At 43.0% G+C, this 71839-nt stretch overlaps 2 protein-coding genes across 4 annotated transcripts; one reads left to right on the forward strand and one right to left on the reverse strand.

Moving 5' to 3' along the window:
- The first annotated feature begins 480 nt into the window (after positions 1 to 480).
- CEP68 (centrosomal protein 68) lies at positions 481 to 27045 on the forward strand. 3 transcript variants are annotated; one of them, XM_052649015.1, is made up of 8 exons: positions 481 to 603; positions 7740 to 7824; positions 11484 to 11879; positions 13478 to 14980; positions 16356 to 16478; positions 19145 to 19241; positions 22885 to 23057; positions 23965 to 27045. In XM_052649015.1, the coding sequence occupies exons 3-8, from the start codon at positions 11526 to 11528 to the stop codon at positions 23986 to 23988; spliced, it is 2274 nt and encodes a 757-aa protein (XP_052504975.1). In that variant the 5' UTR covers positions 481 to 603; positions 7740 to 7824; positions 11484 to 11525; the 3' UTR covers positions 23989 to 27045. The 3 variants fall into 3 exon arrangements, with proteins under 3 accessions (XP_052504975.1, XP_052504977.1, XP_052504976.1); XM_052649017.1 differs by lacking the exon at positions 11484 to 11879; XM_052649016.1 differs by lacking the exons at positions 22885 to 23057; positions 23965 to 27045 and adding an exon at positions 21700 to 21833.
- Positions 27046 to 27138: 93 nt separating this feature from the next.
- RAB1A (RAB1A, member RAS oncogene family) lies at positions 27139 to 57040 on the reverse strand. Its single transcript, XM_052647886.1, has 6 exons — positions 56834 to 57040; positions 41362 to 41434; positions 35349 to 35444; positions 30644 to 30739; positions 29216 to 29347; positions 27139 to 28873 (listed from the first exon to the last, which is right to left on the reverse strand). The coding sequence occupies exons 1-6, from the start codon at positions 56854 to 56856 to the stop codon at positions 28676 to 28678; spliced, it is 618 nt and encodes a 205-aa protein (XP_052503846.1). The 5' UTR covers positions 56857 to 57040; the 3' UTR covers positions 27139 to 28675.
- Between the last annotated feature and the right edge of the window lie 14799 nt (positions 57041 to 71839).

Below are 71839 nucleotides of genomic sequence, written 5' to 3' on the forward strand. Positions count from 1 at the left end.
GTGGCACCTGTTCAGGCCTCGGTCACACGCCTGATTGTTAAGATGCGAATGTAAACAGACGCACGAAGACTGGGTCCGCCTCTCTGGCAGCAGCGCGCCAGGAACACTGCCAGGCGCTTTGCCCAAAATGAATGGAAATGAACGGGTGCATGACTTGGGCTGCGGCCGACTACCTAAAACAGAGAGCCCGATGGCACCCACCGTTCCTCGCGGCCGGGGACTACGCGCCCTCTCACTACCCTTTTCATCCAGGACACTAGAACGTGAGCCGCCAGCGCGGAAGGCAAGGACGGCCGACCGAAGAAGCGCCGGCTTCCCATAGGCCAAGGTGGTACCAGGGGTGGGCTGTTCTTGCAGGAGCGGGTCGTGCATTGGTCGACCCTCCGGCCTGAGGGCTGGGATTGGTCGCGCCTCTCCGAAGGCGCCCTGGCGCGGAGGCGGGGCAGCGGAGGGCGTGACCGGCGCTCGGTCCCGCCCCAAGCGTTCAGGACGCCGGCGGGAGGGCCTCGGTGACCGACCACCTGGGACTCCGTCTTCGGAGCTGCCGCATGCGACTGTTGACGCCGCCGGCTCGTTCCGGGAGTCCGAAGGCTTCCGGACGCGGTAGGTAGCGACCGGCTGGTGCACAGGCGCGGAGTTCGGGGGGCTGCGGCCCGGCCCTCGCCCTGCGGGGGCGGGCCGCGGGGCCTTACGTCCCCTTCCTCTAAGGGCGCCGAGGCTTTAAGGGGCAGGGGGCGCCTCGTGCCTGAGCCTCCATTTTGCAGGCGGAACGGCGGATGAGGGTAGCGGCCGGGAGTCGGGGCGCGGAGGCGGGAGGCCGTCGTTGGAAAAGCCTGAGCGCGGCGAAATCTGGCCGCGGGAGCGAGCGTGTCCGGGCATCCTGTCCAAGCAGCTGCGCCGCGTTGCTGCCCGGGTTTCAGAGAACTCTCTCCTTTGCGGCCTCGCCTCGGGCGTGTCTTGTTTATTACCCTGCGCGCTCGCCCTGCCCAGGTGCTCCGGGAGTTAGGGGCTCGAGCTGCTCCTGGATCCGGGCTGCCTTAGAGACCCTCTCTCACCCGCTCAGGGTCATTCCGGCTATTAAGATGGAGACGAACGATGCCTTCTGGTCGCTTCGAATGCGGCGGCCCTCGCTGCCGAGGAGAAAATGCAATTCGTCTCACATGTTTTGCCTGGAAAGGCCACCCTTTCCAACTGTCATCACTAGAATGGTTCTCAGCCCAGGGGCACAAGTCCAAAACCTGTTTCAGGCCCTTTATAATTATTGGGTTGGGTTCGGTGTATTGTTTGTAATGAAAATGAGCGGAAACCAGCCAGTGCCACAGCAGATTTGGACCTCACTGGGAGTTTACTGGAGGGGGGTGGGGAGGGCGCACCCGAAGATAGTTGACATTCATAAAAACCCTTACGTTCCTAGACCTAGGATGTGAAGGTTGTTGTTAAAATGCATGACATAGTGTTTTGGGTCAAGAAATCAACGGTACAAGGCTTGATTAAAAGAGGTTGAGGTAACAAAATTCTGTAAAGCAATTATCCTTCAATAAAAGGGAAAAAAAAAAAAAGGTAGAGGTCATCCCTTCTCATTGTTGTTCCTTCCACCACCTGGGTCAGTCAGTTCTGGGTCTCCTGCTACAGAAAAGAGCAAATAACTCAGGTTTCACCTCTTCTGGAAAGCTTTTTAAAGGTCTTTCCCTACCCCTCAACTGATAATCACTCCTTACTCTGGTCTGCCTTTTGTAGCCTCTGTCTTTATACATCACGCTTTATTGTGGTTTCCCCAGCCCCTAGGACAGCGCTTGGAGCACAGAAGACACTCAGTGGTTGAAGGAAGCCAAAAGAAAGCAAAAAATCAGTGTAGCCAGAAGTCGACAAAACACTTTAATTCCATTAAGATGCTGGGCCAGTTATTCGTACAGGTGAGGAAAGCAATTGAGCTGTGGCTCTCAAGTCAAATTCCTTAGCTCAACCTTGTTACTAACTTTGGATAAGTTAAGGTAACTTCTTCATGCCTCAGTTTCCTCAGTAAAATGGGAGTGACAGTAGTACCTACTTCATGATTTCTGAGGATTAAATAAAATATTGACGTAAAGTGCTTGGCATAGTTCCCTGGCACAGGGAAAATGTTCCTTAGCTGTTAACGCTTGTTAGGATAAAAATAAACATATTTGAGCAGATTCACTAATACTAAACATCTGTATAGTATTTAACCCTCAGGTTCTGCCTGCCTTTTGGTCCTTACCTGTTCCTTGATTTTAAAAACATTCCTTAAGCCATTCCAGATTATTCCTCCCACTGTAAACGTATTTCCGTGGAAGATTACCTGTTTATGCATTTAAAGTACCGTCACCCACTGGAGATTGATGGAGTGCCAGATAACAGTTTGGCCAAGCATTGCAGCACTGTTTGATGCACCCTTCATGTGGTCTGTTACTGAAAATGGTCATGTAAAAGCAGAGGAGAGGGAAGCTGATGTGGCGGACCGAAGAGTTGGTTCAGACGGAAGTGGACTTGAGATGTTGTCTCTCCTTTTAACTTAAATCTGTTTTCGTGAAAAAACTGCCTCCTGTCTTTAAAGTTCACAAACATTGTGAACACTGGAAGAAGTCTTCTAGTAGCTCTGAATCTATTTGCTAGACCTTGAGGTGGCAGATGCACCCCCTAGGGGGAGGTTGCCTCACTTCCAGGTTTTCCTGTACCACTTTCTGGTCACAGGAAACAGGTTCAGTAGTCTGTTTCCTGCCAGCTGTAGGTCCCCTTGGCATGTCAGTTTTTCTTAAATTACTCGGAATCTCCAAATCAAAGACCCTGTCTCCTCTCACTTGTAACTATCACAGGAGAATTCTGGTCTCTGCTTTTAGTGTAGCTGTAGGAATCTGGAATCCTTTTAAGGAAACACTGTTCTTTCTGAAGATGCCCTCCAGTTGTGACATCCTGGCATTAACCATTAAGAAACCTGCCACAAGGTGTGAGCTTTTCCTAGTGTCCTGTTGGAAGGACCTTAAGGACTGCTGCTGCTGCTGCTGCTGCTGCTAAGTCACTTCGGTCGTGTCTGACTCTATGCGACCCCATGGACCACCAAGGCTCCCCCGTCCCTGGGATTCTCCAGGCAAGAACAGGAGTGGGTTGCCATTTCCTTCTCCAATACATGAAAGTGAAAAGTGAAAGTGAAGTCCCTCAGTTGTGTCCGACTCTTAGTGACCCCATGGACTGCAGCCTACCAGGCTTCTCTGTCCATGGGATTTTCCAGGCAAGAGTACTGGAGTGGGGTGCCATTGCCTTCTCCAGACCTTAAGGACAAGGACCATAAATTTCCTACTTTTGTCTGCCTTGCGTAAGGTGGGTACTTGATGAATGGTTGGAAAGCCGTTGTATTTCCCTTTCAGGATGCTGAAACAGGCTTACTAACTTGGTGGTTCTGAAACATTACTGTGCCTACCAACCACCTGGAGAGCTTGCTAAGATGCAAATTGTGATCCCAGAGCTCTGTGCTGGTGCCTGAGAATCTGCATTCCCAGCAACCCTGAGGTGATGCAGGTACTGCTTTTCTGTGGACAACACTTGGAGTAGAAAGATACTAACATAAGGATCTTCATTTGATTTTTAGACGTACTGGTAAACAGGCTTTGTTTTTTTCTGGCATTTGATGAAATATTGGATTTAGAGCTTTTTTTATAAAAAAATTCTGTTTTTAACACTTCCTCTATTCCAAAAATTGTTTGAGTAACCTTTCCAAAATCATTTCAGTGTAACAAGATTTTTAATAAAAGTGATTGAGACAGATCAGGTGAAAAATACCAAAGGTGAATGCCTCTCTGGCCTCTGCATTTTACTTGCGTGAGACTACTGATTTGGTTCTGAGCTTCCAAGCAGCAAGAGCAAAGAGGAGAATTTTTTAAAAATCAGTTTTGCCAGTACCTGTATAAAGTAAAGAGTAAACTGGCTACTCAGTGAAATCGCAGTGTCTGTTACAGAGACCTGAGAATTCTTCTCCAAAGAGAAATGTTCTTAATGGCACCTCCCGAATATCAGCAAGTTTCTTATCAGTCTTCACATCATGTGGCCTGATGGACTTACAGAAAACTGTCAGTACAGTAAAAGCAGTGGCCTGTGGAGCTGCAGCGATGTGGTCCAGGGCCAGCTTCTTTAGACAGTAGGAATGATTTGTGTTATGGGGCAGATGTTTTTTTGACCTTGCTCTTTGGTGGGAACAGAGTAGTGTTAGTTACTCATTGATGTCCAACTCTTTGCAAACCCCATGAACTATATCCACCAGGCTCCTCTGTCCATGGGATTCTCCTGGTAAGAATACTCTAGTGGGTTACCATTCCCTTCTCCAGAGGATCTTCCTGACCCAGGGAACGAACCCAGGTCTCTGGCGTTGCAGGCAGATTCTTTACCGTTTGAGCTACAGGGAAGACCTAGGTGGGAACAGAGGGTCCAGTTAACGGACATGTTCAGTCCCTATCATCCTCATACTCTGAGCTTCGTTGGTTGGCAATAATCTACTGCCAAGGAGGCCAGAGAGCTTGGGGTGGGGGCAGGGGTGGCTGGAAGCTCAGTTACGATCCTTGTAGATGTGGCAGTGCATCTCCTTAAAGGCCATCTGAAGACCTCTCGTGACAAGTTAAAAGATTGGCCTTGCTGTGAGGTTCTCTGTGGCCCCAGTCACAGAGAACACAGTTTTGGTTGATTTTTTTTTTAACTTCTTTATTAAGCTGGTTGCATAAAAGACATTATATATTCTCATGTTACCAGTTCTTGTCATGAACAAAAGCAACAAAAATAGTGCAGTAGTAAGATGTGCTTCACGTACAATCACACAGTAATAGGAGCTCAGGCCCCGAAGGGGCTGCAGGGCTTGCGCAGCCAGGGAAGGAGCAGGTGGAAGGGGGTGGCTTTGAGCCATGGGCCTCCCAGTCTCAAACCTCCCGCACAGCGTTCCTGGCAGCCACCCCACTCTGAGGCCGGCCTGGGCCTCTTGTGACTGCCACTCTTGTTGGCCTCCCCACATACGTCGTCACCTGCTTTCATACTGCCTCCCATGCCTGGACTGGCTTCTGCCTTTGAGCCCCTTTCTGCCATCCATCTAGTTCCCCCAGAAGCCTTCCAGCAAAACTGACAGTGCTGGGTCCACCCCACCGCCCCCTCTTTCTTCCTTGTGTGAAGATTCATGTTGCTAGAGAAAGGGCAGCACGGAGAGCCTCTTTGTCTGCCTCTCCGGCCTGATTCTGCCACTGTGTGTGCATGGCATTCATTGACCGCTTACACCTATGGCCTCCTACGGAAACAGCTCGGAGCTTGAGGGCTTCAGCCCCTGAACTGGTAGGGCTGGCTCAGGCAGCACCTGGCCTCCATGGCTGGCACAGGTGCCCTCTGCGCACCCAGGTACAGAGATGGGTCCCACGGAGAACCTGGCTTGCTGGGCAGAGTTGCTGTAAAATCAGATGGTTTGTGAGCTTGTGATTTAGAAATTCCTGATCAGAGGAGGATTGCCCCTTAAGTTGAGCATTTGTACATTTGAATGGTTTAGTTAAGAACAGAGCCAGCCCCCTTCAACCTCCCCCCCTTTCCACCCACATACGGACTTCCAAGTTCTCTGTTCTCCATCCTGGACAGGAGTGAGTGGGAGGAAGTCCTAGCAATTGTGACAGGCCTGCACAAGGAGTGTGCGGCCAGTACCAGGAAGGGTCAGATGTCCAGACTTAACCAGTTAGTGTGACCCCATACATGATATATGAGCATATCTTCACTGTAGAGCAAGAGTAAGCCAAGCCTCCATCATTCGTAATTTCTTCTGGTAGGTTGTACAGTCTCTGCGGGTCCTGGAAACTGACAGAATTCTAATACCAAACTCCAAGTGGTCCCTCTCCTGGAGTTTGCCCAAACTCATGTCCTAACTCAAAAGTTAGTTGATGCTATCTAACTATCTCATCCTCTGCCACCTGCTTCTCCTTTTGCCTTCAGTCTTTCCCAGCATCAGAGTCTTTTTCCAAAGAGTCAGCTCCTCGCATCAGGTGGCCAAAGTATTGGAGCTTCAGCATCAGTCCTTCCAATGAATATTGAGGGTTGATTTCCTTTAGGATGACTGATTTGATCTCCCTGCAGTCCACAGGACTCTCAAGAGCCTTCTTCAACACCACAGTTGGAAAGCATCAATTCTTCGGTGCTCAGCCTTCTTTATGGTCTATCACATCCATACATGACTCCTGGAAACCATTAGCTTTGCTTATATAGAGCTTTGCTGGCAGAGTGATGTCTCTGATGTTTAATATGCTGTCTAGGTTTGTCTTAGCTTTCCTTCCAGGGAGCAAGCATCTTTTAATTTAATGAACGCAGTCACTGTCCACAGTGACTTTGGAGCCCAAGGAAATATAGTCTGTCACTGCTTCTACTTTTTCCCTTTCTATTTGCCATGAAGTGATGGGACTGGATGCCATGATCTTAGTTTTTTGAATGTTGAGTTTTAAACCAGCTTTTTCACTGTCTTCTTTGACTTTCATCAAGAGGCTCTTTATTCCCATTCACTTTCTGCCATTATAGTGGTATCGTCTGCATATCTGAAGTTATTGATATTTCTCCCGGCAGTCTTGATTCCAGTCTGTGATTTATCCAGCCTGGCATTTCACATGATGTACTCTGCATATAAGTTAAATAAACAGGGTGACAATCTACAGCCTTGTCATACTCCTTTCCCAGTTTTGAACTGGTCTGTTGTTCCGTGTCTGATTGTAACTGCTGTTTCTTGACCTGCATACAGGTATCTCAGGCGGCAGGTAAGTGGTCTAGTATTCCCATCTCTTAAAGAATTTTCCACAGTTCGTTGTGATCCACACAGTCAAAGGCTTTTTTGTAGTCAGTGAAGTGGAAGTAGATGTTTTTCTGGAATTCCTTTGCTCTCTCCATGATCGACTGAATGTTAGCGATTTGCTCTCTCATCCTGCAGCTCAAGTGGCTTGTCTCTTGACTTGGCCAAGCACAGGGCTGAACTGGTGTGTGCAGATCTTTCTCAGAGGGGAGGCTTGAATTCATTGTTTCGTTGTCTGTGCTCAGAGCCCTCCAGTCACTCAGTCCAATTTCTTGTCACTTTCTTGTTAGAAAGGCGGCTGACTGGGGCCTCTGCCCACCTAGGAGCTGCTGACCTCCAAAAGCACTGTAAATACAGTGTGTGATCAGAGAGCAGGGACGACCCACAAAGAGTAGCGGATTGTTCAACGCTACTGACAGCATTGCACATTTTCATCTGAGCAGTCCATTTGGTGTTCTGGAAAGGAGGAAGCTTGTCTCACTGGAAGGATTCAAGCAGAATCCCCTTCTCCACCCTCACCCTCAGAGGGGTGAGAAGAAACGGGGATGTGTAAAATCCAGAATCTGTGTGGAAATGAAAGCTGGACTGTCATGCAGTGTTAAGATGCCCACCTGGCACTTTCCCACAGAGTTGAGCCCTTTATCCATTTGCTTGGCTGATGATTGATGTTTTCAGCAGTCATTCCTTCAAGGAGTGTTCCCCATCCCAGTTGATTTCTCCCTTTTTTGTTTTCTGTAATACTTAATGTACAATTTGGATTGAACACTCATGGTAGACTTTTTTCGTTTCACATAAATCTGTTTTAATTCTCATTTTAAAAAGCTTGTGTGGCACAGGGAAAATACACCTTGATTTGTTAGGCAGATTAATAAGTGAGATTATGAACAGACTATGTATCCAGACTGAGAAAATAACCACCTATAATCTGTCTTTTCAGAAGTACCATTTCCATGAAAATCACTGAATTTCAGACCTCTCCTGGCTGCTGAAGGACTTCTGGCGACACTGTTCACTTAGTTCAGGTTTGTATCTATGCTTGAAAGTTACCTAGCAATATCTCTAGAGGGGCTTTTAATTCTAGCCCACCACTCATCCCCAGGATGAAGAGATACCTTCTTTTTGAATAGTGAAATCCAGACAAAACAGATCAAGAACACATTGTTAAAAAAAGACAGAGATCATTTCTTTGTACCCCTTTATTGCCCCAGCATCATCTTATTCCAGTCCCCTATCATTAAGACCACATGCTTTAGTGAAGGGGGACCAGGAGAGTAAATATGGATTAGCCACCCATCATGGCCTGACTCTGGCCATTGAGAGAATGTCTAGAAACGGAGCAAGAAACTGGGGCCTCTGATTAGGTTCAGCCTTCACCCTAATTTTTCCAGCTGGTGGGCTCAGCTTGTTCCTATAATTGTGAAAACAGTTTGCTGGTCGTTGTCTTCATGTGCCGTTTCTTAAGTAGCCACTAGGTGAGGACGTGGCTCCAAGAAGGTCTTTCCCTGTGGGACTTGGTCCCTTACTAGTCTCTCTAACCCTCTTCTGCTTTGTGTGTCTGTTTTGTACCTTGTTCCCCAGTTGGTTCATAAAGAGCTTGGGTTCTGGAGTCACTCAGGCCTGGATTTGACTCTGAAAGGTTTCCCCGCTCTGTGAAATTAGGATAAGAAGACCCACCTCCTGTGGGAAACTAGCATGCTCTCAGGCCACAGGTGGGAGTGTACCAGATGCCCAAAGTACCCGTGAGTCCCCTTCACCTCAGCAGTTTCCTCTGACTCTTGATACTGTGGGTGTGCTAGTACGTGTGCAGTGGTGTGTGTGTGCGTGCTTGTTCATCTCAGCATTAGTAGCAAAAGGTTGGAAATCACAGAAATATCCACCAGTAGGTGGAATAAGCTAGCGTGCATCCTTACAGTGGAGTACAGTGCTGGGTGGGGGCAGAAAACAGGAGGCGCTGGCCGTGCACTGCTAAGGAAAGACCTCCCAGGTATTTCATTTAAAAAAAGACGCTGGATTCCGAACAGCGCGTCCTGTATGGTTAACTACTTCCGTGTTAAAGGGGGCAGTGGGGGAAGATGAAATAAATTTTTGTGTTTGTCTGCATATACATCAAGAGATGAGAAACGCACACAGCATTAATTAGACCTACCTGTTTTTTTGTGGGACTATCTGGTGGCAAATATTTTTGCTTGATTTATATGAAAAATTGGTGGCTTCGTCTTCCTCTGTTGGACTCCTTTGTTCCTTGTAAGGTGCCTTGCTTCACTAGTTCTGTCTCCTCGCGGCGCCCCCGCCCCACCCCACCCCTGTGCGCAGGCGCTGTGCACATGCCCTGTGTCCTCTAGGGGGAGGGGAGGGAGACTTGCATGAGCAGCGTATTCTGTATCTGAACCACATGTAGCCGGATCAAGGCAGCCGTTCTTCTGATGAGTCCCTGTGTACGCGATGGCCATGAGAAGGTGGTAAGCGTGCACATGACCTGTGTTCTGCTCTTGGCTTGCTGCTGACTGGAGCCTCGCCAGTCCGCCAGGCCGGGCAGGACACTTGTTTTCCAGGCGCGCTGTCCCCACCAGTGGTGTTTCCGGTGTGAGGGCCCAGCAGGATGAGCCCCCTCTGTGGCCGCCTCCACCTGCTCAGGCTTCCCTGCTGCCCCAGCACCTCCTGTTGCCATCAGTGCCTTCTTGTCTCTGAGGAAACGAGGCTGTTTCTGGCCAGGTTTTAGCTTTGAGGTTGGCAGTGCATTCCAGGCAGCTGCCCAGATCCTGGGCGCTTGCGCTCCCTTGCCTCCCTAGTCCTCCTGGAGGTCTCCTGCCCGCCTTATCCCAGCCTCCTCCGGCCCTGGCTCCCAGCAGAGCCCTCGCCTGCGCACTCAGGCTCAGGGTTCCCCTCTGTGGTCCCTGAAGCTCCTGTTGCAGTGGCTCTGTTCTCAGATCCAGCTCCCAGGTCGTTCCTTCCCTCGCCCCGAGGGCTCACCCTGGTTCTCCCCTCGCTGCTGCCTGTGTACTTCTCTGTTGTTGTCACATGCGTGTATGCCCTGTGACCACTGCCATTGTCATCCACCCGGACTTCCACGGCTTCCCTCAGTTACCCGTTAATTGCAACCCAGGTCAGCAGGAGGACCGTTGGTGCTGTAGACCTGGCCATCCTTGGAATGAGAAGTGCCCACCTGCTCTACAGCCCAGGGTGTGGCTTCCCGACTGCCTCTCCTTTGTCGGCAGAGCAGGCACTGTGGGAGCCCTGCGCTCAGCCACAGCCTCAAGTAGAACAGTCAGAGCCAGGCTGGAGCCTCTTGCCTGCTGCTGGGGTGTGGTGACGGCAGCTGCTGCAGCGCTGGCGCAGGGAGGGCCCCAGCCAGGCCCCTGGTCCCGTGCGGCTGGGCCAAAGGGACAGGTGCCTGTGTGTTCAGTCACCCAGTCATGTCCGACTCTTTGCAACCCCAAGGACTGCAGCACACCAGGCCTCCCTGCTCCTCCCCATCTCTTGGAGTTGGCCCAAGTTTATATCCATTGAATCAGTGAAGCCATCCAGCCATCTCATCCTCTGTCACCCTGTTCTTCGGCCTTCAGTCTTTCCCAGCATCATGGTGTTCTCCAGTGAGTCAGCTGTTCGCATCAGCTGGCCAAAGTATTGGAGCTTCAGCATCAGCCCTTCCAATGAATATTCAGGGTTGATTTCCTTTAGGATTAACTAGTTTGATCTCCTTGCTCTCCAAGGGACTCTCAAGAGTCTTCTCCAACACCATAGTTCAGAAGCATCAATTCCTCAGTGCTCTGCCCTCTTTATGGTCCAGCTCTCACATTCCATACATGACTGCTGGAAAGACTGTAGCCTTGACTATGTGGACCTTCGTCAGCAAAGTGATGTCTTTGCCTTTTTACACACCATCTAGGTTTGTCATAGCTTTCCTGCCAAAAAGCAGTTGTCTTCTAGTTTCATGGCTACAGTCACCATCTGCACTGATTTTAGAGCCCAAGAAGAGAAAATCTGTCCCTGCTTCCACATTTTCCCCTTCTGTTTGCCATGAAGTGATGGGACTGGATGCCATGCTCTTAGGTTTTTTTAATATTATGGCTCAGACAGCAAGGGTGACTTTAGGCAGGACCAAACCTTGACTCAGGCTTCCCAGTGCTAGTGGTAACGAACCCACCTGCCAGTGCAGGTAGACACAATAGACGTGGGTTCGATTCCTGGGTGGGGAAGATCCCCCGGAGGAGGGGATGGAAACCCACCTCAGTATTCTTGCGTGGAGAACCCCATGGACTAGAGGAGCCTGGTGGACTATGGTGTAGGGGGTTGAAAAGAGTCAGACACAACTGAAGCGACTTAGCACACAGCACAAAGCTTGACTCTGGTTTGGACTTGGGTTGACCCTCCTGGGCATCTGTTGGGTCTCAGGGTGCATCTCGGGGTGCAGGTGTTTACAGTTGGCCTTGCCCTTGCTGGGGGCAGGTATGATAGGATGGGTTCTGGCTGCATAACAGCAGAGAACAGGAAAACAGCTCCTGCATCCCCTTTGGAAGGGTCTGGAGCTGAGGAAAAGCCAGACCTCTGTTTTTCTTCGAAGAAGTAGCCATCATTTGTTCTTTTGGCCAAAAAAAATTTGTCTTAACCATTAAGAAATAAAAGGTTTCCTGGTCATGGAAGCAGGAAATTTATCTTTCTCTCTCCCTTTCCCATCTTGTAGGGAGCTGAGGCTTCAGCAGAACCCTCACCCAGGGACATCTCAATGGCCCTGGGAGCAGAAAAGGCAGAGGGGGAGGCATCCTCAGACACGAAGGCCCCTTCCTGTGGGAGCTGGAGCCGCGGGGAGCAAGAGCTGAGCCCCGCAGGGCCTGTGCTCGGGGAGCAGCCGCCACGCCTGGAAGCTGAGGGAGGACCCGCCTCTCCTGTTGGGGGCACCGAGGGGCTCCCTGGCCCTGCCTGCTATGGTGGGGTTGGCCCTGGCCCCTCCAGAGCCTGCCAGCCACCAGCGAGCGGGGCCAGCAGGGAGCCAGCAGCTGGTGGGTCTAAGCCCACTTTCAGTTGCGTGCCTTCTCCTGCTGGCCTGGAGACTGGTGATCTGCCCTCTGCGGGAAACCAGGTAGGCACCAGGGTAGTGGAGCTGTCCTTTGAGAGTTCACTCCAGCACTGTCTCACCATCTTACAGCTTCCCCAGCGCCCATGTGAGGCGGGGAGGTAGGAGAGCTCAGGTAGCTTGGATGTGCTGATTTCTGTTCTGCAGGTTCACAGACAGGTGGGCTCAGCAGATAGCTCTGTCCACAGCATCTCCTCTTCCTCAGGAGTGTGACTGGTGACCTTTTGAGGATTAGGGATGCTGTGACCAAGACATCCTGCCCAGAGGGCAGGCAGGGGAGCTGCGGTGGGGGAGCCATGTCCTGTGTTCGACTTGGTGAGGTGGAGGCTTTCTGGGGCCCTTGGGGAGATGGGAAGAAGGGTCCAGGGACATGGGCTCCTGGGGGCTGTACCCCACTAGGCCCTTGGGGGCCTGGCAGCACTGTCTCTGGGCAAAGAGGATTTCAGGGGCCTCCTGAATACAGGCAGCCTCGCTTAGAGGGTGTCATGTGGAGCAGGAGTCCTGCCTGTCTCTGACCTCGGGCGAACCACTGGATCTTGCAGGCCCTCAGGACAGTTGGGGAGGTTGCCTGATCGACCTGTCCCCCCCAGCTCCGACAGCCTGTGGTGGTCTGCCTGCCAAGACCTTTCACGGTGGCGGCTCTGATCTGTGCCGTGTCATCGTGGCACTGGCTGCCACGTGCTGCTGCCCGGAGCCCTGTGACATGAGGAGGTTCTAAGCATGACTGCCTGGGAGAAGACAGAGGCTAGGCCCACCTGCTGGGGGCCGGGGCACTGTGAGGCTCAGGGCACCTGAGGCAAACTCGGTGAGGTGGGCGGCAAGGGAGCGAACAGAGATGGGCTGTTTGTGAGCGTCAGTCTGCTGCTTGCGGCGGCGATGCTGTTTGTTGGGCTCTCATTGTTCACCCTGGAGCTCATTTAATCCGCATAGCCTGAGGAGGCGGCCACCAAGCCCGCTTTGCAGGTGAGGGAAGTGAGGCTCAGAAGTGAGAGAAGTGAGTCTGGGAGCTGGCAGCTAGGGGGTGGCCTCAGGGCTGTCTGGTTCCAAAGCCCACACCCTAACCTCTAGTGCCATCCTGCCTCCCTGAGGGTGGTCTCTTCACGGAGCTGATTAAAAGTCTGAGTGAGGAGGCTGGGGTGAATGACTCATTTTGCCACTGTTGAGTCACCGCTGGGTGTGAGTCGAGCCGGGTGGGGCCTGGTGGGCCGCCTGACTCCCAGGTTCGGATGTGTGTCCTGTCAGCAGCAGAATTACTGAGGTCCTGCTTGCCCAGGGCGCGCTTCTCAGAGGTTAGGCAGTGTGTTCCAGCTTCAGCACGACAGAGCTATTTGAGTTCTGCTCGCTCCCGAAGGAGGCATCTGTGCAGGAAGAACTGGGGAAGAACGGCGGTGGGGGTTGGGGGGATCAGCTCCGGAAGGACTGTCTGCTTCCCTCGTCTCCATCTCCAGCCGCACCCTCGCTGTGTCTGACTCTCGCACAGGTAGCAGGCTCTTTTCAAGAACTTTCCTCCGGGTCATCTGGGTCCCCAAAACCACCCGAGTTGTCCCCGAAGAGAGAAGTCTGGCTCGCCTGTTTGACCTTTTCCTTCCCGCTTGTCACTGTAGATGGAGACCAGGCTTCCTGTCCCGGAGGTGCTGCCTCGGGCTCGTGCCATTCCCAGAGCTGCTGCTGTTTACTCAGGACACGATGCTGACACCGAAGATGACCCGTCCCCTGTGGAGTCCCCGCAGGTGCCAGACCTCTGCCCACAGTCTCCCATCTCGGGCTTCCCGTGCCCGTCGAGGTGGAGGTCGGCTGTGAGCCCAGGGACGCCCGCGCCACCGTCTTCCAGTTGCAGTGTGTCCGCCTCCTCCCCAGGCAGCAGTCTCCAGGGTCACCAGGAAAAGGCAGAGCCTCAGAGTGGCTGCCTCGCCAAAGTCTCCTCCTCCCTGGAGCTGGCTGTCCCGCCGTCAGCGCCCTCGGTGGTAGGCCCTGGGCCTCAGCTCCAGTGGTTGCCCCAGCCTGTGTCCTCAGCGGGGGATGCCCCCGGGCTGGGCAGGAGACGCCTCTCCTTCCAGGCCGAGTACTGGGCCTGTGTGCTGCCCGATTCCCTGCCTCCCTCCCCAGACCGCCACTCCCCACTCTGGAACCCGAACAAAGAGTACGAAGACCTGCTGGACTACACCTATCCTCTCAGGCCCGGGCCCCGGCTCCCGAAGCAGCTCGATAGCCACGTGCTGGCTGAGCCCGTCCTGCAGGACTCGGGCATAGACCTGGATAGCTTCTCTGTCTCCCCGGCGAGCACCCTCAAGTCACCCACTAACGTCTCCCACAGTTGCCCACCAGCCGAGGCTGCTGCCCTGCCGTTCTCTGGGCCCAGAGAGCCAAGCCTTAAGCGGGGGCCCTCTGGAGTACCCCAGAAGCAGGGTGGTGTGGGGTTAGCATCTTGCAGCCCCTTTGCCTCTACCCCCAGAGCCCCAGGCGGTAGGACCACTCCTTGGGTGAGCAGAGAGCCAGCCCGGAGGAACCTGAGGGACTGGCCACCTGTGGGCAGGCACCTTGAGCTGGGTTCTCCACACCTGAGGACAAGGGACAGAGGGTGGTCCTCACCCAGGCTGGAGAGGGAGAAGGGGACCAGCCAGGGCCTCGGGCGCCTCACCTGCACGGAGTCTGGATGGAAACCCCAAGAGGAGGTGGAAAGTGACGACGAGTATCTGGCCCTACCCACTCGGCTGACACAGGTTTCTAGCTTGGTTTCGTATCTGGGCTCCATTCCCACCTTGGTGCCCCTGTCCACGGATGCTGCTGAAGGGCAGAACTCCCTGGATGTGTCGGACAGTGATGGGCCAGCTTCCCTCCCGTCAGACTCCAGTCAAAGCCAGCTTCCCTCCGGGGCTACCCTCAGAGGGTCCTGGAGCGCTGAGGACCAGAAGCACTGTTTGCTACGCTCCGTCATCCATGCAAGGCGCTCTGCCGGGGAGGGCAGCCTGGTGAGCGGCCAGGCCCTGGGGGTCTCCTCTGGACCAGTGAGAACCTCCTGGTCGGCAGTGTTGGATCCAGATGCTGAAGGGCAGCCTCCCAGGAAGGGCGGAGAGCAGGGAAGAGAGTCCCTCGTGCAGTGCGTGCAGGTAAACTCGGTGTCTTTGGCAGTGTTGCCTTCTTCCCCTGTCCACTGACCTCGTAGTGAAGCTTGGTAACACTGAGCACTTAGGTGCCAGGCACTGTACTGCGCCTTCTGTGCCGTCCTGATGACTACGGGCGTGCTCTTGTCACTGCTGGAGGAAAAGGCAATGAGATGTTAGGTAATCTGCGCCTGCATGGTCAGTGAGGGTAGAGCCTGTGCTGCTAACCACTCCCCAGGCTGCTTGACCTTGAGGATCAAGAGGCCCTCTGTGCTCAGATGCCTTCAGGAAGGAGAGGCTCAATAAAAGTGTTTTCTTGGCCAAAAGACTTCCCAGAGCTTTAATTTGATAAAAGGCTGTACCTGCAGATTTGAGAGTGTCCGGTACACTATTGCCTAGACTTGTTAGACTCTTGTGGACCGTGAGAATGTCAGGAGGTGGAGCTAATACTGCATGGAATGGGGCTGTCAGCGCCAACTCTCCTGGCTCCATCTCTTCAGTTTGCTTGTTGGTAGGATGTGGAGCTTTGCCTCTTTGGTCTTTGTGTGGGTTAAATGAAATATTCCATGTCACGGACCTTGCACAGTCCCTCACATAAGGATGTTCAGGTGTGCAGCTGTCCACTCACTGGGAGAGCCCAGGGCCTGCCTCCTGCCTGAGCGCCCAGAAATGTGTCCACAGGGCAGCAGGGCAGCCAGCCGAGGGCTGTGTCCCCAGGAGTGACATCACAGACATTTTCTAGCGCTCAAGGAGGGCTTTAACCTGCCCCGTGGTGTCGTGTGGACTTTATTTGTACCGTGGAGCAGGTGGTACAGGTGTTAGCATGTGGAAGAGCGAAACTGTGGGGTACAGGCCTGGGCTCACAGCCCCTGGTGAGTGGCTGGCAGGAGTCTGGGGCCCGGCTCCCTGGGCGCGTAGGAGCCGCACAGGGACAAGCAGCTTCAGTTCAGTTGTTCTCAGGTGTAGGATCAGGTCAGTCTTGGTCACGGTCCCATATCCTATGTCCACATCTTCCCCAGGAGCAGTTCTATAGTCAGTACAGTGCTGACCGAGGAACTGATCTCTGTGTCAGGCAGGTCCCTTCTGGGCTGCTCTTTCCCCGCCACCCTCTCCCTTCGCGTGCCCTCCTCTGTCCCTGCACACAGGGCTGTCCCTTCACAGACTGAGGGGACACAGAGCCAAGGTGAGCCCTCCATGTTGCCCTGGCTGAAGTCTGGAGTCACGGGGTGGGGACAGACCGGGAACAGAGAGGAGACAACTGCTTGGTGGGGAATGCTCTGGAAAGGTGCAACCTGTAGCCTGGGATCCCCCAGATATTTTTAGCCTGTGAAAATGTAGCCTGCGGTTCCATGGGTGACACACGATTTATTTGTCTACACAGACATTTTGTTGTCAGCTGGAAGAGCTGATCCACTGGCTGTATAACGTTGCAGACACTACTGACCACCTCACTGCACCCAGATCCAGCCTTACAGGCCTCAAGTCTTCTCTGCAGCTTTACCGGGTAATAAGTGGTCCTGGTTTCTGACTGTTCACTCACTAGAGTGGTAGTAAATTACTTGATTAGAAGGTAAAAGTTCAAATGACTGATGCACAGTATGTCACGATCCATTGACTTTTACCTGAAATCTAATTGGAGAGCTTACTGGAAATCTAATTCTTTTCAAATCCTCAATGCTGAAAAACTAACATGTATGAGTTACTTCCCAGACCAAGTAGAGCTTGAAGAAAGTGCATTTTATCTATCTTCAATCCAGAATACTTCAGGATTGTTTGCAGTGTGATTTTCCAAATGTCTCAGGCTTCCCTGATAGCTCAGTTGGTAAAGAATCTGCCTGCAATGTAGGAGACTCCGGCTCAATTCCTGGGTCGGGGAGATTCCTTGGAGAAGGGCTAGGCTACCCACTCCAGTATTCTTGGACTTCCCTTGCGGCTCAGCTGGTAAAGAATCCGCCTGCAATGTGGAAGACCTGGGTTTGATCCCTGGGTTGGCAAGATCCCCTGGAGAAGGGAAAGGCTACCCACTCTAGTATTCTGACCTGGAGAATTTCATGAACTACAGTCCATGGGGTCACAAAGAGTTGGACACAACTGACTCTCTTTCCAAATTCTCAGGGATTGATAGGCAGAGATCTGCATTGTTAGGAAATCACAAGACTATTGAAATTAAGTAAAATTAAAAGGTTAGGTTTTTCAGTTCTGGCCACATTCCGAGTGTTTGGTCATCACATTTGTCTGGTGGCTACCATATTGAATAGAGCCTTTAGAACATTTCCATCATCGGAGAAGACTGTTGGACAGCCCTGACTGGTATTTTTAGGATTTGAGCTGAATTGCACTGACTCCAGAATACACACAAGGCATTTTGATGGTATTTAAACCAAAATATGACCCAGTTTGCTTCTCAAGGTATTGGCGGGGGGGTGTAGGGGTTACCTCTTTTTAGATTTTGTTATTTTAACGATCTTTTTGTGGGTCTTGGTTAATTTTGTAACGGGTGTATTTTGTGACATTTTGTGCTGTTCTGGCATAATTATCAGTAGGCCCTCTTCATTCTCAGAAGTGTTCTGAATTGGATGATAAAGTATCAGTTGATACTGATATTCACATCAACTGAGCCACCTGCTGGCTTACAGCGCGTCTGTCTGGTTGACCAAGTCTTTCTGTCGCCTCTGCTGGAGGAGCAGGGGTAGTGTTTGTGGCCTGAACTTGTGCTTTAGTCCAGTTTTCTGGGACAGTTCTTTGAATAGGAGTGTGATTTACTTGTGACCAAGCCAGGGCCACACCACCCAACTCAGAGCTCCTTCCACACCCAGGCAAGGGGGGACCCTTTGTTTTCCAACTTGGAGCCAACTAAAATTGAGGGGCAAAGCCTTGCCTGGGTGGGCCAGCTGCTCTACCCTCGTGGGAATGCTGCTTCCTGCTGCGTGGAGGGTGGTTGCCAGAGTTCCTTTCCCAGAGCACGCTTGAGAGAGGAGAGGAAGGCTGAGCGTGACGGCCTGCCCCCAAGAGGCCCAGGGCAGCACCACCGTGGGGAGAGGGCACTGCTTGGAGTTTGGACCTACTGGGGTGGCCGTTCCAGAGGGCCCCCGCCCCACTCCCCTCAAAACAGGTGTCTCACAGCAGCTCTGTTCCGCCACTTTATCCCTCCTCCTGTCCTCTGCGTGTCTCCGCTGCCAGGCCAGTCACATGCACCTGTCTTGCTTTGTGGGTAGGGCTGAGAGCTGAGCTGGGAGTCACTGCCGGTTAGCGAAGCCTAGCCTGCTTGTGTCATCCACACAGCTGTGTCACCAAGTGGGGCCTCACTCTCAGCACTGCTGCACACAGAATGGTGCCTGGCTCACGCCCACTGAGCTACCTGGAGCCTACTTAGATACCAGACATAAGCACGTGTACGTTGGTTCACACGTTTCACTTGTGACCCTGTCTTGTGTATTTTGTCTTAACACAGTGGGTTCGTGGCAGCATATAAACTGCAGAGTACTAAAGAAGAAAATCATAAGTACAGGTAATTAGGGCAAACAAAAACAAGACAGGGATATAGTAAATCCAGAAGTAAAACTGCAGCTTCAGAATGTGAACTGCACCCTGTGCTGAAGCTGGTCATGGATGTGACTTTACATCTTAGCAGCTGAAGGAAAAACCAGAAACGGCTACAAGGCTTGGTACTGTAAGGGGAAAAGAAATTAGCTGCTCAAGAGACTCACAGCTTCCCTGACGCCGTCCCACGGCCTCAAGTCCACAGAGAGCGGGACAGGGAGGACGTGGGGCAGGCTGCAGCTGCCTGTGGCCACACTGAAGGCGCCTCTTTGGCTCTGCGGGTCCACTAGAATGGAAGACCATCTCAACAGGCCCGTGAGCTTAAAGGGGACCCTGTGAGGTGTAGCCCACACAGGAATCCCTGCCTCCAGGCTGTTCAGGAGCCAGGTTCTGCCAGGGAAAAGAAAACTCTGCTTTTGTCAAATTGTAAACAGAAAAAAAGGATTCACTCTGGGTTTGCTTTGGGCTCAAAGAAGATGAGGTTAAACTACGGCACAGTTTACCTGGGGAATCCTGAAGACTGGGCGGGTTAAAGGGGAGTCCAGCTACCAAACAAAAGATCCTTGTTAATGACTTTCGTGAAATGGTAGTAATGAAGCTTCTTCCTGTTTTTTTCTGTTATGCTATAAGCAATTTAAGAAAGATATAGATGAACACCAGTCCCTGACGGAGAATGTCTTACAGAAAGGGGAGATCCTGCTTCAGAGCCTACTGGATAATACCCCAGGTGAGATGCTTGGGTTTTTAATTTAGCCGGTGCTTAATACCTCTCAGTGCAAGTCCGGGACCCACTTTGTCACCAGGCGGAGCCTGTAGTACAAGAATCCCTCGTGTCCACACCCGTTGCCTTTGATTCCCACAGTCGACTGCCAGCTTCTCGCATCTTCACGGCCCCACAAACACGTGATGAGGCAGTCACAGCCCTGCGGGTGTGAGAAGTCAGGCACTGAGCCTGCAAGAAAGATGCACTTGTTTTTCTTTAATATGTATTTGGCTGTGCTCGGTCTTAGCAGCATGCAGGAGCTTTAGCTGCAGTGTGCGAACCTTGCTGCTGCATGTGGGATCTAGTCCCCTGACAGGGATCAAGCCAAGGCCCCTGTATTGAGAGCACGGAGTCCCAGCCACTGGACCACCAGGGAAGTCCCAAGAACTGAGCTGCCTTTAAGCTTCTGCCTCTCTTTGGTGGAGTCCTTGGGGGGCATGCTGGCTTTAGACCAGCTCCCCTTAGCTTAGGGGAGCCAAGGACACAGTGGGGAGCCTGCAGGGCTCCCTTCCTTTTGCCCTGCAGGCTGAACCCCTCTCTGGTTATCTGCTTTGGGGGAGGATTTGTTCCAGGACCTGAGAGCAGTCGATCTGTTCTTTGGGAAGACTGACGGAAGAAGTGAACTGATGAGAAGGGGACAGGTGGACGGTGGTACACAAACTAAGCTTGAGCCCCTTTCGCAGGATGGATTCCCAGATTAGAAAGGTGTGAAAATCAGACTCAGAGTGCATCTCAGGGTGCAGGTGTTTACAGCTGGCCTTGCCCTTGCTAGGGGCAGGTATGATAGGATGAATATGACAGGAGAATGCTAAGGTGAAGCAAGGAATTGAGGGGCCCCTCAAAGCAGTCCCTATGTTTCTGTAAGACTGAGCAAGCAAGTGCTGAAAAAGCCCATCTATCTTTTGCCTCAGTTTCGGAGTGAAATGGGATTTCCACTGGAAGCAAAACAGTGTAAACAAAAGTGGGCAGGATCCACTGACCTGAGAAGGGAAGAGGTGGCGCTTTTCTGACCAGCAGTGGTGGGTGGTGTGTGGTAGGGAGGTGGCGCAGTGCCCCAGCCTGAGCACTGCTGACACGCTGGGCCATGTGATGCTTTGCCGTGAGGACAGCTGTCCTGTTGCTGCACCGTGTTTATCAGCATCCCCGGCCTCTGCCCATTAAACGCCAGTAGTACACCACCTCGGTTTTGACAACCCCAGACATCTCCAGACACTGCCAGATATCCCCTGGGAAGGAAGAAACAACCAGGACTGAAAACTGAGCGTGGCAGAGGGGTTTTGCTGGGGGGAGCCACTGAAGGGTTTCAGCAGGCATGACTTACCCATTGTCAGTCACGTGAGCCCACAGCAGTCCCTTGCCCTTGGGACACCTTTGCTTTGGCTCATCCACTGTGCTCTTGCATTAAGAGTTTTAAAATTTTTATTGGGGCAGAAATTTGGTATGCCAAGCTCCTTTGCCACTTGTTATACCAGCACTGTCTTGAGTACTATGTGCCAGACACCATGCCAAAGCCATTGACATTTTTTCCATTTCATCACAGCCCCATGAGGTGAATAGTTGATACTCACTTCACAGAGCGGTGGATCTGCATGGGGCCGCTGGGCTCCAGTCCCTGTGTGCTGATTCCCGACTCAGGCTCCTGCACCTCCACACACAGCAGCATAAAGACCTCAGTGCCAGGAAGTTTCCTGGAGGCCACATGTTAACAGTGGGCTTCTTAAAAGCTACAGGTTGTTCTTGGACCTTCATTTAAAAATCGACAGTAATACTTCTCAGTACTTAATTGGTAATGATGTCCCACTTTGCTCTTCTCTCCAAAGGAGTCTAGAGGTATTTTACTGCCTAAATAAGAGACTTTTTTTAGGGAACTCTCTGGTGGTCCAGAGGGGAAGAGCTGGCGTGCTCACTGCTGTATGCCCAGGTTCAATCTCTGATTGGGGAACTAATATCCCACAAGCTGTGCATGGCCAAAAAAAAAAAAAAGATGCTTTGGGATATTTTGTGGTTTTCAGATCTGTATCCAGACTCATTCAGATGGACACCATGCCCCTCCCAGTTCTCTGCTTGGACTAATAAGGAACTTGGCTGTTCTGTGAAAATCACAGGTTCCCCTAGACATCCACAGGGTCTTCAGCTAGGCGCACAACTCTTCCCTCCAGATCACGCTGTCAGAGTCAGTGGAGCCCGAGCATGGACACCCCAGTCCCCACAAACTTCCTCAGAGCCCGCTTTCATTCTCAGCCATAGGCAAAACCTGAGGGACAGGTCAATCAAGTTAATTCCTTCCAAATGTGTTCATCTCAGCCTCCAGCTAACGGGTTTTCCTTTGGTCATCTGGCAAGTTTTCACTACATTTTGACCTGGTCACCTTGGTGCATGAAGTAACAGTCCTGCCTTACGCCCTAACTCCTCATTATCCTAGATCAGACGACTAGAACCTATTGACATCGAGCTGAACCAGGCCCCTGTATGCATGTATTCAGTGAAAACATCGAAGTCTCAACTGGGAAAGAGAATTTCATCACTGTTCCAGCTCTCCTTTTGTTTGGCCCCAACCAAATGTTCTAACATTTTAAAATAAAAGTTCAAAAAACAAAGGCCCCCTGAATTCCACTGACCCCACACAGGACTGTTCACATGACTGGTGAACTTGGAGGAGAGAACCACCCCTCGCCCTTACAGGTGAGCTGTGCCGTGCCCTGGCTGTGCTCCTCAGCCTGCCCTGCTGGCCGTTCTCAGGTGTCAGGTTGGCACTTTGCCCTGATGCTGCTGCACCGCTGTGGCTTCCCTAGGGGCTGACCTCCACAGCCTGTTCCTCCTTCCACCCATCCGTCAGCATCCTCTGCAGAGAACACAGCTTCCCCTTTCCCTTCCTCTGCTCACAGATGTTGCAGCTGTGGCAGGAAATTAGGGAGAGGGTGAACACAGCTGATAAAAGGCACAGGAAGCAAAAGCAGCCTTTGTGTTTAACAAAGGAAGTTGAAGTTTTTAAAAGAAAAGCCTGCTGTGTGTGATGCACTCTGAACCTGGCCCCTCCCTTCCTCAAATACTTGGGCTATAGAGGTTGGAATCTTGGCCTCATGAACCATCTTGTCTTAGCCTGCTTTGAGGTAATTTTCTCTTGAAGTCTATTTAGGACCCACCAAAAAGGGTTCACAAGCGATCCCATGTTACGTTACCACATCACCCATATATGTGCTAAATGACAGTCCCACAGCCAACAGAAGCTGACAGGATCTGGCAGCAGGACCCAGAGTCCTCATGGTGGCCTGCTGTTTTCATTTCAGGCTTCAGCCCCACAGGATCTGGGTGTGAGCCAGGGGTCTTATCTCTAAAAGTCAGATAATACCAGTCATCAGACAACCATGTCTCGTGCATTTTTGTGAATTGTGTAACTCCACAGAGTGGAGCCAGTGAAACAATTCAGCATCAATCACAAGTTAACAACATAGATTCCGCAGTGCAGTTCAGTCCAGGGGAGTATTTTTTTTTAAGTGGACATTGTGAAACCGGCCATGTTCCTGCTTTCTGCTACACCCTGGTATGTTCCTTGAAGGTACGCTTGTGTTGTCTCTTTGCCCTTACTGCTTTAAAACTCATTTGTTAGTGTTAAAGGATGTCCTGGGCAGGATCTCTAGGCAGCCCAGCGCGCTGGAGAGACACGCGGATCACCTGTACGACACCATCTTGGCCTCCCTAGACACACTGGCCGGCTGCAACCTCACCCCCGACAGCACGCCAACGGCACACAGGAGCGCCGGTGTGAAGGGGATTAGCCTGGTAAGTAGAGCAACCCCAGAGGAGAAAATTTGTCCTCAGACTCCAGTGCCTGATTCTGGAACAGAGTTTCTGCTGGAATAGTTGGCTGTTTCTTAGAAGCTTCTTCAATTAGAAAAGCTACTGAAACAAATGAGAGGCTGGGAGAAGCCCCTGGAACTGAGCTGCCATTGCCAGGAAGTGGGGCGGGGGGCGCTTTCTGTGACGATGGAAGCGGCACGTTCCGTTGCTCACTTTCAGCCTTGTGCCTGCTGAGGACTAGGGTGCTCTGTGCTTCCATCTTAAATGGCCGACGTGCCACCCCTCCCCACCCATGGAAACAACTGGAATTTACCTGTACCAACTTTCTTAGGTCTGCACATGTGCTTCTCTGGTACAGGCTGCCTCTATCCTGTAGGCTCTTCCCACCCAGCTTGGGTGGTGCTCCATCTGTAAGCAGCTCCTGACAGTGCCAGGTAGCCACAGGGATCCTGAGTTACAACTCCCCACACCTTCTTTTCCTGAAAACGCTCTCTGTAAGCGTCACACACCATTCCGCTCCAAAAAAGGGCCAGGGGATGGATAGATGGGAGCACCAGGCCTTGGAGTTGTCACAGATAGCAACAGAAGCTGGGAGCAAAGAGGGACTGCTGCCCACTGTGGGGCTACCACATGCCGCCACGAGCACGCTGCTTCTGAAACTTCTACAGCCGAAATCTGGCGTTTAACTCAGATTTCCTGGGAGAGAATTCACTGTAGATAAAAGAAGGTAAGGGGTAAATCCAGGTATGTCAGGAGCCAGGGAGTCCCTGTATTTGCATTAAATAAATCTAGATAGTCATTTTAATTCTAAAATGAATGCAGATGATTGCCATGTCACTTCTTCCTCTGCAGCATTCTGCCTGTAACAGATGCTTCTCTTTCTCTTTAGGCATCTTCTCTGGATGAGATGTAATAATCTGTCAGTCAAAATGTGGCTATTGGGAAACTTTCGGAAGTCCTTGTGAGAGCCATTTAATATTGAAACCAAGGGGGAAATGTGACTCTAATGTGCTAGCTTTAAAATGCCTTTCTCTTCCCTGAAAGTAAGGGCTGTTGAGTTACTGTTTTTATTTAAATGAGTTCTTTCCAGTTAAGGTTTTCCTTTGGTGCTTCTCTACTAAGAGCATGTAGCTTTGCAGTTGTTGATAAAATAATGCGAAGGAGGCTTACAGGATTTCCTCTCCCTCCGTCCAGTTAAAAAGAGGAGATGGAACTCCTAAACTAGTCCATGTACTGAGATCATTTAAAGAAAGCTGGTATGAGAAAGAAGGTACCCAGTACTTGGTATTCTCAGACATACAAGAGGATCCAAGAGACGACTAAGCTTATAAATCACTCTTTGAAGAATGTAGAAGACACTCACTCTCTCCAAATTAATAGGAAGTTTTAAACAAATAGAACCTCTGCAAATTATTTTGAGCTGCTAAGATACCTTTTATCATCTTAAGTGCTCAGGGCTCCATCTGCCTGCCTAACATTTTAAAGGAGAATGTGATAGGGGCTTAAGAAGCTGCCATTGAGCCCACTAATGACCTGCCTTCAGGGTACCTCCAGGAGGAGGCATCCTCCACTCCTCCCTGTGAAGAGTCAGAAGGGCATGGATAGGCTCACACAGCCTGGTTAAATAGCTATAGAAGTTAAGGCTGTTCATGGTGAGGGGAAAAGGGAATTCTTTGTTGCTTTGGGAGCTGACATGTGAATACCCTGGGCGGGGGGACCAAGGAGCAACCATTTAAAGCCAGCTCTGTAGCTTTTTAAAGTAAAATGATTGGCCATTGCTGGTAACCACACATTCTGCAAAAAACAAGTGCTTTAAAAATGTTTTATTGGGCTGTGAATGTACACGGAAGGAGGAAAGCACTTTCCCTGTTTACTTGTATTCCAGTAAGCTACGACCTGAGGAAAGGGTTCTCCGCACTTAAATATGTGGTAAACACTTCACAAAAGTCAAAATCCTTTCTCAAACTCTATAGATTCTCACTTGATGGAGGGTGCTTAAGAAAGGAAGATAACTTTCATTTATAAAGAAATGGACAAATCACCTGAACCCAGAGCAGGTAACATTGGAACAGTTACTCTCATAAAGCAGTCTTCTGATATCCCTCAGAATAAAATACTAAATAGAAAATTACCCTCTTTAAGAGAAGTTTAGAACTTAAAGCTGAGCAACTTAACACCATCTCATCCATCTCTGAACCAAAATCCTCAAGAGTTTAAACTGGAAAATAAACTGTTAATAAGTTTTAATGTTTAAAGATTTTAATTCTAAAGGGAAACTATAAAATTCAGTAACAGTTATATAAAGGAGTATTTCAAATGCCTCTGCCATTCTAGTATTTATCAAAATGCTTAAAGGCATAATTTTGATTCTGCTGTCTCAGTTTTAATCTTGGTTCTGGACATAGATTTAAAAAGACAAAACACCTTCCTAGCAATTATTATATATGTAAAATAGTCTTAAAGGCCTTAATTGGTAAAGAAGGCATATCTAAAAGCCTCTGTTCTTATTTCACCTTCTCTTGATGTGACTATAAATTGGTACATGCCTTTCCAGTGAGTGTGTTACAGGATAAGCCCTTGGGAGTTAAACCCATTTATTTACTGACATTTTGCTAGGCATGAAAATGCCTTAACTAGTTAGCAAAAAAATTGTTTCTATAGGGTTGTCATCTTCAAAGTGACCAATGGTATTTTACAGTAGTTGAATGCTGGAAGTGCCATTCGATCTAATAATTAGCTTCAGCCGATGGAAATTTTCACAGACTATTTTATTTCAGAGTACCCTATTTTGTAAAAAAACTGTTCCTTTTACAAAGTGATGATCTAAAGATATTTTTGTTCACTTCCTTTGCCTACTCTGGACCTACTCATGAATATCACTGAAGAGTATCAGCACAGCTATTAATGGTATCTTCGGCAGTGCTATAGGTTTAAGACCTCCCTTAAAACTCAAGTGGAAGTCGTTTCTGACTAGGCAGATGCTGCCAGCAGCATTTCGTGAGCAAACACGGCCAGGTTTGCTTCTAGCAGCCCAGCTGGCCAGTGCTCTGTGGTACACATGAGCCTTAAGGACAGCAGTGGCTCACAGTGGCTCATCATGTAGTTACAAAACCCCAAGTTTACCTGTAGTATAATTCCCTAGTAGTCCCTTAAAGTAGCAGAACTTAAGTCCACAGGAAAGTGGCAGTACTGGGAGCTAGACTGGCAGTTTCAAAACCTGGGTTCTCGTTGCAGCTCCATGGCTTAAGCTCATCTGCAAATAGACCATGTCAGTACAATGCTATTTTGAAGCTTAAATGGGAACACAAAGAAGGGCAGATGTGAAACATGCTGCAGTGACAATAGACATGCTAAAGTTAATTTTGGTCCAAAGTCAAAAAAAGTCATTGCTTAGACCAGAATGGCCATCATTCTGCAAGGATTTCCAGAGACTGACTGCTTAGGTTTAGAACATGGGAGCTAATTCATAGCAACCACTTACAAAATACAGCAAGCGATAATTCCCTTTACTGAGTGAATGGATTATTAAAAGCCCATAATGTAGCTTGAAATATTTGTACTTGAAAATGGGGGGTAGGAATGGGAGTATTTTCCCCCCAAACTGCATTTATTAAGAGAGTAGTGAAGCATGCTGAAACATCTTGTCCCAGTCTTTGACTACCACAAGGAAAACAACACTAGAATTTTCAAAAATAAATATGTAAATATGCTTACACCTCAAATTCACATAATTTTTTTGCTAACTCACCAAGAAAAAGCTGACAGTTTGAACAACTTGCTGTGTAAAACAAAAGAGCATTACATTGTCTGAAATTTGTATCATCTACTTTAAAAATGTTTCTAAATTATTTGTTTGTACTGCATTGATAAGGCAAAAAAAAACCTTTTGAAGCATTTAAAAAAATTTCACCCAAATTGACTATTGGTAGCTTGAGGAGTTTTTCAGTTGCCTTATGTGAAGATGAATAGACCCAACAAGCACATCTATAATACAAAGTAAACTGTGATTTTATTGTGAAATTCTCATAGATGGAAAATTAAATTGAATATTTATTCTGTCCATTTCATTTTACAATAATCTTACCACTTATTTTTGTACCATGTATTTCAATTGCCTGTTTAGTGAAAATAAAGAAACCTATAATTTTTGGCTTGTTTTTCGTTTAAATTTTATCACTGAATTAAAGACCCCACCATAAAATGTGTAGCCAACAGCCACATCCCACGCCCCTAAGTAAAGAATATTTTGGTTACTATTTCAACCCGAAGGAAACAATCTTTGACTTCTATCACCGTAAAATGCCAGAGCTGGCAAAAGATTTTCGTTCCCCCACAATAAAAACAAACCCTAGGATCTTTAACCAAATTAACAAATTTTTCACATGTGCAAAATTCAACTGAAATAAATATTTCTCATTTACTGCTCCCACCCAGCATTCATGTTTTCAGCTAATTTTAAGGGACATATTTTCTAAAATTAGGGCAAATAGTAAATTTCCTGCTTCCTACTTCAATGCTTTAACTCATCTCCAACCTAAGGTATACAATTGCGGAGGATAAAACAGCTGACATCTGACTCCAAACATGGAAGAAACAATATAAGCATACGTGTTAGTCTGCCAATTAAGGAAAGGTGTTTTCCACCTCTACCACAGAAGAATCAAATGTTGATCAATGAAGCCATTTCAAATGGTTCTAGAGAAGGATCAGAGATAATAGGCTAAGTAGCATACATTCTAAAACTTATTTTCATACAGTTTAATCTCCCTGAACCACTAAGCTTGGTTAAATCCCTGTGCAGCACACAAGCCTCCCTAGGTCATTTACTGGGTATATTATCTGGAAAGCATATTGGATGCTGCTCTAAGATAGGTCTACAATGCCCTGGTTGCACACACAAATGGCTGTTTTGAGTATAATGCAAGGCTCTATTTCCCTTTAGCCATAAGAATTAAAACAATACTTATCACCATACAGTTTGATATTACTTCCAATAAGTACAATATTTATTAAACATATCTTCAGTTGTTTTGTTACATAGTGTGCAACAAATTACAATATTCTGCAGCCACAAATTATATGCAGAGTATGAAGAAACTATTAATCAGATAGTGTAATCTTTCCGTTTGTAACTCTACAAGGAAGAACTAGCAAATCAGATCTTACATATAACATCTCACTAAACTTTATGCATGGAAAGTGACAGACACTGGTTGTGCTGTTTGATACAAAATGGCTGAACTTCATCTTCAGAAGACTAAACCTGACATCTAAACATGCCAATATAAACATCAAAACAAAATATATTCTAACCAACCACGGGAAACAATCTGATATCAGGAAAGCAACAAGGATTACACACATTATTTTATAAACCAGCACACAAAGGTTTAAAACAGTTCTGAAAATGAAGTTAGCTGTCTTGAGTCAAGGGAATAAAAAAAAAGTCAGTATTGACCATTTACAATCTCTGACCTTTGTGGAGACGGTAAGAATCTGTTGTAGTGCAGCTACATACAGTACAATTCAGGCAATTTTGTTTTTTTCACTTGGGTTCAGATTGCAAATTCATTGCTGTGAGAAAAGGACGGAGGCAAATTTTAGCAGCAACCTCCACCTGACTGCTTGACCGGAGTGCTCTGAATTTTAACATTGGACTTCTCGGCACCACCAGCTGTTGCTCCAGGACCCATTCGCTTTTTAATCTCAGCTGCCATCGTCATGAAAGACTGTTCTACATTCGTTGCATTCTTAGCACTGGTTTCCAAAAATGGAATTCCAAGGGAATCAGCAAATTCCTAAGAGAATATGTAAGGCAAAATTAATTGAAAAATCTTTTTCACCATCTGAAATAAGGAATGATGAATGACTAAGTTTACTGAACTCAGATAAGACAATGCACGAATTAATCACTGTCAAAGTTTCTAGTGCATGTATTTTAGAAGTTAAGGTGGGACTTCCCTGGCAGTCCAGTGGTGAAGACTCCATGCTTCCAATATATGGGGGCATGGGTTCAATCCTTTGTTGGGAAACTAACAATAAAAGCTAAGGTGGTTGCAGCCACTGTGTGACTCCATACCCATATATAATTCAAATTCAGCACCTTCCAAGTCAGTCTGAAAGTCAAACTTTAAACATACCTTTGCTGTGGTGTAGTCTACTACTTTCTTTGTGGTCAGATCACATTTGTTCCCTACCAACAACTTGTTGACATTTTCACTGGCATAACGATCTATTTCCTGCAGCCACTGTTTAACATTATTGAAGGACTCCTAAAAAGACAATTTAAAGAGTGATAATATAGTTCTGAACGTAACTATTCTAATGAAGCAAGTGATAAACAGAAGTGTCTCCCCTAAGAAGAGCTAGTGAGACGATAATAGCTATTAAAAAAGAACTCTTAATGCTGGGAAAGATGTGAACTGACATTTCAATACATACTTATATGAATAAGAATACAGAATTTGAAAGCTTGAGGATGACAATGCTTTATTTGAGAAGGAAATACAGCTCAAACTATAGCTCAGGCAAATCCCATTGTTTTGGAATATGCTAATTTATATGCACAACAAAACGTAGTTTTTGAAATGTGTCAAAATTCTGGCTTATGAATGAGGTAGCCTAACTGTTAACTACTAGAGATGTCCAATGTTATAAATGGGTCCAGTGTAAAGATACTTGTTTTCCACAGTCATATTTAAGGGAGGAAAATTCCCACTTTAAATATTACAAGGAAATGACTTGAGATTTATTAACTAGCAATGATTGCTTCATGTTTTATCAAACAGTACTCCTAATGGTGCTGAATCTAAAGTTTATAATTCTAGTTATCTCCTAATTAGCTCTGATTTCATATTTGACTGGAGATTGAACATTTACTACAAGAATTACACACTGTAATTTTCAAAGTTCATCTTTCAATCCTTGGCAGGCAAAAGGACCCTGAAATTTTCTAACTTTCTGATCAAAAAAACAATTACTGCCTTTGAACCATTCTTCACTATTCTTCACATCCCCCTACCTTCTTTCAACAAGCTTATCTTTAGATTTTCACTGTCTTCTTAGAATGTTCCTCAAAGCTCATCCCTATTTCTGAATCACACACTCCACAGGCAGAGACCCTTAATCTTACTCCTGGCAAGTCCAACAGGTCTAATTACCAGGCAAATTTCTGTTAACACCTATCACCAAGGACACAATAGGAGCCAAACAATCCCAGTTCCCTACAAACCCTTGACAAAATGATTTAACTGATAATAAATATAATTTGGGTCCCTTGAAAGCAAATGTAAATCCAATTACTAAATTTTCTGTTTACTAAAGGAAAATAGGAAATTTTGGTTGACCAGTTTATTCAAATGATGTAGGGGAGAAAATATAACACTGTACCTGTTCTTAAAAGATAACTGGTTTGACATGTGTCTTTGTATCATTCACTTCATTCCGGGTGGATAAAGTCTGCTACATAAATAATGCTCATTGCTTGTGTGCAAAGTAACCAGAGTGACATTTAATCAGACACTAACTCGCTGCACTGTCAGTGTAGCGCAGTCTTCTCCGGAGCTTACCTGATCTGTCACGTCATACACAACTATGATGCCATGGGCTCCTCTGTAGTAACTGGAGGTGATTGTTCGAAATCTTTCTTGGCCTGCTGTGTCCCACTATCAGAAAACAATCAAGAAATCCAAGCAATTCCATTAAAACAAGAGTTGGGGAAAAGGCAGCAAGGAGGGAGAACAGTTTAGTTTACATAGTTGTGGATTACCAGGATTTGCTATGGGAACATTAGCTCTCTGTGCTCACACTACTAAATCACAAAGAAACTGCCAAATATCTGAAGATTCAAAAAAGAAGGCAGTGTCTAATTTAGCTTGCAGTTAATGCTACCAATATTGTAATTATAAGCTGATCAGCAACTACGTCATACTTTTCATATATTCATATGAAGGCATATATTCAATAGCCTTTAGCACTGTGCCAAGCTTACACTATGAATGCAAAGATGAGCTGACTTGATACTGGCAAACCTGTTCTAGTGCCCCTGTTAACACATTACAACTCTCATCAAACATAAGACAAAGTCTCTTGCTAGCACATTTTATCATCATGGCAAACACTGAAAGGACCGAATTCAGATAACTACCAGTCAAGACAGCACTTTAGCCATCTAAGGAACAATTATTTTAATCCTAGGGAAAACAATGTAAGGAAGATGATTCCAAATACTTTTATAAGATTCATTTTAAGAGCAATTTACCACACTTCAACCATTTAGGTTCCAACACTGCAAACAAATACACTGCCACATTAAAGTTTGCAGTTAAAACTATTGAAAAATATCAGGTAAACTCCTTTTAAAAACCATGATTTTAACAAGGGCAATGAGAATTTTGTTTCAATTGCTCATAAATAATGACCTTTCCTTTTTTTTTTTTAGAAGAATGTTGTTTTAGAAAAGCTACCTACCCCACTAACGGGCTTCCCAGCTGGCACTAGTGACAAAGAGATGTAAGAGACGCAGGTTAGATCCCTCAGTCCTGTCCCCTGGAGGAGGAAGTGTCAACCCACGCCAGTATTCTTGCCTGAGAATCCCATGGACGAAGAAGCCTGGCAGGCTCTAGTCCGTAGGGTCACACAGAGTCAGACAAGATGGAAGCACCTTAGCACACCCCACACTAAAAGTAATAGTTGATTGATGGGGAAATAACCGAACGGTTACTTAATAGTTAACAATTAAAAAAAACAAAAAATAGACTTGTAGCCTAATACAAGTGGAGATTATGATGAAACAGCCTTTCATGGGAAGTAAAAGTTCTGGAATATATATGTGAACTTGACATTGCTCCCCACTAGTGTCCTAAATGGCAAAAAAAAAAAAAAAAAGAAAAAAATTCAGGAGCACTGAGTGAAATCACTTCCTTTTCTAAGACCCAGCCAACAGAGCTGTTAAAAATAAGCTGCAATTTTGGGGAAATTTAAATACAGACTGAGTATTAGATAACATTAAGGCATTAGTATCACTGCCATATTTAAAACGGATAACCAGTAAGGACCTACTGTATAGCACATGGAACTCTGCTCAGTGTTATGTGGCAGCCTGAATGGGAGGGGAGTCTGGCAGAGAATGGGTACATATGTATGTATGGCTGACTCCTTTTGCTGTCCACTTGAAACTACCACAACACTGTTAATTGGCTATACTCCAAAAAGTTAAAAAAAAATTTTTTAAGGCATTAGTGTCAGTTTTGTTAGAAGTGGTAATGGTGGTTACATAGTAAAATAGATGCATAATTAGTATTTTTGTAGTGAAATATCATGTCAATAACCACTTTAACATACTCCAAGGGGGAAAAATAATAATGAAGTAATAAAGTAATATGTTAACAATTGTTCCTCTAAAACAAGCAAAAGCTACTTTTTTCATCCAAAGTACTAGCCTATTAGAGTCAGAAAACCATCACTAAGGAGCCTCAAGTCTTTCCGGATACCCTTGGAGAACCAGGATCTCTGGAGTAAAGTCAATTTGACGTCAAAACATTAAATTTAGTTCCTGGTTATGACAGTTTCTTCATCCATAAATTCCAGATATCACTACTTTATAAAACTGCTAAGTTTAAATGAAAGAATATTTATAAAATGCCTAGCACAATAATGGCAACCCACTCCAGTACTCTTGCCTGGAAAATCCCATGGACAGAGGAGCCTGGTAGGACGGAGGAGCCTGGTAGGCTGCAGTCCAGGGGGTCGCTAGGAGCCGGACATGACTGAGTGACTTCACTTTCACTTTTCACTTTCATGCATTGCAGAAGGAAATGGCAACCCACTCCAGTGTTCTTGCCTGGAGAATCCCAGGGACAGGGGAGCCTGGTGGGCTGCCGTCTCTGGGGTGGCACAGAGTCGGACACGACTGAGGCGACTTAGCAGCAGCAGCAGCACAATACCTCATTATAGTAGCTACTCAATAAAATGTTAGTTCCCTTCTCTTCACCACCACTAACCCCTTTCACAAGGATAGGACAAGAACAGGAAGAAACTATTTCTGAATACACGTTAAAAAATTGTAGCTAAGCAACGGCATCCAAAGAGTGGTATTTCTGCTATCTTCTTGCCACTCTGAAAACTCTCCTGACTCTACGTCCTGACAGCACCTTCCCTCTGTAACTGACCACCTTGATGTACATAATCCTCATGACTCCTCATAATCACGAGGTAAACTGATTTTCCCTGCTGTGTCTCTCCCACTGTCTCTCTCCTATGCGGCTGTTTCATCCCTCCCTGCAACCTTGAATGTATCTGAATGCCTGTGTAATGTGAGCATTTCCATAAAGCTCTGTGAATGAATCAAGTCACAGAAAGAGGCCTTTCATGGGACTAGACTCCATACATGCCCTGCAGTGCTGAATGTTTTGTAATCACCAACTGTGATAAAGACCCTGATGGCACACTTGAGCAGGAAAAGCAGAAAAAATAATTAAAATATAGATAAGCCCAATCATTTTTTTTTAAAGACCTGGAAAACATGAATGGGTAATTAAAGCCAGGCAAGGTGAAATGTAGCAGGGTTAAAAGTAAAATCTTGCATTTAGATTTTTAACGCCCTAGTCACAAAATATAAGACTTAAACAAAAAACAAAGCAAAACCGTAAGACCCCAACTAGTAGGTAAAATAGTTATTGAGATAGCAAATGTAGTAAACTCAGGCTTTCTTTCTGTCCTTGTATGGGCCAATGATGAGAAAATGGCAAGAGTCCCTAAAGTCTGAGAGGAAAAAAAAGAAATTCAGAGACCAAATCAATAGAGAATTTACCCCATGTAGTCCACACTGGCTAGATACTATCTTGTATTTGATTTCAGGAATCATATTTTAGTACGTGGCACTTATACAGGAGTAACGTAACCCAAATTGTAAACGGCTCTGAAAACATGCTTCCAGAAAGGAATGACAGGTTGTGATAAGACCAATCTAAATGGTGGGCTGCCAACAGAAGTTAATTTTGATTAGGCAACTGCAGATGTAGGACTTCCCCGGTGGCTCAGATGGTAAAGCGTCTGCCTACAATGCAGGAGACCTGGGTTCGATCCCTAGGTTGGAAAGATCTCCTGGAGAAGGAAATGGCAACCCACTCCAGTATTCTTGCCTGGAAAATCCCATGGACGGAGGAACCTGGTAGGCTACAGTCCATGGGGTCGCAAAGAGTCGGACACAACTGAGTGGCATTTACTTTACTAGGCAACTGCAAAGGGTTTTTACACAGATTAACATACATACATACACAGAACTATAGATTTGGTTCTCACAACTACCTATTAGTAAGTCAACTATCATCACACTCATTTTAGAGGTAAGAAACTGAGTCTCAGGGAAAAGGCTGAAGTTAAGTTAAACCCATGACTCTCCAACTAATAAACAGCAGAATGAACACAACCAACCCAAGTTTTCTGACTCCAAATTCAGAACTCCTTCCAGTTCAGAGTGTTATCAATTCCATAAAAAAGAGCAGTCACTTGTTTTCTATGTTACCTCATACTAAGAGCCAATTCTAAAAGATAACCAAGATTCTTTTTTTTTTTAAAAGACCAAAGGTATGTCCCTCCTGGTAGTCCCCAGACCTATATTAAGTTTCTACTACAACTGCCTATTTTTAACTCAGGGTTGGGGTTTTAAGGATGGGTACGGGAGTGAGGATGGCACAGGAACACAATATACTGAAAACAGAGAGCTATGGGTCACATGGTTCTGCCAGTAATGGTAGGCAAGTCATTAAATCTCTCAGCATCCATTTTCTGAGCCGTAAAATATGTAAGAAAAGCTAAATTCCCTTCCAATAAAATTCTACATTTCTACAGAGTTGGAACATACTATCTAATAAATACTCAACGAAAACAAATATGAAGAACCTCTCCTAGGTTTTTCCTGGATCCAGAGTATTCAGCACAATAAAAGATATGAAAACTGCTCAATATACTTCTTCTATAAGACGAAGTAAACAAACATCAACTTAGACCCCTTAGACCTCACTGATAAAAGCGCAAGAAAAAGAACTGGGACCAGGTTTGACTTAAAACATGTATTTCTCAACTCTATGAACAGAAAACTCAATGAAGGAGGTAATCTTAAATCACTTTCAATCTAAACAATTCTTACTCTACCATTCTGTCACAGATGAATGATTCCTTAGATACTTTCATTTTAACATATTACAAATAACAAAGACATTCTAAATTTACCAAAATAATTTCCAAAAAATTTCTAGTCCAAAAATTACTTACTATTTGAAGTTTGATTGTTTTCCCATCTAACTCTATAGTTCTTATTTTGAAATCCACACCAATTGTGCTGATGTAGCTTTCTGTATATGTATCATCCTAAAGGGAAAAAAGTTAACAATTAAAATGAATGTTCAATAGAGTAAGTAAGAAATATGTTAACTTTTATCTAGAAAGCTGATAAAATTTGTAAGACATAACAGTCTGAGAACAGCCACTCCATCCTGTTCCTGCACTCAGTTCACATTCTGAAGACAAAGTGCTACTTAAAAATGGCTTTTTTCCAATAGCTATTCTTTAGTTTTCCAATCATATCTTGGCAAATTCTTTGTATGTATCATACAGAGAAGGTTTTATATTTTGAATGATTACGAATTATTTTTCTAATTTGCTAATCAGCAGAATTCTTGTTCCTCCACCCCCACTGGTTATTCAGTTTATTCAACACAAACCTATGATCATGTCCCTCTCCTGAAATTCTTTCATAAGTCAATTTTATTTCCTAGATATCACTTTTAAAATTGACATATAATTCATTTACATAAAATTCACCCCTTCAAAATATATAATTCAGTGGTTTTTAGTATATTCAGAAAGCTGTGCAACCATCACAACTATTTTAATTCCAAAACGTTTTCTTCACTCCAAAAGAAAACCCTATACCCAGCAGCAGTCAGATTTCTTCCTCTCCCCCTAGACTCTGGAAAATACTAATCTACTTTATGTTTGCACAGATTTGTCTGTTTTGGTCACCTCACATGAATGGAATCATACAATGTGACCTTCTGTGTTTGGCTTCTTTCACTCAGCATAAACTTTTCAAGGTTCAGCCTTTTTTGTTTTATACACACACACACACACACACACACACACACACACACACACACACACACAATTTATCTATTTTATTTTTGGCTGTGCTGGGTCTGGTTTTTCTCTGGTTGTGGTGAGTGGAGGCTATCCTCTAGTTGAAGTGCATGAGGGTATTCCCTTCGCAGAGGCTTCTCTTGTTGCGGAACACAGGCTCAGTACTTGTGGCGCATGGGCTTAGTTGCTCCGCAGCATGTGGGATCTTCCTGGACCAGGGATCGAACCTGTCTCTCCTGCACTGGCAGATTCTTTACCACTGAGCCACCAGGGAAGCCCCAGCCATGTTGCAGCATGAATCAGTACCTCATTCCTTTTCATGGCTGAAAAATAGCACACTGTATGGATATCCTACATTTTGTTTATCAGTTCATGGACATTTGGGTGGTTTCTATATTTTAGCTATTTTATCAATAGTGCTGCTATGGACATTTGTGTAGAAGTTTTTGTGTGAACAATGTTTAACCCAAGGCTTAACTTTTAAAATTACACCTGTTTTTTCCCTAAGTACCTATTACAATTATTTTACTCATAATGAAAACAAAATTCAGTTTTTTTAAGTGAAAATATATGTAAATGGAGAGATCACACTTTCACCATGTAACCCCACTGTACAATCATCAGGCATAAAGCACCGCCCAGGAAGTATTCTGCTAACAAAAATGGATTTAGGCTCGATCAAGCCTAAATCTATTAAGAGTAGCACTGTTAAAAAGAACTTCCTTTGATGACAGAAAGGTTCTATAGACTGTGATTGTCAATACAGTAGCCAGTAGCTCCATGTGGCTAGTGAGAACAAGGAACTGAATTTTTTATTCCATTCAATTTTATTTAAATTTAAATAATCACAAGGGCCTAGTAACTGCCATAATGATATATAAAGCACTGCTCTGGGGCTTACTTCCAATTACAGAAACAGGAAATCAGGAGCAACAAGTTTAAAGACACCACAGAGAAGCAAATTGACAAACCTAAAATGCTGGACAATTTATAGGACAACTGCCCCAGTTTCTGCAAAAAGAAAGTGACATGAAAAATACATAAATAAAAAAGGAGGAGGTGGGAAGTGGGAAGTTGGAAAAACTCTAAAAGACTAAGCAGCGAAACAACGAAATTAAAGTATGAACCATGGGTTTTTTAAAAAATTGAAGTCTGGTTGCTTTACAATGTTGTTAATTTCTGCTATAGAGCAAAGTGATTCAGTTATACATATATATACTTTTTTCATATTCTTTTCCATTATGGTTTATCACAGGAAACTCAACAGTTCCCTGTGCTATACAGTAGGACCTTATTTTTCCATTCTATATATAAAAGTTTGCATTTGCTAACCCCAAACTCCCACTCCCATCCCTCTCCATCCTCCCCTCCCCACCACTGGCAACCACAAGTCTGTTCCCTACGTCAGTAAGTCTGTGTGAACCATGTTTTGAATTGTGATTCAAACTAACACCACACTTCTTAAGATAACCAAGAACATTTATTTTGTAAGTCAACAGATGTTTTTTATATGATAGTGTATGAGTGTCACTCAGTCGTGTCTGACTCTGCAATGCCAAGGACTGTAGCCTGCCAGACTCCTCTGTCCACGGGATTCTCCAGGCAAGAATACTGGAGTGGGTTGCCATTTCCTTGTTCAGGGGATCTTCCCCAACCTAGGGATCGAACTCAGATCCCCTGCACTGCAGGCAGATTCTTTACCATGTGAGATCAGGGAAACCCTATATTAAATACAGTATGCAAGGGGAAATGACACATTTGGGATTTTTATTTGTAGCACTCCAACAAAAGGAGAAAAAGGACTACATGAAACAAGTGTGGGCAAGTCTTGATAATGCTGAATCAGATGTGTACATGACACTGAGACAAAGATGGCTAAAGACAACTGTAAAGTGTGATCAGAGTTGCAAGTGGTGAAAGACAGCTATGTTGACTTATCCTCCACATATATTCACATTTTGGTATAAACAGAATCACTGGGTAAAAGGATATTTTTGAAGCATTGAATGCAATTTGACAAAATACTCATCATTATTAGATATTCATTTTTTAAATTTAAATTGTCAAGTAAGTATCACGTACTATAGAAAATGGATAGAGAGCAGCATTCAGCACTAGAACATAACAGGTGCTTTGTTAGAAAAACTTATAAATGCTGTTATTAACAGAATTATTATATACCCCTAAATAACCCTTACCTGCATGCCTCTGAGCCACTGAACTTGCCATTTCAACTGTCCAAATTTTCAGTATCTCTTTCTCCCCACTCCCAAGCTCTATCCCCCTAGCTCCCTAGCCCGTGGGCAAGTTGCCAATTTTTATCCATTTTTCAAATTTGAGTTCAGGCAACAGTGATTGTCCAAACATTCCCCAATTCCTTGGCCAGTAGTTAGAGATTCTTCCCTCTGTGCTCTCAAAGCTTATTATACATTTCTTAATCATACTTTTTACAGCTTGAATCTATTTTAGGGATCTGGGAATCAGTATTTTAAAAATGCTTCCTGGCTGATTCTGTGTAGGTAATACTGAAAACCTGTGACTTAGGTCTGTAGGAACCTGGAAAGGATTTTCTTTGAAGCGCAAATACCTCAGGCTACAGCCATTTTCCTCAAGAAATGCTAGCTTCTTTCCACCTACCCAGATCACTGATTTAATACTAGGAATTAATTTTTTAATACTTGTCACTTTAATAAATACTAAGTATTATCTAATTTTGACAGTAAAGAATCAGCCTGTAATGCAGGAGACCTGGGCTCGATCCGTGGTCAGATTCTCTGGAGAAGGGAATGGCAAGCCGCTCCAGTATTCTGGACTGGAGAATTCCATGGACAGAGGAGCCTGGTGGGCTACAGTCCATGGGGTCACAGAGTTGGACACAGCTGAGCAGCTAAACAAAAAAAAATTTTTAAGCCCTTTAATTACAAATAAAACTGAACATTTTTTCATATTTACTGGCAATTTGTATTTCTCCTTTTGTAAACTGCCGACTCATGCATTCATTCTTATTTCCATTCGGACAAATACCCTTTCCTCATTAGTGTACAAATGTGCTTTATATACTGAGCCTATCACCTCTTCCTCCAAATACTTTTTGCTAGGACCTTTTGTTTTCTAACATTATGTGTCAACATTAATTTTAATGAAATCAAATTTAACAGTCCTTTCTTTCCTGATTTTTTTCCTGTTAGAAAATACTTTCACATATGATTAAAGAGCCACCTAGGTTTTATTCTGGTACTTACATGGTCTTATTTTCAAGTTATTATATATAATGAATATACATGAGACTTACTAATATCTCATCAGAAAAGTAATATTAAGTATTGAGATGCTGTTAAGCTTGCAGTGGTGGATTTTAAATTTTTTTAAATTCTAATTTTCCCTTGAAAAGCTTGAAGTTATTATAGGCAACAAATGGTATCAGGTATTTTCCTTGAAGTGACAAGGCTGTTCATCTGATAGAACATATACCCAATACTCAGTTCTAGATAAATGTAGCCTGTCAGTTGTTCTTTCAAGTTAAAAAAAAAAAGTTCAATGAAAAAAGCAGCTAGTTTAGTTCATAATGGAAACAACTATACAAACGCTTTTCTCTCCCTTAAGACAACCAACACATTCCAGTCTTCAGTAAAACTGTTTTATGTGTACTCATTTTTTCACACAGAATATTTAAAAACACTCAACAAGGATCAAAATCTTTAAAAATTAATAAGTGTCCATCAACAGATGAATGGATAAAGGAGATGTATACATACATATATACATACCATGGAATACTAGTCAGGCATAAAAAATAAAAATTCGACATTTGCAACAACATGGATGGACTTGAGAGGGTATTATGATACCTAAGTCAGAGTGAGAAAGACAAATACTGTATGGTATCACTTACATGTCGATTCTAAAAACACACACACACAAGCTAGTAACTATAACAAAAAAAGAAACAGACTCACAGATTTGAGAACAAATTAGTGGTTTTTGGCAGGGAGAGGGGAAGGAGGAGAAGCAAAATAGGGGTAAGGGATTAAGAGGTACAAACTACTATGTATAATACAGAAAGTTACAAGGGCATGTTGTACAACACAGGGAATATAGCCAACATCCTATAATAATAAGTGGAATATAATCTTTAAAAATTGTGAATCACTATATTGTACATCTAACAGCTATATAACACAGAACATCAACTACACCTCAATTTTTAAAAGTATGAAAAAAATTAATCATTTTTCCTGTTTCATCAAAGACACACTTAAGTGATAATGGTGTTTTTTCCCCTCCCCTATGAGCAAATAGAGGTAAACACCATGACTATGAGCATAATCTGGGGCTTAGCATTACTTCAGTTCAGTTCAGTCGCTCAGTCGTGTCCAACTCTTTGCCATCAACATAGGACTAATAAGGCACTTGCAGTTTTACCTACCACTGCTTTTGCACCATCAGGGCAAAGATCAACAGAGTGAAAAAAGGCAAATGTCTTTTGTCTTAGTACAATTACTAGGTAATTATTTATTCAGTAAATACTAATGATTTCATGTTATTAGGAAGTAGTTTTTGATCTCATGGACTCCAGGAGGGTCTTGATAATCCCCACTGGTTCACATCTTAAGAAGCAATGATCAAGATAGTGAGAAGGAAAACATGTTAAATTTGAAGGCAGTTCATAAACACTATGAACAAGTCCGTGCATTTTATTTACTAAGTTGAAAGTTATTATTCAGTTATTTATCAGTCTAAATTTAAATGACAACGACGCCACTGTCAAAAAAATAGTCTACCAGGCCCTGCTTTTTCTTTTTATTCTACTAAAGTTTTACTTGAAGATTTGTCTTCCATCAAGTCATTTTCAACACAAACCTACCATTTTTTCCCTTACTCATTATTTATGTTGGAATGAAACATTGTTTGACCTCCAAGGAGAGTATCAGACACTTTGACTTTATATCCACAGTTTTCCTGAATTTCTTTTAGGAACAACAGTATTTCCTCTATTTAAAGAGTCTAGATATCACTGGGAATGTGTATTTGGAGGCTTCACATATAAAATTCTGGAAGAATATCCTGAATAAAACAGTTTTATCTTTTGTCTACCCAGAAAATATACACAGCATTAATTCCTTTAAAATCATTTTTGATTTCAACTTACTGCAAACCTAAGAAGAAGGCAAGACTTTCCAACCCCAGAGTCGCCAATCAGAAGTAACTTGAATAAATAATCACTGCAAAGAGAAAAAGAAAATCACATTAATAAAAAGCATATTGTATTATAAGTTCTACAACAACAAAAATATAGCCAAGACTAATAGCTCACTGAGGAAGACTACAGCTTGTGAAAAGCCCATGGATGCCCTAATAGAAGCCCAAACTCCAAGAAACAGCAGTTTGGGGCCCTTCTGATGAATCACTGAACATGACAGAATTAGGTATAAATTAGATAGACAATGCCACCCTTATCTCTAACATCACTGAACTTCCACGACCAAGCAACGAATGAAAGGAAACATAAGTGATATGCATTCTTGGAAGAGTCCAACAGAATTTCACTAGAAAAATCCTACTCTTCTGCAATATTAGAATATAGGGAGTTAAAGTTTCATTTGTTTTTGCCAGTGAAACAAACAAATCTCTCCTTCAACTTCAAATCTCAAATCCTTATTTCATAGCAATCCTCCAACAAAGGGGTTTTATGAATGATCCTTCCCTAGCATCCACCTGGAATTCTCCTCTTTTATTTTAAACTAGAGATACAATAAAAACAAGGAGGCTGTTTGTATAAATGCACAACTTTGCCGACATTCTAAGCTTGTATTAAAGCATACTTCAGAAAACACCAGAAAAAAAAAAAAACAAACGAAACACTGAAAGCTAGGCTATGTTTATGCACATTTACCATCACTGAAACTATCTCAAAAATTATCTCCAGAGAGCCTTTCATAAATCTCAAGACAACAGTCATCCCATGGTCAAAGGAACCACTCATAGATTCTATTCTTCCCAACTCTGACCAGTTCTGTAAGTTCTCTTAAAGCAATTTCAAAATGACAAAAAATCCAGAATTTACAGATTTTTTTCAGAAGACATACAGGATTCTTAAATTTCTTCCCTCTGACTTAGTTTTTATAAAATGCTATCCACTTAAAATGAAACCCAAATATCACTTGCAAATGAAATGTAGATTACAAGTGTATTTACATGTAAGCAATATGTTTGGGCATGATTATCTCTGGGATTATTAATCAACTGTTTACCGAGATTTGTAACACCAGGGGGGCTTTCCTAGTAAAGAATCTGCCTGCAATGCAGGAGACCTCAGTTCAATCCCTGGGTTTAGATCCCCTGGAGATGGGACTAGCAACCCACTCCAGTCTTCTTGCCTGGAGAATTCCACTGACAGAGGGACCTGGTAGGCTATAGTCCGTGGGATCGAAACAGTGGGACATGACTGAGAGACTAACACTTCCACTTTCACCGAGGTTTATACAGTGATAAGTATTAAAACTTTTAGATTTCTGGGACTTCTCGGGTGATCCAGTATTTAAGAATCCACCTTGCAATGGGGGGACATGGGTTCGATTCCTGGTTGGGGAACTCAGATCCCACATGCTGCAGAGCAACGAAGCCAGAGTGCCGCAACTACCAAAGTGCACATACCATAACTAGAGACTGTGAGCCACAAGGAACGGTCCCGCAGGCCGCCACCTAAGACCCAATGCAGCCAACTAAATTTAAAAAATATTTAAAAACAAACAAAAAACACATAGCTTTCTAGTTTACCAAGTTACTGTAGTACACTTATTGTCCCTAATTATACCAAAAAAGGAAAAAAATTTTTTTAAATCCTGCCCTAGTAAATGGCAAAATAAAGGTCACAGAAGGTAATAAGCTTTTAAAATAAGTGATTAAGAAGGGCTGATTGAAGCACAGGATGAACTTAATAACACCCTTTCCCATTTGAGAGCCTAAAGAATAAAAGGGGATGATAGCAGGGATAGGTATTATAAAAATTTACCCTTAATAAATTATTAATACCTAATACCAAACAACTTCTATTAGTCAGTACATTTGCTGACTGGCTTCAGTACTATTGATACCTTTCTCTTTAATTAGACCAAATTAATTCTTAAGAATGATGAACACTGAACATTAGCAATGAGTATCTTACAAGTTTACATTTCAGTTAGCAAGAAAAATCACAGCACCAACACAACTACAGTTACTTTGTTTTTAACAGAAATTATGACACAGCAAATGCCCTGAATTAACCAACTTTCCTGAGCACAGTGCCAGGTATCCAGTAAACACTCAGTAAACATGCCCTGAATCAGTGGTACTGGTAAAGGACAGCAATGGGCTACAGATGTCACCTGTGATGTCACTAATTACCATAAAGATCAATTTTTCTCTTCCAGAATAACCATAAGGCTGGAGAAAAACATAAATGCTTCCTAACTATGTTACAAGTTACATTATGGTTCCAAAGAAATTAGTAGTCAATTTTTTAAAACTACCTTTTTCAATGATCACATTCTTTTTAAATTTCACAAACAGCATTATTTTGAATCATTTATGTGTTTCTGATAATTTAAAGCCCAGAGCCATTATAAATAATATAAAGAATTGAGCACTGTGCTCCGCAATGAGTCTTGCTAAAGAAGCCTATTTTTTTCTCTCCCAAACCATAAGTTTCACTAACGTGACAAGACACATGGAAAAGAATGGCAAACAAAATCAACCAACAAATTTCTTGCCTTATCCAATTTACACACCAAGAGACTATGATCAACAGCACGTTATCTGCATTGGAACGTTTTAAATTACCTACTCCTGTAGTAGCTTATTTCTAAACTATTAATATACACGAAGTATGATAACTCAGACTTGAGATCACTTAAAGATATTTCTATAACTATAATTTACAAAACAGAACAAGTAATAATGTTGATAGGAAATATGCGAATCTAAAGTTAAAGCTCAAGATCAGTTCTGGTACAGAGCCAAGGATAATTTAGCAAAATGTATCTTTCTTTTATTCTCAAGAATTTGAATAAGTTTTCAGTCTGCAATACCATTTTGACTTATGTGAAAAACCGAATTCTATCAGTTGAGAAAATTTTGTACAAGTAAAGAAATCTTTACAGATTACAGTACAACTATAATCGACACTCTCCTAAACTAGATTGTTTCAGTGAATTCTATCCACTGTTTTCAATCAAAACTTCCTCTAGTCTTCTTCATGTCTAATTTACAATGACAATGATACTTTATACCTTCTCCTCATAGTAGTCTGGAGTCTGTTTTTCCTCACTCTGATGTTTAACGTATCTGTCTGTGTGATGGTAAACTGACTTACTCATCCAAAATATAATATTGTGCCTTTAACAAAGCACTGTATCAAGAGTTCAGAGAACATTTTAATTTTGTGTTTTTAATCAGGTCTCTCTCATTGTGAGTTAACAGCTAAGGAATAGTCATTCTTGAGTAACATTTTGGGCAAAATGCCAGAGAAAAAAATCTACAGGAACATGGCATGTTAAAAGGACAGATAGCAAACCTCAAAGGCCAAGGCAACAATTTGAGCCACAGCGTAAACAATCATGTCCTGGATTATAACCCCAAAAATAAAACAAATATCCATGAGTCCATAAGGGTACAAGTATTAACTAAAGAGGAGAGAAGGGACAACTCTTCCTTACATGAGGATTCCAAATAATACATGTAGAAGGAACAAGTGGAAAATCACTAATAGATTCACTGCTGCAGACAAGATCCACTGCTGAACGCTAAAATTAGTGGGTGAAACTTCAAGGAGAGTTAAGGTATCTGCATGACCTCAAAACACGCCCCCCAACCTCAAATGTTTATTACTGCAGTGGTTTTAACACAGGCCCACAAATCCGCTGCATACTCCTCCCTCCAGGAGATGGGGTCTCTTTAGCTCCCTTCCCCTGAGGGTGCATTGGTTCTTAATGACTGGGGGTGGGGGGAGGGGTGTGTGGGTGTGTGTGTGTCATGTCTGACTCTTTGCGACCCCACGGACTATGTGTGTTTGTGTGTGTGTGTGATGTCCGACTCTTTGCGACCCCACGGACTATGTGTGTCTGTGTGTGTGTCTCTGTATGTGTGTCTGTGTGTGATGTCTGACTCTGCGACCCCACGGACTATGTGTGTCTGTGTGTGTGTGCGTGTGTGTGTGTGTGTCTGTGTGTGATGTCCGACTCTTTGCGACCCCACGGACTATAGCCCACCAGGCTTCTCTGTCCATGGAATTCGCCAGGCAAGAATACTGGAGTGGGTTGCCAGTCCCCTTCCCAAGCCTCAGGAATAGAGCCCTGGTCTTCTGCATGGCAAGCAGATTCTTTACCGTTTGAGCTACAGGGAAGTCTCACCTCTATGGCACCTCTTCCCAAATCTATAACCCCATCTAATCAAAAGAAAACATCAGACAAATGCAAATTGAGGGAAATTTACAAAATACCTAAGCTCTTCAAAACTGCCAAGATAATGAAAATCTACACTGAGAAACTCAGATGAAGGAGGCTAATATGATATAATAATTAAATACAACATGGTCTCTTGGATTAGGTTCTGGAACAGAAAACGACATTACTGCAAAAACTGGAAAAACTGAACTAAAAGTCTATAGTTTAGTTCAGTTTACCCATGTTAATTTCTTAATTCTGATAAATGTACCATGGTATATAAGATGCTAACATTAGGGGAAGTTGGACAAAGGGCATACAGGAATTCTCTGTACTACTTGTACAATTCTTCTGTGAATCTAAATTTACTTCAAAATAAAAAGATTTTAGAAAAACAAACTATGAGAACATTAATGAAATAGGTATAATCTCATTGAAAAAAGCTAGCTCCTGATATTTTTTAAATGTGAGAGATATATTTTGTGTTTTCTTGAGTTAAATCAACAATCATAAATCATGGTAGAATCTGTAAAATAAAAACTTTGCTTCTGAGGCACAAGTATTTTTTCAGAAAATTACTGCAAAGTGGAGATAATTCAGTGAGAAAGTAAGACAGTTAAGACTGACAAAGATTAAGACTGCATGGAAGGGGGGCAGATTCAGCCTTTTAACAATTGGATGGTGGGATGCCAAAGGCAACAGCAAGTGAAAAATTATTTTTGTTATCAGCTTCTCCTTTGGTCAACTCATGGTCTATTTTTTCAATACTGCAGACCCTTTATTTCCATTATTTATGATCTGAGCATAATCTTAATACCCGTGCCATTTTTGCATGTAAGCATTAATACTTTCCGTACCTTAAAAAAAAAAATCACTCTTGTGAAAGCATGAAAACAGTATTTTTAAAAAGTTACTTAAAACCCATTTCTATTAAAAATTCTATTTAGATAAAATGTTTTCCTTTTTATGAGGTTACCAAACTGCATACATAAAAGAGGAAGTAGGAGATGAATCTGCTTGTTGCTCAATCTAAAATACTACTCAGAATTCCATTATATCAAGAGACTATTACATGATATACTATTACGTAAAAAGATTATAGAACATCTTTGTCCAGTATAACCCATTATTGTTAAAAAACAGTTTGTACACACATAAAAGATTTGGGGAAAGAAGCGGACACTTCTAAACTGTATGATTGTACTTGTCTTCTCTTTCTATTTTTTAAAATGTCTGCAATCACACTGTTACTACTTTTCTAACCAGAAAAAAAAAAATGCTATTTGAGAAGAGGAAAAAATTTTAATCAATGGCTTATTCAGTGACTAAACAACCTAATGAGTTCTTTCAGCATACCTGCCCTAACACAAATGACACCTAAGTAGGCAGAGTAGGTCAAGGCTGGAAGCAGGTAGCATTGGTACACTCCCAATATAAGCAACAAAGATATGAATCAACTTTTTGGATTAAATAAAAATAAACATTTTTAATCTTCTTTTATGAAATAAAATTTGGATTATCACATACAGTTCACCTGTCAATGAAAATGTTACGAAAGAAAGTTGACTGACATTAACACAACTTTCAACATACACTTTGGAAATACACCAAGGAAGACACGACAAAAGTAAACAGTGGAGAATTATATAATTGTTTTTATCCAAACAGTACACCCCAAAACACAAATTTCAAAATGTCAGCTCTAAGTATACCTTAGAAAAGACCAGCTATTTTACAAAGTTAAACGGAACCTATAATTTCTTCTCTTTCACCTAGAACAAGTTCACTTGCATGACACGAAACATGTAGTTTTATCTTTTTATAAAATCATACTTGAAAACAGCCTAAAACTAAGCTCATATAACAAATTTAAAACAAAAGTCATGATTATGAGATTATGATATAGTGGGCCCAACAAATTTTAATTCGTCTTTAAACTACACACTAGCCTATTAGCGTTTGGAGTTTAAAACGACTAAGAAAACTTTGGAGCTGCAATAATTGTGCATGACATCAACTCTTCTTTACTCACTTTAACTATGCTCCACAGAACACAATTCAAAATTGATCATTAGGCTAGAGAAGAGGTAAGAACTTTTTCATATGCTTCAATTGTATTGTTTGAATTTTATAGAGCACATATTACTTTTCTGATTAAATTAATAAAAACTAAACAAACCTTCAGTAATAGCCAAAAGCAACCTGTTAGTCGAAATAAACAATTAAGATCTGAGAGGGCAACAGTCTTTCCTTCATATTTAAAAAAATTGCCAAGCAATTAAAAAAAACTCTCCCTACAACTGACCACTAAAACCACAATTAAATAAAACATATTTAGAAACAGATTAATTTTCGAGGTTCCATTTTAGGCTCTGTTTAAAGGTGTTCCAAAAACCCAAAGCTGGAATTCTGAAAGTGAGAGAAACTTTGGTTGATTGGAAGTAGTAAGCCATACAAGAGGACAAGAGAGTAAATGGTCTTAAAATGCATTTAACGGCAAATATTTGCTGAAAAGCACACCAAGTGTCCACTACCTCCTTACCTTTCAAAGCCTGCATGGGTTTTAGAGCTGGAAAGACCTGTATTTGAATTCAGGCTCCATCAAATACTAGCTACAAAATCTTAAGGCAAGGTACTCACCTATCACTATGTTGCTCTATTTCTTCCTCTGTAAAAAGATTCCATTAGCACACTACCACCCAATTAGAGGGCTTCGCAGGTGGCTCCGTGATAAAGAATCCACCTGCCAATGCAGGAGGCACTAAAGATGAGGGTTCGATCCCTGGGTTGGGAGGATCCCCTGGGGCAAGGAAATGGCAACCTACTCCAGTATTCTTGCCTGGAAAATCCCATGGACAGAGGAGCCTGGAGGGCTACAGTATATGGGGTCGCAAAGAGTCGGACCCCACTGAGCACACAGGCACACACCTGAACCACCTGATGAGGCTCTGGTCAAGACTACAAATACTGCCTCTAAAATATCTAGCACAGTGTCTGGTACATTACAGGAGCACAGTAAGTGGCAATTATCATTGTCCCTTCCTCCCTCTAATCCAGAATGTAACCTGATGAAAAAATTCAAGAGCTACAGACAAAAACGTTGAAGCTGTTTGTTTATCCGAAGTTTCTGTACAGATGACGTGTGACAAATTATCACAGTTTACCAGTTTAATTTATATTAAGTAAAAGTGCAAAAATTACCAGGTAACAGTTATAAGTACAATGATCACAACTAGCAACACATACAACCGTAAAATGGTCTGCAGCAAATAAGCCTGCCTCTCCAGTAAAAGAAAGCCATTTTGCTTTACCTGCTTTTCTCATAGAAAAGGCCTGCATGACTTTAAGGCACCAAGTAGTCAAGAATAGTCATCGAGGAAAAAAAAAGAGTCATGAGGGTAGAAAAACTGAAAATGGATACAATAATTAACTTCAAGTCCAGAGAAGCTCTAAAGATCAACCGAACACAAGATGTGAAGAAAGTCAAAGGCCTATTAACAACACATACCTCGCAAACCCTTTTTTTTTTTAATTGAAGGATAACTGGTTTACAGAATTTTGTTGTTTTCTGTCAAAACTCAACGTGAATCAGCCATAGAAAGGAGAGGATATATGTATACTTTCTTAACATTTTTAACAGACCTCTCCAATCAAGAATTTTAGACATAATTGGCCACAAAAATGCTAGTTGCCTAATTAACTGGCTTAATTTCAAATTCCTAGAAGTTAACCACACACAGTAAACTGGAACCAGCATACCTGGACTGTAAAATCACAGGCCCTTGAGTTAAAATTCCAATTCTACTGCATTTAACTCTTCTCTGCCTCCGACTCCTGTAAAATCAGGACCCTATTTCTTCATTGGATTAGGGGAAATAATGGACGTACGTAAAATTTCTGACTAGAGGCGGGAACTCAGGTTGTTTCCTATTGCTCTTAACTCAAGACTAGCACCAGGGCTTCTGGAGCGTCCTCCTCAGTGCTGTGTTCTTCTCCAGCTAAATCAACATAACTGAAACTTTCTGTCAACAATTGAAATCCTAGGCCCCTTCTCCAATTTTTTTGCACTATTATGCCATCCTAGTCTCTACAAAAAAAAAAAAAAATCATAAGCTTTAATTTGCACTAATACTGTTAAATTGATTATACTTGCTTAAGTCTGAGTCATCTTAACTAACTGGTAAGCATCTGGGAGCGAAGTCACTGTTGTATAATCAAAAATAAAAACCCCTCAACTCCTAGCATAGTGTAATGACAAAAGGCTGGCTGTTTTATCAAGCTTTTTCTCTAAGGAAATTAGATTTTTGCGTGTGTCTACCCACATGCGTGTGCATGTGTATGCTCACTGAAAGATTTTAAATATCTGTATTGAAAAATTTTTTCAAATAGACAGGTCAGTAATCCATGTGTGATGATTAAATGTTAGAAAAACTTTAACAAGCTCAAAAGGCATAAATAGACTGTATGAAGTAAGTGGTATTCTGAACTTAAACCTATGGTTTTCAACTCAAAATGCTGGCTTAGTTTTTTTTTTCGCCCATTTCTCACCAATTTCCCTTGATACATTTTACACTCTCAGATGATAATAAACTCAGAATATAAGTCCTACTTTATATATAAAACCTATCAGAATGAATCAAGCCATCTGTGAACTAGCACACAGAACCTGAACACATATAAAGTGTAACTTGCTGCTTAAATTAACTTAGAACATGTGTTTTAGTAGAGAGTAAGCTCAGCTCAAAACAGCATGGTAAATTTTGGAGTTCTGACTTCATTAGCTTTAGTAAGTGATGAACCCAATTGCTCTTTATGAGGACAAATGCCACCCACCGACCTATAAATTAAGCACTAAATAATTAATAATTTGACAAAGTTGCTTAAACTATCCTTTTATAAATTTAACTATTTTTATAAATCCCATATAATTCAATTAAGACTATATTACATATTACTCTGATCTAGGCATTTACTCTAATTACATCCATATGAATTTTATGGCAATAAAGATAATTGCAGAGATGACATTGTTGTTCATGTGAACACTAATGCTGTTTGAACTTAGTGTGTCTTTGTTTCAAGAATGTTGGAAACACTTCATCTATCAGTAACTTAATGAGAAACGAACAGGTAAACATTTTAATAAAAGGAGAAGAAAAGAAAAGCACAGACTAGGTCATCAAAATAAGCCATACCCAAACAAATCTCACATTTTGAAATTAGTTCAAGATCCCAGATTTAAAGCTAAAATCTGTCCCCCTTGGGTTTCTACATTTCAAAAGAATGGCAGTGAAAATTCTCTTTTCTGTTTTCAATCTTCTACATCAGGCATTTATAACTTGAGGTTCATGAATACGCTCAGGGAATGTGAACAGCTTGCAACTTTATGCAGAATGCTATGAGTATGTATATATATAGGCAACAGATCCATAGTGTTTATCAAATATTCCCAAGGGTACATGACCATAAATGGGTTAAGAATAACTGCCCTAAACGGGCAGAGCAGCAAGTACAAGTAGTAATTCCATTTAAGTACTATTGTTATTCAAAGAAAATACAGTCAGACACGTTAAATTCATCACTGTCCTGGAAAACTTCAATTATGTAATTCAGTCAATCTCATTTGTAAAGCTCACTAGTCTGAGGTACAGAGTGCATGAAATGCCCTATGTGAAGACCCTAGCCAAGTAGCTGGCACAGAGAGTAAGTACTTGTCAATTAGTAGCTATTATTATCAAAATTAATGTTCCCAAAGAGTGGTTCTTATGAGCAAAAGTAATACTACCTGTCAAAATCTATAAACATGGAACAGAGTGAACTTAACTGGAACCTATATCAGCAACCTTGGATTTAATAAACTGACCCATCAGTTAAAAAAGTACCAAGGAAAATTTCATTTCCTACTTCTCCTTTGTACCCTATTTCTTCACATATTTAAATAAATAAACAAACCAACAAACATTTATTCTCTGGCTCCCTAAAGCCTCAGGATTATTTTCCCCTTATACTACCCTTTTATAATTTGAAACATCACAGGGTGGGTCCAAGGAAAAGCCAAGTCCTTGGTTTTCTTCCCTGAATTCTATTCCTGATATCAAAGAAGCAATCTCTCCTCAGCCCCACCTTCTACAAGAAAACAGTGGAAAAGCCTAACTGTTCTGCTCTCCCAGAGCAGGGCGGGGAGGTGGTCATTTTGTCTAACTCTTACTAAAACTTCAAAATGCAGTTCAGACGAACAGTGGTAAAAAGCAGGAAAGTCAACACATCTAAGATATCCCAGGCACTGGCATCCTACACCCATTTTTAGTTTCTCTTCATCTTTTTATTTTGCAAATTAAAAAAAAATATCTCAGAATCTTAAAAAGCATTTTATTTAACCCCATTTTCATACATTAGGAAAGAGACAACAGGTAACAGCAAAAGGAAGCTCTTAACTATCAAAAAGGAACTATTACAACTACAAGTGGTAAAACCATCATATTTGTAGTCAGAAGTTGCCAAGGAGAGCAAAAAACACATACACAGCCAAAGGACTGCTGATAGGATATGAACATAACAAGATGTTAAGCACTTGTTACATCACTTAGAAAAATCACTTATTGCTTCTAGAACAAAAACTGAAATACTAAAGAAATAAAATTACTCACAAAGCAAAATTCTCTTTAAAAGTCAACAGTTGGCAAGAGAACACCTGATTCTAAAGCTCTTCTATCTTTAAAAAAAAAAAACTTTGAATATGTAAGACACTGTCAACATCCTATACTTTAACCTATTAATGATGAAAAGGAGAAGAAATTTTAAATGTAAAATTTCAGTTTCTTTAAATGATCCTACAAGATCATCCACTCACACCAAACTCGTAAGATGCATTTTGTGGAAAGTCTACATAGCTACTGGGAACTTACACTATGCAGAGAAATTACATACACTGATTCTCTACAGACATTAAATAGTCATATGCTGGACAGTGAGAATACTTCTTTAAACTTCTTTGAATTTCCCAAATCACTACTAACACCATCAAAAAGTCATCAAAGCAACCAACAAAAATAAAACCTATTTTTAGTTGGTTTCTGCTTTTCTAATAAAAAAAATTAACTAAAAATTATGTAAAAGGCAGTAATGATGTATTTATCAATGAAATTACACTGTTAGCCAGATAACAGAACTGATTAACTTGTTTTTACTTTCAAATCCTTAAATTAAGAGATAGACTTATTCAAAGCAGAGCACTGGCCAAAAAAAAAAAAAGTCAAATGTTCCTTGAATCTACCATGACACAAAACAAAGTTTAGGAGACTGATTAAAATATATGCCATAATTATGTTAAAACGTAAAAAAACAAGGTTTAAAAAATTTTTTTCTTTTACAAATTTTTCTGCAATGAACTAGTTGATCCAGGGACTACCCTGGTGGCGCAGTGGATAAGAATCCACCTGCCAATGCAGGAGACATGGGTTCCATCCCTGCTCCAGGAAGATTCCACATATGGTGGAGCAACTGAGCCCTCTGGACTGAAGCCTGCACGCTCTAGGGCCCATGAGCCACAACGAATGAGTCCCTGTGCCACAACTCTGCAACAAGAGAAGCCCCCACAATGAGAAGCAAGGGCACCCAAACTAGAGCAGCCACCACTCGCTGCAACTAGAGAAAGCCCTCGTGCAGCAACAAAGACTAAGAGCAGCCAAAAATATATAAACAAAGAAGTATATACATGTCCAAAAAAATGTGATGTGTAAAAAAAAAAACTAGCCAATCCAAAGACACTACTACATATAGGTCTTCTGACTGGAGTTAACTGGTTGAGATAGGTACACGTATTTCATTCTTAACATACTCCTTATAGATGAAGCAGCCAAAATGATTTTGACACTAAAAAAAAAAAAATCCAACAGAAGCTAGTGGATTAGGAAAAATGCTTCTGGTATGAGAATAATGTTAAGCATTTCTTAACCAGTGTGCTGAAATAATCACTGCCTGCTTCACCTCCTAGCTCAGGAAAATTAAAATCTTTCTTCAAATCTCCGGAAGAAAAAGAAAAGAGCTTTGACGCTTTCCATCTACTTTTTCCACTGCTCAGACTCCACTCTGGTTGCATTTTGTTTTTGTTTGTAGTATTCAAAGTTCAAATGAGTCAGTCATTACCCTTACTTTCTGCTAATAAAGATAACCCAGGACCATTTCTCCCAAATCAGCCAAATAACATGGAAAGTAGTCAAAGAAAAAGCTTCAAATTTAATCATTAATGGACATATTTCTTATTCTCACTCCCAAACCAAAAACTTACAACTTAAAGATTATAAAATAAAAGCATTCAGTAATAAAGCTACCAACAGGTAATCGTATCAACCTACACAAATCTAAAATCTTGTTCATTCTGAGAGAACCAAACTTTCGTCAAGAACACATTTTATTACCAAATTCAGCAGCACCCATACAGCAGATTTTTAAAGTTTCTCTAAGAACATGACAAACCAAAACAAGGAACATCTGGGGTGCACCTGTAAATATTCCCTTGTATACTACTGTTTCAAATTAGCATATAAAGTGTACACTATAATACGTGTGTATTATATAATGCACTATATTGTACCTGGCATATAATAAGTGGCCATAAATGTTAGCTATTAGGTTAACACTGTAGAATCATAAAAGGCACTTATCCATTAAAAGTTTTAACTTAAAAAAAAAAAAAAACCTTTGATTTTAAAGTTTAGAACACAGTTTTAAAGCAAATGGGCTTGTGTCTGCATGATTAAATTCTAAGAATTTCCTTCTTTTCTCTAGTTCCCAATTTTTCTCTAATTACTTTAATGATGCTAATAAACTTGATTAAAGACAAGAAATTGCTCAAGTCAGATTCTAAAAATCTGCTTACTGGTTGCCCTTGTGACCTTTCATAATAAAATACCACCTCTTCTCACCTTAAGTACTTTTCATTAGTGCTTTTCCAAAGGTTTTTCCAAGCTACTAGGTTATTTTACTTATGAGACAGCCTAGAATATAAATACAGTAGCCCAGGTACTGGCACACTCCATGCCATAAAAATATAAAAATGATTTCTGGGATTGATTCTGTTGAGGTCATTAATCTAGAACCGTCAAAATAAAGGATGGTTTGACACTCTACTTAAGAATTACTATCCCTGTCATTTATTAACCATTCTTCTTTCTTCTTCCCTCCTGAACAATCGTTCTCACTCCCTCTGCTTCTCCAAATCAAATGCTAATAATGCCCTTACTGGTTTATTCTCTACAAGGTCTTCCTGAACCGTACCAGCCAACCACAACCCCACAACTTCTTTTAAAATCTTGTGGCTCCAATCCATGTCACACATCTGGAACCTGCTGTATCTACTGGTATTTAACATATATAATATCTATTTTTTTATATTCCATTATCAATTCCTTGAGGATAAGGGTTATATTCCTAAATTTTACTATGACTGGAAAGCCTTATACAATGATGTACCCTGCTCTTACAAGTTTACCAAATTCTTTTACATATACATATCCCCGATAGGAATAAACACTGTTGTCCTATTTTACAAAAGGAGAGATAAATTCAGAGTCTATACATGTAGCAAATTTAAGAAACTCCCTGAACAGAAGACAAATCTCCATAAAATGGAAAATCCATGTACTTTACTGTTGCCAGGACAACTTCTAAATTAGAGGCCTCAAGTTCAACTCTGTCCAACTACGCAAAACCAACTTTGTCCTTGGAGCTCTTGATAAAAAACTGCCAGCATAGCAAACAGGACACTATTAGAACACTATCTTCAACTTCTTAAAGTATATAAAATTTTAATAAAGTACTACAGCTTCTGTTTAGAACAGAAAGGGACATTTCAGCGTCAAACCACAGTATTAAAAAAGTTGAAGTCAGAATGCATTTTGCAAGAGCCATGTGACACACACATGACAGTCAGCTAAACCCATGGGTGTACCTTTTAGAGGAAATATTTAGCAGTAATTGACCAAAACAGCAAATAAACTCAACATTTAGGTCAAAGACTGATCTCTGCTTTAAAAAATTCCCCATCTCCCCCCAAATCCTTCTGACACCGAGGAGGAATACCAATTAAATCTCCTTCAATTATTCACTAATTTCAAAATGCAAACTGTAGAAGGATGTTTTTAAGGGCCATTAAGGAGAACCCAACGAAGTCTTCCTAAGGAAAGAAACACCGGGTCCCAGGAAGGTGACAGGTGTGTCACATCTGCTGTGGTGACTTCTTGAGGAAGCAAGAAAAAGAAATGCATTAACTTTTCATGACACGTCACGGAACCTCATTCCCTATCTGCAAAGCCTTCAAGTAGGTAATTCAAAACCTACAGATCTATCAAAGGGCCCATTCGTTTTTCTCGCAACTTTACGGCGAAGTCTTGCTTGTATTTGGTAACAGCACAAAGATGTCCCTAGGTTTAGTGCTAGTGTTTTGTTTTGTTTTTCCCTTGACCTACACAAGGCAAAAGGACTTCGCTGTCCTCTTAAAAAAAAAATTCTCACGAACGCCCAGGTTTTTCAGGAAGGCAATGGGCTCGCTGAGTTCGTAAAGAACTCCAGGAAATAACTAAAAAAACAGAACTAAAATTTTTAAATCGATTCTCACCATCTATTCATTCCCCGTAATCCCACGCTGCCCTGAAAAGCATCCATATTACCTGCAACCTGGAGAGGAGGGTGGAAGAAACAGCCAACAAGCTCAAGATTTACAAGTAAAGCTGGTTTCCACCCCGAAGGTTCTGACAGCTCCGCAGAGCGCGGGCGTAGGGTCTGACAATGCCCTCTAAGAGAGTTGTCTCACCTCATCCCCACCCCTTAAAAAACTGGCCCTCCTTGAAAAGTCACTGCCTCCAAAAAAAGCTACCCCTTCCCACGGCTCCACCACCGACTCCCAGACGCCCCAACCCTCTTCGCGGACTGTCCCTACACACCGGCCCGGCACTCAGGCCAGTACTACAACCAAACCCGGTCCAGGCCCAGGCGGCTCATCCCTCCGGCCCGACCCCTCCCCTCCCCTCGGCCGCCCCTCCTCCGTCAGACAATGGGGCCCGACTCCCAGCCGCCAACCTCTCCTGACCCATCACCCTTACCTCACCGAGGCCGAGGCCCCTTTCTCCGCCCTCCTCGCCCCCTCTAAGCCTTCCCAAGGTGGCCCACGGACCCAGCCGACCGGTGCTCTCCTGCACTCACTATTCGGGATTCATGCTGGACATGTCACTGCAGCTGCCGCCGCCGCCACCGCCGCCCTTGCTGCTGCAGCCGCCGCCCTGACTCTCCGCGCCACGGGTAGTCGAAGGAGAGGAATGAGATAGGCTGTTCCAGGAGAGCAAACGTCTTTACCCCACTCCGTCCCCTTAGAACACAATCAGCAGCCGCCACCACTCAGCTATCGCTTCCACCCAAAATGGCCGCCGGCGAACCAGGAAATAGGAAAGCCTTAGACCGAGGGGCCTTTACACAGCCCAAAGGGCGGTCGCACCGCGTGGCATGCCGGGAAAGAGAGTTTCGAGCGCGGCTGCGGGCGCCGGGGAACCACGTGCAGGGCCAAGACCTGGACTCAGCTTCCCGCCAAGCTCCGCGCTTCTGGCGCACGCGTACTTGAGGGGGTGTCTCTCGCCCCATTCCCCCTTCTCTCAACCCCCCCTCGCTCCGCCCCTCCCTGCTCCCCTCCCCGCTGACTCGCTGGCGAGGACTTCGCTCGGACTCCCCCTAGCGGATTGGCTAAGGCCGAGCGGCCCTGGTGATGTCATCAGTGAGACGTGGCAGCCGGGCGAGTCAGCGCCCCACGGGGGAGGGGGAGGGGAAGGGGAGGGGAGGGACAGAGGGCGGTGCCGGCAGCTGGCGGAAGAAGGGGGTGGGGATCCCGGGACCCTGCGGGCTGGGGAGAGAGGGGTCGGAAGCGGAGAGACCGCCTGAGAGCCTAGGTGAAGGAAAAGGGAACTAGGGGGTCTCGGCTCCTGTGTGCCTTTTGCTGGTCTGACCTGCTTCAGGTTTGAGCTTCCCCGCTGGTCCCAGGATGTCCGCTCTAAAGATGGAAGAAGACTCGAGGGGCCTCTGCGGAAAACTTTGGGTCTCTGGAAAACACGAAGCCTTTCTTTTCCATTCTCCGCCTCACTCAACCAACGCCACTGGGCTGGTTATCCACCAGTGTTGGCACGACCATTTTATTTTTTGATTTCTTACTGTTCCCTTTCCAGCCCTGCTCTGATCACCTCAGCCTGGATATTGCAGCAGTCTCCGAGTGGACTGTCTGCCTCTGCCTCTACTCTGCCCCAAGCCATTTGCACTCACATCCAGATTTATCTTCCCGAAACATTTCCATCTCTAACCCCACACCTTTCAGTGCCTCCGCATTGCGTGGACAGGACACAACCCTGAGCCAAACAAAAATTAGTAATCTTCCTGCCCTGGTTCCAGCCTTCGGGTTGAAATGTACTTATTTTTAGTTGCTATTTAATTCTGAGCCATTCTACAAGATTGGAAAGTATAAGCGATAGCGCAGATCATTACTGTATAATGCCTGGAAACTCCAGAAGTAACATGAACACATTTTTTTTAAAAACCATATTAACAGCTCTTTTTAATCAGCTCAGGAATTTAAATCTCCACTGAACTTTAACATTTTATCTTGAGTTACTTAATTACAAAGGGCATGGGATAATACACTGGTCAAAGTTTATCTTCCAACTTGTTCTTAGAACCAAGAAAATTATCTCCAAAGACATTGCAAAATCACTTTAAATTCCCATAACATCAAAATATGGAAGGAAGGAAAGCAGTTTTTGTTTCTACTTGTTTACCCACTGTACCCCTTTAGCACACAAATACGACACGTGCTTTAGTTGACCACATCATCAAACTGTACGCTAGAATTCCTCTTTATCATCTTGGCTTCTGAAATGAATGTGATCAACACATCAGGAAAATACCCTGATAAATGATAGTCACCACAGAGTGTATTTTGTCCTAGACTCTCATCTCTTCCTGCTTATTGTGATTGCACAGAAGAAAAACTCAGAAAACCTCTGAAGAATTCATCTTGAGCCAAAGATAAAAAATTTAACCTGTTCCTGTCCTTGAAGTTATACCCATAATATTGTTGTCATTTAGTCTCTAAGTCATGTCTGGCTCTTTGTGACCCTTGGAACCCACCAAGCTCCTCTGTTCATGGGATTTCACAGGCAAGAATACTGGAGTGGGTTGCCTATTTCTATTCCAGGCGATCTTCCAGACCCAGGGATCAAACCCACATCTCCTGATTCTTTACCCCTGAGCCACCTGGCTATACTTCCTTTAATTATTTATTTCCTTTCCCAACAAATAACCAATCACTTTTAACCTAAGTGAGAGAGTAGTTGTGAGAATTAAAACATTATAAAGCATATAGTACAGTGACTTTGAGGATACTTGGTAAATAGTAACTACCTTTCTCCCTGAAAGTTTTAAATATACCTGCTGTATACCAAAGACAGAATGCTTTATATCCTAGTTGTGATGTATTAATAGAATGCAAGGAGCTTAGAGGCAGTGGTGCATAGATGTTTCCCACCCCATGGTGGTGGTTTACTTGCTAAGTTGAGTCCGACTCTTGCAACCCCATGGACTATAGCCTGCCAGGCTCCTCTGTCCATGGGATTCTCCAGGCAAGAATACTGAAGCGGGTTGCCATTTCCTCCTCCAGAGGATCTTCCAGGAGAAAGAACCAGGAATCAAACCTGGATCTTCTTCACTGTAGGCAGGTTCTTTACCAACTGAGCTACAAGGGAAACCCATACCACACCTTGTATCTCATTTACATTGACTTCCTTCCCCCAAAAGTGTCAGTTTTCCTGATTCAAACCTTAATATATTTTAATAGCTGATTGGTTTATTTTTGGCTGCATTGGATCTTATCCACGGCATTCAGGCTTCTCTAGCTGTGACACGTAGGCTCCAGAGCATGTGCGCTCAGTAGTGGCAGCACTGGTCTTAGTTACCCTGTGGCACATGGGATCTTAGTTCCCCGACTGGGTATTGAACCCACGTCCCCTGCATTGCAAGGCTGATTCTTAGCCACTGGACCACCAGGGGAGTCCCAATATATTTTATATGAGGTGCTTAAGAGTAGCTACTTTTATAGTTCAGATTAATAACTCAATAATTCATTAAACTAGCATGAGCCCTTTTGGTTGCCCTATTGTTAACTCTCCTAGGGCTGTATGTCCATTTGCTATTTGGCTCGTTCTTTTCTTTCTTCCTTTTTCCTTCCTTCCTTTCTTTTCCTTTTATTAAATATTTATGACCTGCCTTGTAATAAATATGCTTGGAACTATAAGGAATACAAAAGTGAATGATTACAGTTCTCTGTCTGTGAGATAACAACCTATTGAGAGAAAGATGTATATAGAACAAGGCTTAGAGGGGAAAATGCAAAAATAAATTTAAATGATACAATGTGTATAGGGACAGAAATCAGATCAGTGACTGCCAGAAACTGGGAATGGGATAAGGGAATTGTTCACAAGGAGAAACAAGGGAACTTTGGGGTTTGATGGAAAGACTCTATTGCTTCATTGTGGTGACGGTTAGTTACTCAACTATATATGCCTTATCAAAACTCATAGAACTATACACCTAAAAGGGGTGAATTTGATAGTGTATAAATTATACCTGGACTACGAACCTGACCTTCAAAAATGATATGGGATGGAAGTACAGAGGAGGGAAATAATTTCAACTCAAACTATTGGGGAATGCTTTCACGAAGGAGGTGATATTTTAATTAAGTCTTGAAAAAAGAATAAAATTTTAATCAGGCAGAGATGGGGTGAGGAAGCCATTTATACCAGAATGACAAAAGAAAGTGAACATAAGCCTAGAAATGTGAAGACACCCATGTGTTTAGGGAATGGTAGTCACAGGTTCCATGGGAGATGAGGTGGGCAATATTTAGATTAAAGTGAGATGGTGGGGTGCTCCAAATACCTGCTAAAGAGTTTCAACCTTCTACGCTAGACAGTGGAGAACCGAGAAAGTTTCCAAGAAGCAAGGTAAGGAGACTACCTCAGTATTCTAAAGGAAGCACTCTGGAGTTCCATGGAGACTGGAAGTAGGGAGATTAGCTGAAAGGTAGATTCATTTAGGCGAAAGATGTTGTGTTCTTTACAACAGAAACAGACTCAGACATACAGACTTGTGGTTGCCAACAAGGGTGGGGTGTAGGGGAAGATGGATCTGGGGACTTGGGATTAGCAGATGTAAACTATCATATATAGAATAGTCCTACCATATAGCACAGGGAACTTATATATTCACTATCCTGTAACAAACTGCCACGGGAAAGAATATTAAAGATATATATGTATATATCTGAATCATTGTATATCTGAATTTTGCTACACAGCAGAAATTAACACAGCATTGTAAATCAACTACATTTCAATTAAATAAATTTTTAAAAGAGAGAGATGGTATGTTCTAATAAGACGGAAGGGAGGGGCAATTTCAGAGAGGAGAAGATAGACTCTGAAGGTGTGAAGGGACATGAGGGGCTTAAAGTGGTCCAGAGATATCCAGTTTAACTGACAGCTTGGGAACAAGGTCCCAGCCAAGTCACAGAACAGGGGAAGAGGGGCTTGGAGTAGTGTAGAGAAGGAGGAAGACAGGCAGTGCTGTGTGATTTGAGGTCAGAGTTAAAGTTGCCCTGGTGTGGAAGTACTAGAACTGCAAGGAATTGTCCCCCTTCTGAAAAGCACGCACACACACAGCAGATAGTAAAGAATCTGCTGGCAATGCAAGAGACACAGGTTCGAGCCCTGGATCAGGAAGATTCCCTGGAGAAGGGACTGGCTGCCCACTCCAGTATCCTTGTCTGATGGGCAGCAGACCACCAAACAGTGACTATGACCTTTTTGGTGTAAGTTTAGCTTTGGAAAGTGCTCTGGAGCTTTTTTTCAGTCCAACCACTTAGCTTGTCATCACTGGTTATTGTGGAAAATCCACTTTTCATTGCATGTCACAATCCAATCAAGAAATGGTTCATTGTTATTGTGTAGAATAAAAGAAGATGACACTTCAAAATGATTTTTTTTCTTAATTTTTGGTCAGTTCATGAGGCATCTACTTAATGAGTTTTTTCACCTTTCCAATTTGCTTCAAATGCCAAATGGCCACAGAATGGTCGAACTTGAGTTCTTCAGCAACTTCTCCCTTCTCCTGTAGTTGTAAGAGGATCAGCTTCAGTGATTACTCTCAATTGGTTGTTGTCACCTTCCGATGGCCGGCTACTTTGCTTCTCATCTTTAAGACTCTTGTCTCCTTTGCACTGACTATTCATTAGCAGTTCCTGGGTCTAATGTGTTGTTGATGTTGCGAGTTATTGCCACTGCTTTACAACCCTTTTCAACTCGAATAAAAAAAATCACTCGTATTTGGTTTTTGTCTAGCATTTCCACAGTGAAAAAATATATATACAATAAACAGAAAGTAATACATCATTAGCAAAAAAGATAAAGTAAAAAATGCATGTTAAAATGATGTAACCACATTTATTTAAGAATGTAACGCAATATCAAATAGCTAATTTCAACAATGCAAAAATCACAATTACTTTTGCACCAACCTAATAACTTCTTATTCTCGTATTGGAATTTTATATATTCCTAGGACCCAACTATAACCACACCCCTCCTGGCAGCCTTTCCTGTCCACATCAACGTAAAGGGGGTTAACCTTTGCCCTCTTGTTTACCTCAGCTCCTTTTTTTAGTGCTTTCATGATGCCTCGTACAAAGCTGTCCAATTCAGAAGACATGATCCATGTATGGTTATTTAAAATAATTAAAAGTACGTTGGAACTTCCTTGTTGATCGAGTATCTAAGACTCTGTGCTCCCAATGCAGGAGGACCCAGGTTCAATCTCTGCTCGGGGAACTAAATCCCACATGCCACAACTACAGATGCTGTACGCACCAACAAAGATCAAGGATCACGCCACTAAGACCCAACGCAGCCAAATAAATAAATAAATATACTTTTAAAAAAAAGTAAGCTAGGACTTCCCTGGTGGCACTGTGCTGTGTTGTGCTTAGTTGCTTAGTTGTGCCCAACCCCATGGACTGTAACCTGCCAGGCCCCTCTGTCCATGGGGATTTTCCAGGCAAGAATATTGGAGTGGGTTGCCAAGCCCTTCTCCAGGGGATCTTTCCAACCCAGGGATCGAACCCAGATCTCCCACATTGCAGGAGGATTCTTTGCCATCTTAGCTACACAGGGAAGCCCAAGAGTACTGGAGTGGGTAGCCTATCCCTGCTCCAGGGAAACTTCCCAGCCTAGGAATCAAACCAGGGTCTCCTGCCTGGAAGGCAGATTCTCTTCCAGCTGAACCACCCAGGTGGCACAGTAGATGAGAATTTGCCTGCCAATACAGGGAGGGTTCAATCCCTGATCCAGGAAGATTCCACATGCTGCAGAGCAACAAAGCCTGTGCATCACAACTACTGAAACCATGCTGTAGAGCCCATGAGCAGCAACTACTGAGTCCTCTCGCCTAGAGTCCGTGCTTGGCAAGAGAACCTTCTCACTGCAACTAGAGAAAGCCTGCACACAGCAATGAAGACCCAGTGCAACTAAAAATAAAATAAATTAATTAAATTTAATTTAATTTAATTTTAAAAGATTAAGTAAGTTAAAAATTCAGTTCAGTTGCCCTATCTACATTTCAGATGCTCAACAGCTGCATGTGACTAATGTCTACTTTATTAGACAATGCACATTGTAGAACCTTTCCATCTGCATGGAAAGTTCTATTACACAGCAATACACATCATTAGTTATAATATTTTGTATAATTATATAATATAATGTATATGTTTTGTTTTCCCGGCTAGACTATGAGCTCCATGAGAGGAGGGACCGCACCTTGTCAAACTCTGTATCCCTTCCAGCCAGCACATAGCATAGTACTTTATACCTAATAAATATCCAACATATTCATTGATTGGGTCCTCAGGAAAGCATTGCCTTATTAGTAAGTGCTGCTGCGGCTGTTTAGTTGCTCAGTCGTGTTTGACTCTTTGCAACCCCATGAACCATAGCCCGCCAGGCTCCTCTGTCCATGGAACTTCCCAGACAAAAATGCTGGAGCGGGTTACTATTTCCTTTTCTAAGGGATCTTCCTGACCCAGGGATAGAACCCATGTCTCCTGCTTGGCGGGCAGATTCTTTACCATGATGCCATCAGGGAAGCCCTTAGAATCATCTAGGATTATTTAAATCTTTTTTGCTTTTTTCTTCAGCCGAAAATAAAGTTCAGTCCATCTTCCCAGAAAGAGGTACAATGCCCTGAAGCATAACAGATACGAAACTCTTATCTACCCAGGTATGGTCAGCAGGAAGAAAGGGCAAAGGAAGAGATTGGCTACAGTGTACTATGGCTGCCATGGATATCAAACTCCAGGCCTTTGACCCTCTCAAAAGAACTCTCTCTGAATGCCTAGTTCCTTGACTTCTACCTCCTGTGAAGTTGTCTCCAATTTGCAATATTTCTGTGCTGCCAAGGCCACCACAGTGTTCAGCAATCAGTAGGACAAGCCAGAGGTGTGTTGAATAAAATCAGACTGAAAGTTCCCTAAATAGTTCTCAGAATAATACCAGACACGCAAGGTGCAGGATGACAAAGGGCTCTCAGCTAGTCAACCTGGACCTCCAATAGAGCATACCTCCACAGCCTGACCTTCCGCAGTTCTCAGGTAACTGACCTGATCTCAATCAGGCCGGCTTCTGGACTCAGTTACTAAAACCAGAAAAGTGTTAGTGTTAGTTACTCATGTCCAACTCTTTGGGACCCCATGGACTGTAGTCCAGCAGGCTCCTCTGTCCATGGAATTCTTCAGGCAAGAATACCAGAGTGGGTAGCCATTCCCTTCTCCAGGAATCTTCCTGATCCAGGGATCGAACCCGAGTCTCCCGCATTGCAGGCAGATTCTTCACCATCTGAGCCATCAGAGAAGCCTCAATCTATCCCAGAAATCCATTAACAAGAGCTGAACTACACTTGATTATATTCAGTCTAGTATTTTCTTCTCTGCTAGCTTCTATTGTTTTCTAATTGTTTTAAGCATAAAACTTGTACCCTTGAGAGCAGAGACCTCATTGCCATCACTGTCCGCCACATTTTTTGAGGTGATTAAATGCAGGCAATGTTTGTGAAAGTGCCTGCCATGGAGGAGACCTCAAAAATGTCAACTCCCTCTGGAAGTTTCCCTCTCTAGCATCTAGCCCAGAGGTACACCTCCTTTCCCCATTTCTCTAAGTCATACCCATTCTAATGATGCAATTTAAAGTCCCCTTTCTCTTCAGGAAGTCCCTGTTGACCATCCAGTTGGAAATGATCTCTCTCTCTTCTGAACTTCCATTATCAATAGCACTGAGCCCTTCACAATTCTGTTGGCCTGGGTATTTTGTTAGTTTCCCTTCCGTGTATGCTTCTCGAGGATTGTAAAACTTCTTTGCATCTCCAAGGCTTAGCCTGTAACAAATTTTCTATAAATACCTAGTGTTTGACTTGTTTGTAAAATCAATAACTATATTTTAACAAATGGTCGATTATACTTAACACAGGTATTGCTCATTTTTCTCCATAAAAGAATGTATGCAGGACAAAGGTGTTTAATGTATCCTTCAAAAAATATTCATATCTCTCAAAGCACTTTCCACAGTGCCTAAGATGTTTTAAAGTGAAAGTTGCTCAGTCATGTCCAACTCTTTGCAACTCCATGGACTACAGTCCGTGGAATTCTCCAGGCCAGAATACTGGAGTAGGTAGCCTTTCCCTTCTCCAGGGAATCTTCCCAACCCAGAGATTAAACCCAGATCTCCCGCATTACAGGTAGATTCTTTACCAGCTGAGCCACAAGGGAAGCCCAAGATGGTTTAATTGCTGAGTAAATGTACAGTGAGTGAAGTTTCTAGATCTACAGAAAAGCAAGCCATGGTCTTCTGGTCACTTACTCTCTAATATGTATATGACAGTGTTGGGCTTTTATCAGCTACAACACTGGCTGACAGATCTCGACGATGGCTCATCTTATGGGACTTGTCCCAGTGCTGCTGCCACGGCACCAACTATGGGCGTAGCAGAATAACCTTCTGCACAGGACCAATTGAGTTTCAGCTGATGCTTTCGTAGAGCAAAAAATATCTTTTTAGGTTCATTAGCCAGTGCCCCATAAATCAGACATATAAAAGATAAACAAGAGAAAAACAAACAGAAGTTTATTAACATGTTTATTGTACATACACATGGGTGTACTCAGAGATGGTAACTCAGAGTTGAGTAACTCACACAGTGTTAGCATTTTAACAAAAGAATAATAAACTTTTAGAGAAGTTTCAAGAGGAAGGGAAAGGGCTTTGAGTTTCTACCAGTGGCAAATTGTGGAAAGGTATATATATGGGGAGTATATATATGCGGTGTGTGTGTGTGTATATATATATATATATATATAATATATAGCAAGAAAAGCACTAATTAGCAATGTTTGTTATTTAGACTCCTCTGGTGCCATGTCTGGGCTGATAAGGGTCTAGAATTGTCTCTGATGATTAACTTCTATCATTCCAGGTAGAGAGGAGAGAATGGTACTGCTTCACAAATTTATGTTCTGCTTTTAGGCAACTATGAGAGGGTAAAGAAGTTTTTTGTTTTTTTTTAATCTGCTTCTTTTTTATTGCCTTCAGCTCAGAACAATCCTTATGCCAAGTGGCATATTTTGGGATGCCATATTCTGTTCCCAGTCATTCTTCAATTAGCCAAGCCACATGACATTATTATGTGCAAGGAGCTCATTTTTATAACTCACTTTTCAAACAATGGCACCCTGAGTGGACAACTTATGTTTCCTCTAATGGCAATATTACATAAGTAGCTAAGCAAATAAAAATGATGATCTAGCAGATAAGCAGCTGTGAAGACACTATGAGGTCACCATCAGCACTTCAGGCGAAGTCCTGTGTGATTGCATGATGGTGTCTGGAATCGGGTTAGAGAGGAAGGAAGAGAAAGCGGGGTTACCTTTTCTGGGTCACTTTGCCACAGGACTCTTAGCCAGGATGTTTCATCAGTAAGAGCTGCCTTTGCCCTCTTGGTCTCTCATCTATTCTTTGATCCACTCATTTAATCAACAATTCCATGTTAAGCACCTATTTTTTAAACTTTTATTTTATATTAGATTATTGTTGTTCAGTTGCTAAGTTGTGTCCAACTCTTTGTGACTCCATGGACTGCAGCATGCCAGGCCTCCCTGTCCCACACTATCTCTCGGACTTTGCCTAAGTTTATGTCTGTTGAGTTGGTGATGCTATCCAACCATCTCATCCTCTGCTGCCCACTTCTCCTTTTGCCTTCAATCTTTCCCAGCATCAGAGTCTTTACCAATGACTCAGTTCACATCAGGTGACCAAAGTATTGGAGTTTCAGCATCAGCATCAGTCCTTCCAATGAATATTCAGGGTTGATTTCCTTTAGGATTGACTGGTTTGATCTCCTTGCTGTCCAAGTGACTCTCATGAATCTTCTCCATCAGCTATATTGGGGTATAGTCAATTAATAAACAATGTTGTGATAGTTTCAGGTGAACAGCGAAGAGACTCAGCCATACAAATACATGTATCCATCCTCCCCCCAACCCCCATCCCATCCAGGCTGCCACATAACATTGAACAGGGTTCCATGTGCTATATAGTAGGTCCTTGTTGGTTATCCACTATAAATATAGCAGTGTGTACTTAAATATCTATTCTGCTCTGACACAGAGATAAACCAAAGAACAAAACTAACCAGGTCTATGCCCTTATAAAGAGTGTAAATTCTCATGAGAGATCTATAAGTCAATGACTGTATTTCCTCAAAGCTAAGGCATCATTGATTCCCATCATGGATTTAATAGCAGATTTTCAAGGGCAAAAAAAGTGCTAAATATGTACATTGATTGGATGTTAGCATCAAAAATACCTCCCTGCAAATGTCACCAAGGCAACAAGTTGCTATGACAAAACTCAGTTTATTTCTTACTAAAGTAAAGGAGGACACTATCTAGATAGACTTCGTAGCATCTCAAAGAGGAGTAAGGCCAAACTGGGCTATCTATTGAGCTTTAAAAGTCTGGTTCAAGACTTGTACCACAACTACTGAACCCACGCTCTGGTGCCTGGGAACCAAAATTACTGAGTCCAAGTACCTAGAGCCCATGCTCCATAAGAGAAGCAATAGAAACTGACATACCACAACTAGAGAGTAGCCTCTACTCACCACAACTAGAGAAAACCCGTGTGAAGCAACAAAGACCCAGCATAGCCAAAAATAACTAAATAAATAAAGAAACTGAGGCAATGGGCTCCAAGAGTCTTGCAGTATAAATTGTCATTTGAGGCTTTATTTCAAAGAGCTTATGATGGGCCTTTCAAAAAGGCCGTGGACTCAACAATAAAGTCCTTTGTAACTTTTATCTTCTTGGTCAAAAGTTTCCTAGAATAGTAAAATTATGTTGATGACAGCAGTAGAATAGTAAATTCATGTTAATATATAGAGTAAACTGTGTAGATGGCCTTTTAAACATGTGAAAAATGTGCATCTTCAGAGAAATAAAGTGGTTACACATATAATTATAAATTAATTATATAATTATAATTGCAAAACATGCTGGACAAACATAGGGTGCCAGGGGAACATGTAACTGAGGCTCCTCACTTACTCTGCAGAGGTCAGCAAAAGCATCTTTGAGGAACTTGTGTTTGAACTGATGCAAAATGATGAGTTTGGCTACGGGAAGAAATGGAGAAGCAGGGGTGGGAGGCTAAGATAGCATGTGCAAAGGTCCAGTGGCAGGAAGGAACATGGTGTATTTAAGGACTTGTTGAGAGATCAGCAGGGCTGGAGCACAAGGTTAAGAGGACATTGGCACATAGTAAGCTAACTGGCTGGGGGGTGGGGTGGGGAGGAGATGGCTGCTCACTGCTATACTTCAGAGTGATTTCTTTTTTCTTAAAGAAAAAACACTTTATGCCTTTAGATCCAAAGACAGAATCCCCAGAACCTCAATCTAACATTCTCAAAGCTTTAAAAGGGGTAATGAATGTGCCTTCATGCTAGCTTACTAGAACATCAGATTAAAATTGTTGCCCAACAATAGCAAAACCAGTTCTAGAACATCCTCCTACATGAACTCAAACTTGTGATCAAACAGGTTGTCTTGATACTGGTCTGGAGATCAGGCCATGCCCAGGAAGGCAGATAAATTTAAATTAAGGAAGAAGAGTAATTCCTTAGTGCTTGCTTTGTAAAGGAGCTAAAATCAACATTTCTTTTTAAAAAAATCCAGGATTAAGACCTTTACAGTGGTTTTTGCCTTATATCCAATTATCCATTAATTCAATATTAAAAATACTTTAATAATGTCTGCTAGATACCAGCTGCTCTGCTAGGTCTTGAGTAAAACCTGCTTCCTGTTATTAAAGATTCTAAGCAATTGAGGATGAGAACAATGGCAATGCTAGAACTACATGGTCAAATGACATTCTCTATTCGGGGGCCTCTTTGTTCCAGTTCTCTGTGTCTGTGTAACAGGCTACCTCCAAACAATTTATTATTATCTTTTGTGGTCTTATGGGTTGACTGAGTTCAGATCAGCACTTCTTGCTTGATGTCTCTGAGTCAGTTGCTGCTGTAAGTCAACTGGGACCACAGTCATCTGAGGACTCAGCTAGGTTAGACAACTCAGATGGCTCATTTACTTAGCTGGCAGTTGATGTTGAACTTTGGTCAGGAGCACAGCTGAGGCTGCCATCTGGAGTACCTACATGGGACTTCTCCATATGGTCTGGGCTTCTCACAAAACGAAAGCTGAGTTATGAGAGGAAGCAGCCCAGGAACAATGTTCCAAGAGACAGGAACAGAACTGTCGAGCCAGGAAAGGAAATTGGGTGAAACTTCCCCAGCGTTACTTCTGCCATGTTCTATTGGTCAGAGAAGTAACAGGGCCTTCCTAGATTCTAAGAGATGGAGAAACAGGTTCCATTTCTTTCTTCTGTTTGTTTTTTTAAAACTTGTTATTTTATATTGGAGTATAGATGATGAACAATGTTGTGATAGTCTCAGGTGGACAGCAAAGGGACTCAGCCATATATATACATGTAACCATTCTCCTCCAAGCTCCCCTTCCATCCAGGCTGCCCCATAACATTGAACAGAGTTCCCTGTGCTATACAGTAGGACCTTGTTGGTTATCCGTTTTAAATATAGCAGTGTGGACATCAGACTGCATCTCTCAATGAGGGAGGGACAAGGTCCCACTGCACAAGAGCAAGAGGGTGGAGTGGGAGATAACACTGCAGCAATTTTTGGAAAGTCAATCTACCATATTGGAATAGTGCTGATATTCCGAGAGAAGCTTGCACCAAGCCTGATAAGAAGGAGGAGAGGGTGCAAAGAATAACATGTATTGCTCTTGCCTCTGAGGTGGTTGTTGGCAATGCTAAACACTTGAGAGAATGAATTAAGATACTTCCAAAACCACATACGTGTCAGTACAGAGAAACACACAGGCAGCTCCCAGTTCATAACAGAAAAACTCTTCTGAAAAGTAGAAACTCTTTGTAAAAATCCCAACTAGGAGCCTGATTTAAACTATTTAAAGGGGGGAAAAGTATAATCAGTTATATATCAATCCCAAATTCCTGATCAGTCTTCCAAAGTGAAAGTGAGTGTTAGTTGTTCAATCGTGTCCAACTCATTGCAACCACTTGGACTGTAGCCCACCAGGCTCTTCTGTCCCTGGGATTCTCCAGGCAAGAATACTGGAGTGGGTAGCCTTTCCCTTCCAGGGGATCAATCTTTAAGTCAAAACTAAAACACTGCTTGGACTCCCTGATGGCCCAAAGGTTAAGAATCCAAGCTTCCACTGCAGGGAGCATGAGTTAAATCCCTAGTTGGGGAACTTGGATCCTGCATGCTGTACAGTGCAGCCAAAAAACCAACCAAACAAAAAACTACCGTAATATATCTATAGATAAATGACAATCAATCATATTAGGATGTAAAATGCTTAAAACATTTCTTCTCGGTCATCAATTATATGAATGTTTATAAGAAGCTGCTTGTGTTAAGAACTGTGGCTATGATTCTATCCTACTTGCAAGTGAACAAGTTAGTCTGCCACAGTTTTGTGGAGGCTGACCAAAAACAAATCTCCTGGGTTAGTGACAAAGGCCAGTTCATCACTCAGAGCAAGTAGCCAGAGAACTATCATTTTCTTACATCATTTCTCTGAGTCCAGTTCCTACAGGTGACATAGCAGGGCCAGGTGACGCTTCAACATGCGGTGAGTTACATTCCAGGAGAGGAGCCTCAAGCTTTAGGAAACTCCAGTTTTGGATAATGGACAGCAAGCAAACCCATTGCCCAAGCTTTGCCCCAGAGGAAGATGTTGTCTTTATTATACTGCACAGCAAACAAAACTTTTGTTCCTCTCTCCAGCTTCCCAGGCAACATTATGCTTGAAAATATAGTGTGGAACAAAAGCCTGTTGGTGCCTTTGCTCACAAGACATGAAGAAATATGAGCAACCCATGGAGAATTATCTCCTTGCATTTTGTGCGCCATCAAACACTATTTCCTAGCTCAATTGCTGAATCTTGTGCCCCTTTCGTTGACATTTGGCATTTTCAAAATATCTATATGCAATTCTGATGTTCTAACACTTGCCTTAGAATATGACAAGAGACTTTCCCTGAATATCACTTTATTATTCAGTTTCAAAAGAGAAATAGAATTGACAAGATACATTTTTTTTTCAGTTACCAATACACTGAAAGCTGAGGGGGGATGAAAGGGGATGGTGACATCATCTAAACACCTACATCTAAACATCTAAACATTCCTGAATTCACTGATTCATTTATTCAATAAACAATTACTGAGGCTATGAGGGTTTGGGAACTAGAAAAGATAATGTTCCCTGCTGTAATGGAGCTTATGTTCTAGTGGAAGAGGCAGACATTAAACAAATAATTACACAATTAATTGTTTATTAGAATTGTGGTAAGTGCTCTCAAACAGAGAAGACTGATCTTGCCTGGGGAGCTGGGGAAGGTTTACCGTAGAGCAGCAGGTTAAAAGATGAGTGGTACTTAATTAGGCAACGAAGACTGAGAGGAGTGAAAA

The sequence above is a fragment of the Budorcas taxicolor genome, chromosome 11, assembly GCF_023091745.1.
Source record: "Budorcas taxicolor isolate Tak-1 chromosome 11, Takin1.1, whole genome shotgun sequence".
Taxonomy (NCBI): Eukaryota; Metazoa; Chordata; class Mammalia; order Artiodactyla; family Bovidae; genus Budorcas; species Budorcas taxicolor.

Coding starts and splice junctions, on each gene's coding strand:
- CEP68 (XM_052649015.1), top strand. CDS start 11,526: ATGGCCCTGGGAGCAGAAAAGGCAGAGGGGGAGGCATCCTCAGACACG. Junction 14,981..16,355: donor CCCTCGTGCAGTGCGTGCAG/GTAAACTCGGTG, acceptor TTGTCTACACAG/ACATTTTGTTGTCAGCTGGA. Junction 23,058..23,964: donor GTGTGAAGGGGATTAGCCTG/GTAAGTAGAGCA, acceptor CTTTCTCTTTAG/GCATCTTCTCTGGATGAGAT.
- RAB1A (XM_052647886.1), bottom strand. CDS start 56,856: ATGTCCAGCATGAATCCCGAATA. Junction 35,445..41,361: donor GCCTTCTTCTTAGGTTTGCA/GTAAGTTGAAAT, acceptor TTTTCCCTTTAG/GATGATACATATACAGAAAG. Junction 28,874..29,215: donor TAGACTACACCACAGCAAAG/GTATGTTTAAAG, acceptor ATATTCTCTTAG/GAATTTGCTGATTCCCTTGG.